Genomic DNA, 72,089 nt, shown 5'->3' on the forward strand with positions numbered 1-72,089 from the left:
CATAATATATATGATACCTTGATCGCATGCCTTGGCACTATTTGTCATTCAAAGCTTCGTATTAACCTCATAGTAACAACACATGGAGACTTTTTATTCGACCATGCAAGTGTGCCAAAAATGGGTTTAACGAAACCATACATTTATCCTTTCCTAACTTATGGTATAATGACAGGTTAAAACTCTATGAACGGTTTAGATTCTATATAAAACTTACTTCGTGGTAGTTAGTGGGAGACGACTGTTCACTTATGATCCAACGCGCTGAACGAAAAACATCATCGAGTTTTAATCGAACTGGGTTATTTTGGTAGTTTGCATCTAAAACTAAGACAGTTTTGTTTCCATTCTTACGTAGGGAAGTCCCTTCTATCGGTGAGCATTTGATTAGATGCTCCGGCAGAGTATCATGGCTGATACGCAGTCACTAAATTCTACACGTTGCACAATTAATCAGGTTAAGCCTCTTAAATTGTGGAAACCGCTGAAACAAAGCCAAAGTCCCAAAATCAGATTGGTAGAACAATTCAAACGTTGATTTGTGGACACTTGTTCATTGAAAGAGGGCCACTAGATTTTTTTCATTTCCACCGTACAATAAATATCCACAAATCGGATGATCGGATATTCAAATAAGTGTAAATTTTGGTTGTTAATACATCTAAACTAAGAATCACAGTTTGAAATTCTTAGATTGAGTTGTTTATCTGCCATGCTACTTTTTTCTAAGCGCCCGTGTATCATCCACTACGCTCTTCCAGATTATCAATGTAAAACTCTTTCCGATTTTCGATAGATTGAGAAACGCGAATCCTCTGAAACACCTGTTTTACGCACCGTGTGCAACATTAAATCTATGAGGGTCTAACATAATAATGTGTGAAATCCATACCGTCCATCATGTGAATCCATTAATTCTATATGTTCCTAACAAATTTCATCTGGAAAAATAACTCAATTTGGAGACAACACAGGAAATAATGGATAATGGGACGCCAATCATAGGCTTGTTCGTTGGGCCACTGTTATGTAAATATTTCATCAAACCCGTTAATCAGGTGTGAATAACAATTATTAAGAAATATAACAAAATAAAACATGATATATAACTCAGGTCGGCCACACTATGTGATCTTACAGATCCTAGACGAAATTTTACATTGTTCATAGTAGTGTAGACTATATAATTTTTTTTTTACTTTTATTATGGATTTAATGGTGAATATAAGGTTTTAAAACTGATGGACGGATTAGATTTTACACATGAAAATGGTGGGCCTCACAGAGCTTAGGTGACGTACGCGCAGCGGAAAAGAGGTGCTGTAGACGAATCGGGTCTCTCATCCTTCACCTTTTTAAATATTTCCGTTGCCATCTGATATCAGTCGCGACTCGAGACAGAGAGGGAGAGATAGGCATTGAGAACGAAGAGCTGTTGAGAGCGAAGAAAAGAACACTTTCTCTCCAGATCTGATTTTTTTCTTCAGAAACCCTAATTTCATCTCGTTCTTCAATCTTTTATTGCATTGATGGGGCTGTGGGATGCTTTCCTCAATTGGCTCCGCAGGTATGCGATTTTACCCCTTCTAGAGAGTGATTGTTTTTTTTTTTTTTTTTTTAAACAAAAATTTTGTTGGTGATTCTGATGAAATTCGTGGTTTGATTTTGATCTGGAGGAGCTCCTTTTTAATGTTATTTTTTGGGAGGAAGGGGTGTTGTTGAATTTTTGGAATTTGAAAGCGAATACAGATTTTATTTTTTTTCCGTTTAAATTAGGTTTCTATTACCTTTTTTTAGTGGATAATGCTTAGGGGATTTCCGCGAGGTGAGATTGAAGAGGTGATTTGCGGCACACGTGCTATCGTGGCATGCGTGTGTGAGATCCAGGCGTTCATCAGATGGGGCCCACTGCGAACATATCCTGGCCGCAATTTCAGGTTGGTCGGTGGGCCACACGTCTATGAGAAAATGTACGGTTAGACAAAAGACTGACCGTTTATAAGTAGGGAGATGGGTTCAGTTTCTCAAAGAACTGATGGGAAGCCAAATAGCTGGATTAATGCCACTAGGCTATGGATCACCACTGACAATAGGAATTTTTATTGATTGAGTATTAGAGGATTTGTTTTGTCTTCTTTGGCTTTGGCCTTAATAGAGCTCTTTCACGTGTGTGTGTGTGTGTGTGTGTGTGTGTGTATCAGGGGTCGTTTGGCACCATGGATTTGAGGGGGTTTGAGGGGATTTCAAATCCCCTGGTATGTTTGGCACATAAAGTAACTGGGGGTTTCAAATCCCCTCAAAGAGGGGGTTTGAAATTCAAGATGAAAGCTCGGATTACATCCAAAATCCTTCCAAGAGTTGCATGTGTAACATGTGTGTCACTATGCTATTAATGTATTGGACGCACGGCCCACTGATGATATCCCAAAACAATCAGATTATCAATTGCATCACTATAATTACTTTAATAAGATGATCTGTGCTGTCCAAACATTGTCCATGTAAATCAACGGTTAAAAATCGTTGGTTAGTCACTCGGATGTGATCTTGTGCTTGTGGCCCATCGGAGACTAGGAATTTCATTTGCATGCTTGCACGATTCATTCTCGTGCTAATCCTATGCAGTTAGGTAGGGATGGAAAAAAAACGGGAAGTGTAAATCTGTTTGAGGCTATATTAGCCACATGTCTGCACATGTGCCAACATCTTCTACTTAGCCATTATGGTCGACATCACCAATATACCATAAGGTTTGCTCCCACTAATCATTGAATTTACCATCTATGCTTATATCGCTCACCATGAGATTTTATCACTCATGATTAATAAAACAACTGAGTGTTTTAGAATTCTTGGTATGGGCATCCTCAAGTCTTGGAATTCTCCTGCTTAGGTGTCCCTAAGTTCCTATCAAACGTACATTTCTTGAAAATATGTATGCCCTCATGCCCTTTTTGAAAGGATCAATTATTATATCTTCTAAAGATAGATGACTAACTGTCACCTCACGCTTCTCAACATAATCTTGAAGGTAATGATATTATGCATCAATATGGTTGCCCTTTGAGCTATTAAGTTCACCTGGTATTAGTCTAATTGCTACCTAATTATCATGGAAATGTGCATCATTGGTTAATCAATCTTCATATCCTTAATGACGGACTTTATCCAAACAGTGAGAGTACATGCTATACCATATACAGCGTTCTAAGCTCATTAATACACCGGCCAACATATACCTGCTTTTTATTAGACTAAGGAATAAAAACTCTTCCAAAGAGGAAAACATAATCTGAGGTGGGTTTACTATCATCATTCAAAAAAGAGTCTGCATGTGAATATCCTGTAACTTCAAGCTTCTTTGCTTGAAAATAAAATTTCAAGTGCTCTGCCCTTTAGACATCTCATTATCCTTTTCACTACTTTCTAGTATATCAGGCTAGGATTACTTGGAAAACGACTTACAAGACCTATTGCATATGTAAGTTATGGTCTTGTACGCATCATAACATACATCAATCTTCCTACTGCCTAGGCATAGGGAATATGTAAATTTTCTTGTCTGTCTCTTGGACAAATCATTTTACTGAGCTTAAAAACTTTTTTAATCTAGAGCAGACTGTGGTTTACAATTACCCATATTAAACCTTTGAACAAGTTCTGGGCTAAGGACGAAGCTCGTACTTCAGGTGGAAGCTTGTGGAGAAGTGGAGCTTGGACCCTAGGAGTTTGAACACTTCTGTCCAGAACCTCCCAGTGAACCTGGGGTTCCTATCACTGATGATGGTCCGGTTCATTATCAATGCACCTTTCTTGATTTAAACACAACGATCAAGTTTTTTTTTTTTAATCTATCTTTACAACCGAAGTATAGGATGCTTCTTCCATATCTTTCATCTCAAACTTAGAGATGAGTTGTAACTTAGTTTTGTTAATCATTTTGTGTAATTCACAGCCAAAATTATGTGATCCATGTACAAAGACAATGGTAAAACTAATCTCACTAGTCATGATATATATGGTGTTTGGATACTGAAGGTTGCTTGAGAATAAAGGCTAATGGTTGCATGGATTATTTGGAAAGCAAAAGCCTTGGTCAATAGATGGAAATGCTTGATTGGATAAATTGAGTGTTTTGGGAGAAAAGTAAGGTGTTGTGTTTGGGTCCTGCAAGATAGGAGGGTGTAAGGTGTTTGAAGTTGTAAGGCTAAGGAGACTAGGTTTAGCTGGGACGTCTTTTATGTTTGCTGTTGTTGGGAGCGATTAAACAACCACCTGGGGCACCGGTTGCTTGCCTGAGTATGGGCTAGAGATTTGGACAGTTAGGGCTATGCAAGGGTTGGATGTTTTGGAGATAGAATGATAGGAGGTGGCGATGGACGTTGGATGGTTGAATATAGTGGGCCAAATGCTGGCTACACAGCTGAATGTGATGCTGGATGATGGATGGTTGTAAGATGAACATAGAAGAGCTGGCACGACGGATTTCATGGCTTTAAAGAAGAAGAAAGACAGTGAAACAGAATGGATGGTACCTAGAATCAAACCTCTCTAATACCAACTTATGTAGGCCTGCTCGTGATGGATCCTCACTGAGCTGGTTGTGGACTGTTTGTAGCTGGGTTGTGTGTATGACCATGTTGAATCATCTGCAGATTCACCCACAACCAAGTCTGGCATGTCCTTCGGTGAGTTGCTCACACGACAACAGTGTCACATATCATTCATGTTGTCACTTCTGCTATTGCGAACACTGAGCCGCATGCGTCGAGGAATCATCCCAGCGACACAGATGGGCCTGTTAGGTTACAGGAGCTTGCCAGTAAGAGTTATTCCAAGCAGGATCCCAATGTAGATGTTTCTTGACATTCCCTTGGTAGCCTAATTCCAAGAGGCTACAATTGTCAAGGGCATATTGTCATGTGTTATCTCATGACCATCACATTTGTTCTTCATTCACGGGTGTCCTTCAGGCGAAAGAAGTTACCTGTTTCCTTATACAACATACACACATTCATCTAATACATTAAACCTTGCAACAATTGAAAACCCAGGTCCAAGGGGCTACGATTGTCGACTGGATTTCCTGGGTTGTGGTGTGCGTCACCTCATGACCACCGCATTTGTTCTCTGTGCATACATGTCCCTCATGGGAAACAAGACATCTGTTTCTTTGTGCACCGTACACATTCATCTAATGCATTACACCTAACAACAATGAGATACATGCTAATATGAAGTACAACACACGCACGATACATGCAACACATGATACCATTTCATGATAGACACATAATTTGTATGCTACTACATTCGAAAGTATGCAACTAATAAAGTGGCATTGCATATCTAAATTCCAACAGTCCTGATCTCTCACTTGCGTGCCTTTGTTGGCAATCGGCATGCGAATTGTGAGCCTGTGACTTGCTGCTTCAATATCTCCCGCGCAAATATCTTTAGCATCATTTTCCAATAGCATTAGTTTTGACATTAGAGAATGGTCTATATGTGGCGGTGGAACCTATTAGAACGAAACTGTGGATTAACAAAATGTCAGCCCCCAATTGTAGATATTAGGGTGTGCAGATATGATATCATATGATATATATGTGCTTTCACGCCTCGAAATCCGACACATAGGCTGGCTAGACCCCAATCCCTCATCCCAAGACATGAATTAATGGGTTTGTGGTGTTGCAACACCTGCGACACCGGTATTATTGTCAATATTATTGACAATTCGTCAACAACACAAACACGGTATGAAACACATGCCTTTTAAAAAAACCAAGCCTTCAACTTTTCAGTCTTAAAACTCAACAATAATTTCAAATCATCTCAAGATTTCTCATTGATTTGAGATTATGATTATGTTTTAATGCCTTAGAAAGGCTGGAAAGTTGATGGCTTGGTTTTTTTAAAAAAGGCATGTGTTTCATGCAATGTAATTAGTTACTCCACCGTAGTTCCTTTGGGCGGGTGAGTATGTTAGGATTGCAAAAGGTTCCCGCTGCTAGACTGTATTGGATATTGGACCTCTACTGTAAACCCTTCGGGTGGGTGAGCATGTCAGGATTGCAAAATGATCCCACTTTCAAGTTCGGTAAGAGTAGTGTAATTTGCTCAACCATACGAGATGTTTCCTCACTAGTGAGCCCTTTGGATGGGTGAGTATGTATGTAAAAAGTTCTCATTGCCGGGCTAGAGCCCTTTGGATGGGTGAGTATGTTAGGATTGCAAATGTTTCCCATTACCATGCCCAATGCCCTTTGGATGGGTGGGCATCATACAAAAGGTTCCTGTTGCCAAATTAGATGTTGTATTGAGGAAGGTTGGCCAACCAAATTAAAGGAAATACGAGAATTCTAATAATTAACTAGATTGTGATTGATATGATAAAGATGTGTTCTCTTCATAACGCCCATGTTTCTAAAGGCATGGTTTATGATATTTTTTTTATATAAAATTTGATCTCTTGTATTTCTATGAAAATCATTTTACGCGATTTCGAAACTTTGATTAAACGTGATAAACGGTGCGAGATTATATCACCGGGCTTTATAAGTTCACCCGTTATTGTGGATGCTAAATTTTAGGATGCAGAGTCTAGTTATGGAGCACAGTGGAGCGAAGATCTAGAAGTCTGTGTAGCTTTAGATTTACTTTTCCTGTTTGTGTATTCATTGTTAAAATAAAAGGTATAGTAAGTGTATATGAGAGTCTAGATTATTGTAATAACATTTAAGTATTTTATGGAATTTGGTTTGTTGTTGTGGGATTTTTGTTAAATTATGGCTGTGTATTGCTTAAATTGGAAGTCGTGTTTTGGTATGCGGGATCCTGGTCTGGCTAGCCCAGGTGCTGGATTTTGGGTTGTGACATATGCACAACTTGAGGATCATACAATTTCTTATGAACAAATGCATAGTTTTGAAAGATGTTGTGCCTTACTATCTAGCAGTACAAATAGCACCCACTCAACAATACAGACCCACTGATGGAAGGGACTTATCATGGATGGATGGGAACCAGCCTAAAATTGTGAAGATCAGAGCATTCTTACCATTGGATTACTGGCTTGCGGATGGATGGTTAAAAATAAGAAGGGTAACGGTCCAATTTGATGGGTCAAATATTCCATTATGCAGACAATTAAGTCTGTTCAATTATTGCTAAATTTGGGCTGCGGTACATCCACAATGGGCCCAAGAATTTGGCTGGTACTGATCAGCCTGCAGATGGGCCACATGTATAGTGGGATGTCAGGTAGATGGGTGAAGATTTTTTTAAGCGAATGCATTCTGTGGGTGTCTTTGTTTGTTTTCAAATGGTATCCATTGATACATGGACTATAATGAATTGTTTCTATTTACAGCCTCTTTTTCAAGCAAGAGATGGAGTTGTCTTTAATAGGACTTCAGAATGCTGGAAAAACTTCACTCGTGAATGTCATTGCGGTTAGTGAAGATTCACTCGATCTTCCCAATTATGCCATTAGTCTTAATGCTAAGATGCTCATGGACTTGCTTTTATGTCTTCTTTGCAGACTGGTGGATATAGTGAAGACATGATTCCTACGGTGAGTACCAGGGAGTCCAAACTTGCTTTGATTGTCAACTGATACAGAAGATGCTAGGTTTTTGCCTAAAGCTACAGTTTTACTTATTTTAAGATTCATCAATAACATGTGTACTGGGGCCTGCAGGTAGGATTCAATATGCGGAAGGTAACTAAAGGAAACGTCACCATAAAGTTATGGGATCTTGGAGGTCAGCCTAGGTTTCGCAGCATGTGGGAGAGATATTGTCGTGCAGTCTCTGCTATTGTGTATGCATCTTCCCTGTATAACTTATTTTTCTTCTCTATCTGGTTTAAAACTTCAAATTTTTACAAAGGCCTTTGAGTCTTTGACAGGTTGTTTACGTTATCCATCATGTTTATATCTTTCTCGTTGACAACGTTTTGTTTGGGTTTAGAAAAAATTTTCCAATGCAAAATTAAGCAAAGAAATTCACCAAGGGGCCAAAGTTCCCAATAGAAAGCACCACTCTAGCAACACCCTCCTTCACAAGGGAGTCCGGTTATATTTAACCTCTCTATATGGATATTTTGGTTGTGAAAAAGAATTCACAAGTTTTGGGATTTCTTGTCTTTAGAAATTTTCCAAAATCATGAAATGATACCTGTGAACATGAAAGAGCTCTTTTGTTTACAACACAAAAGAGCCCCAGTTGCAATTTTTGAATATTCTACTAAGAGTAGAAATTCTAAATGGCAAGTTATTCTCTTCTCTTGCAGTGCATTGATCATAGGTGCCATGAGTTGAATCATCTTATTAGAAAACCATCTTTGTTGGTGCACTTCAAACATATTGAGGGTTGCTCTCATAGTCCTTGCTAAGATTATCTGTTGGTCCTATACTCCTATAATGATTCAAGAAGACCTAGTTCAGTTCCCAAAAGCGACGAAGGTCACAAAACTATTGACGTGTGTTGTGACATATTTTCTTTTAATCCTGTGTGAGTGAGTATACAAATGGTGGGTTGGCACATTGAATTATAATAAACTTGCAAAAGGTTTATTATATCACATTGAATGTTCTATTCTGCTTGGTTCAAGATTTCGTCAGGATTTAGACATCAGAATATCATTTAGTTGGGGGCCTCATGGGTAGCAATGCATAAATATGTGCATACGAGATAATGTTGCTTTCACCTTGACCTAGGAAGCGGATTGCGTACTGAGTAACTCAGTATGCTTAACTCAGTACTCAAAGTTTACTGAGTAAACTCTGTGGGGCCCACCGTCATTCATGCATTATATCAACTCCGTCCATCCGTTTTATCATATAATTTTAAGGCTTTAAACCAAAAATTAATCATGTACAAAGTTCAAGTGGACCACACCACCTGAAACAGCGTGAATTGAAGTCTACCGTTGAAAAGTTCTTGGGGGCCCACAGAAGTTTTAGATCAAGATGATATTTGTGTTTTCCCTTCATCCATGTCTGTGTGATCTTATGAACAATTTGGATGACAAATAAACATCACTGGGGCCTTAGAAAGGTTTCAACGGTGGAAATCAATACTTCCACTGTTTCCTTTGGTATGGTCTACTGGAGATTTTGATATACTTCAATTTTGGGCTCAGCCCCTTAAATGATCTGCAAAAACGGATGGACGGCGTGGATAAACCACACGAATTCACAGGGAGGAGACATGAGGTAACAATGGCAATGGCTTTCTCCACTAAAAACTATCCAAAATGATTTCACTCCTTTCTCCACTGTCTTCCTTGGAGTTCCATATTATTCACTAACGTTTCCTCAAGTATTTCCTTTCCCTTATTTAAGGCATGCATTTTTCACTTCCTTTTCCTGGGATGCACTTTGTACTTCCATCCCTGTTCTAGTAACTCTGGATCACAATATGGAGCTGAGATTTCTGACCTTCTATTCATTTTATTATGTTTATTTTTTTGTGAAATTTTGATGTTTATTTTATTATAATCTAAAACTATAGTCTATAGAGAAGTTGAGAGATGACACTAAAGCCTGTTGCTTTGCTTTCAAAAGCGGTAAAATCAAATCTGCATTTTTGGTTGGTTTTGTTGTACCATATTGAGTCACGCTGGAAGCATGCAGTAAATGCCTGTGGGAATGATTTATTCTACTTCTGTTAGGTATGTTGTTGATGCAGCCGACCGTGATAACTTGTCCATCTCAAGAAGCGAACTTCATGACTTGTTGAGCAAGCCCTCACTGATTGGGATCCCATTGCTAGTACTCGGAAACAAAATCGACAAGCCTGAAGCTGTTTCGAAACCATCTCTGGTGGACCAAATGTAAGTATCCTCAGCTTCCTGGGTGAGTGAGGCTTTTATTTCGAATGCTTATGTAACACCCATGATTCGTCTTGACTTGACCAGTACTTGACTTAGCAAAAACTTGGTCAACTCAACTCACCTAGACTGGTAATGAGCATAACAGCCCTATTACCTCTAGTTTGATCAGGGTAACCACTGAAAATGAGTCATCTTCTCCTTCTCATTTTCTTTTTAAATGTAAAAATAGCAGGTCTGGCTGCGAACAAAGATAATCTCTTTATTAAAATGTTTTAAAACTGACTTCGACCTGTTTTTGTGGGTGGTTTAGTCTGATCCACTATGGCTGGTTTCGGCCCAGAAACCTACCTAAATCCATAAAAATATCGGGTAATTTTCTGTTAGCATAGTGGTTAGAACATTCGATTTTCAAGCAGTAGCCATGGTTTCAAGCTTAAGACTGTCGCATTGTCTTTAACAAGAGCAGCAGCTATCCATTCAATTGACCCAGACTGTTTTGGGGGATCGCAGCTGACCTTTTGGTCCAGTCTGGGTTTTAAAACACTGATTTATTATGTTTTTAACGGGACATCACTGCATGCACCGTGTGCACCAAGAGTCAAACACGCTCTGCCATCAAAATATGGTGGTTGGTAATCTCAATATATTTCAAAATTCGTGAAAATACTTGAGCTCACCATTGCATAAGTGGACCAAATGCAGGTGCTCAATGGGTGCACCATACAGGGCTCACTTTAATATAGCAAACATTATCTAGTTCACTCTTCGAGTCAGGTCTTGCTCATCTGGGCAAGAATTTAGTTTACGAACTGTGAGAATCTGCATGTTATTTTACACTGAATGAGGAATGTGTTGCAGGGAGCTCAAGTCGATCAACGATAGAGAGGTATGCTGCTACATGATCTCATGCAAGAACTCAACAAACATCGACACTGTTATCGATTGGCTGGTGAAGCATTCAAAATCGAAGAACTGAGAAGATGATAACATAACATCTTCCCCACTTAGCAATCTATTGTTGATTTTCTAAGGATTTTCAGCTGCCCTCTTTCTGGGTCGGTCATGATGGTGGTGTTGCTTGTCCTTTCTGCTAACCCGGTTTCGGATCATCTAACGGTTGTTTTCTGCTTCGAGTTTGCTTCATATATTCTGAATTATTTCCCTTTTGATTGGGAGGACCTCTGAAGGCATATTTATGGTAAATGGAGTTAGGATATGATTGAATTTGTGAATTTATTGATACTGATTGGTGTGAATAACATTATTGTTTATCCATTGGGTTTGGCATGAATTTGTGTTTTTTTTTTTTTTTTTTTTTGGTTTTTGAAGTGCAATTGCCCAGAATAGGGTTGCAACACCGGTGGGTTGGGTTGGGTTCAGGGCCAACCTCAGGGCCTGTCTGCTTGTTGGGTGGGCCAGAGCCTAAATGTAGGCCAGGAAGGACCCACCTAGACTGTGCTGAGCCCAGCCTCTGTGTGTGTGTGTGTGGCTAGTTTGGGAGCTTGTATTTGGAATGCACTGGAATCTTCTTCTTCTTTTTTTCTTTTTGTTAGCTGGTTAGTACACCCCACTGTTAGTTCACACTCACTGTTAGCCACCCCCACTAGGGATTGATACCAAGACCTAAGTGTTGAAACGAGGTATCTTTCACTCAGTCAACCACTTGAGCTACAACTTGTATTTGGAATGTGTTCTCAACCACTTGAGCTACAACTTGTATTTGGAATGTGTTCGAATCTAAATCACAGTTACAATGGAATCAAGGTAATTTTGAATCCTTATTTGTGTTTTGGAAGCCTCTAATTGGAATGCATTAGAATCCTGTGTTTGAATGCCTTTATTTAGTATTTTCAAAGGAACTAAAATTTGATTAACTAAATTAGCTTTAATATTTCAAATTAGTGTATATTTGTGATACTTGACAAAATGATTGTAATAAATTTATTAAAATATATTTTGAAGGCAAAAAATGAGAAAATTCTTAGCATGAGCCACAAATATAAGGATTACAAATGAGCAACTCCAACACTTTTTAACCATCCATTTAAATGGTCAAGGTTTGGACAATTTGGATCATTTTTAATAATGCAAGTGATAATTGAATTGTTTGAGGGTATCACCAACATGTCACATGTGTCACATGTGTGATGGATTAGTTGTGCAGTTTGAAAAGAAAGCAAAAAATGCATTTCACTAATTTTAAAACACAAAAATAAATATTTCATTTACCTCCGATTTCATTTACTTTCAAATCCATAGTGTCAAATGATAGATTTAGAACAAAATTCCCTAAATCCTCTCAAATACATCCATATACAAGGTGCCAAATGATCCCTTAGGTGCCTTAGGTGGCTGCACAAGCAAAATTAACTAGCCCTTGGAAATTTTGAAACCAAGATTTTCATTAAAGATGCATGTATTGCCTCATGATGCTTGCAACACATGGATGCATGTTCAAAGTAGGAACAACAAAGCAAAAATGACCTAAGCTAGTCCTGGCTCACATGCCAAGTAAATTAGAACTATTAACAAGTTGAGTTTGGGTTGCGTTGCATATAATACCCATACTTGGATGAACTGTGTTCGGGTCATATTGGGCATGGGTCATTATGAGTCCGTATCTTGTTTTTTTGACATGGACCCAAATTCAATCCGACGCAGACATTTTGCTTTTTAAGACCATACTCAAATTCGATCAAATACAAAACGAATGCTCATCAAGTACCCATTAGCTCTTTTGATATAGGTTTTTTAGCTGGGATGAGGCCTAATAAGAGCAATTTACATGATTAAGTCCACCCAATGAATAGATTAGATAGCTCACACATGTGCCACTTCACACATGGTTGATGTCTAAATGGGCTCTCTTACATGTGTAGCTCATTTTCCTTTCCTGAAATAATCAATACATATTTAATATAATGCTTTAAAAAAAAAAAATACATATTTAAGATAAAATGCTTCTATTGAAACAAACTGGACCTAGTTTGGACCTGACTAGATCCTGAATATAATTTTCAATAGTCGAGACCCGATAAAGATCCACTTTCTTAGCAAGCCAAAAATATAGACCCGAACCCGATAAAATTGGGGTACAGGTGGTGGGAAACGGATTGGCTACTTCCCCTGCCACCGGCCTGGTAGCTGGTGGTCGGTGCTCTGTGGGCCCCACAATTAGGCATGTGTTTCATCCACTCTGTTCATCTATATTTTCCGATCATTTTAGGGCTTGATCCCAAAAATTAGAGGGATATAAATCTCAGGTAGAGCACACCACAGGAAAACAATAATAAGGCCCAGATGAAGGGAAAAAACAAAAATCAGCTTGATCCAAAACTTTATGGCCCCAAAAAGTTTTTAATGGTTGACGCTTATTCAACACTGTTTCCTTTATTGTAGTCCACTTGAGATTGGGATATACCTCATATTTTGTCTCATCCCACAAAATGATATGGAAAAATAGATGGACGGCATGGATGAAACACATACATCATGGTGGGGCCCACAGAGCACCGACCACCAGCCATTGGCTGGTGGCGGAGGAGTAGCCAATCCGTTTTCTAGCTGGTGTGGGTACATGTTGTGCGAAGACGGTACGCGGATTAGACACTGACAGGTTGAGTAGCAAGTCCCAGTGAAGTGACGTTACCAAGTTCCGTAAGCCCCGCAATGATGTATATGCTGTATCCACACCGTCCATCCATTTTGAGATATCATTTTCGTGCTTGAGCCAAAGATTTTTAAATAAAAATCTGTAGCGGACCCCATCATGGAAAACAGTGGGGAGAGTGATTCCCACGGTTGAAATTATCCTAAGGCCCACCATAATGTTTATTTGAAATCTAACTTGTTCAAAAGTTAAAAAAGACACGAAATAAGGGAAAACACAAATATCAGCTTGATCTAAAACTTTTGTGGCATTTAGAAGTTTTGCATGGTTTGCATTACTGTCCCACTGTTTTCTGTTCTGTGGTCCACTGGAGCAATCAGCTTTGGATTTAACTGATTCTTTGGATATTTCCTTAAAATGATCTCTCTGAGTGGATGGAAGGCGTAGATACAAAACACACATCATGGTGTGCCCCACAGAACTTGCTGACGTCACTTCGCTGCTCAACCTGTCAGTATCTAATCCGCGCCCGCGAAGACGGGCGCTGCTCTTCGAGCTCCAAGTTGTACGAACGGTTCAAAGTTATGTGGGCCTAAAAATGATATATTTACTATATCCACACCGTTTATCCATTTTTCGAGATTATTTTAGAGCATAACTCAAAAAAAACGATCATATCCAAATCTCAACCAGACCACACACAAAAAGCAGCGGGGATAATGATTTTCACCGTTCAAACATTTGTAGGGCCCACCAAACGTTTATTTTCCATCCAATATTTTCATAAGGTCACAAAGACCTGTATGAAGAAGAAAAACATATCATATTGCTCCAAAGCTTCTGTGACCCAAATGTGTTTCAATGGTAGATGTTTAATCCTCCACTAGTTTTTGCAGTGTGGTTCACTTGATCTTTATAAGTGTCTTATTTTTTGGATCAAGCCTTATGGCTGTCTCACCAAATAGATGGACAGTTTGGATATAATACATACTTCATAATAGGACTCACAGAACTTGCTGACGTCACCAGCCAATCCGATTCCTAAAATTGGGTCGCGTCCATCGGTACCCTTGGGTTGGGGGAAGCGGATGCCGGTGTAACACACACCGTATTGACGTCAGCAAGTTCTGTGGGTCCCATTATGAGGTATGTGTTATATCTAAACCGTCCATACATTTGGTGATCTCGTCTTAAGGCTTGAGCTGAAAAATAAGAAAGATTTAAAGATCAAGTGGACCGCACTGAAAAAAGTAATGGGAGGTTGAATGTATACCATTGAAACCCTTTTGGATCAATATGAAATTTGCTTATCCTTTTCATCCATGTATTTGTGACCTTAGTAACAAATTGGATGGAAAATAAACGTTATGGTGGGCCCTACAAATTTTTCAACAGAGAAAATTATTATCCTCGTTGCAATTTTTTGTGTGGTCCATTTGAGCTTTGGATATGATTTTTTTTTTTTCCTCATGCTCTAAAATGATCTTGAAAAATGGATGAATGATGTGGATATAATAAATACATCATTGTGGGGCCCATGTAACTTTGATCTCTTTTGAACTGTTTGTACAACACGAAGCTCGAGGAGCGTCGGCGCTTGTCTTCGTGCGACACTCATCTACATCAGCCATACAGCTGGTGTATGGTACACTAGTTGACCTTAGTTTGAACTTGGCTCGGCTCGGCTCAGTCTTTGAGCTTGACTGATCAGCTCGGCTTGGTTCGGTCAGCAACTCGGGCTAGCTCGGGCTACGTTTGAGCCAAGATCGAGTTGAGTTTGCCATTAAGGCATTTCCACAAACACCTGAACTACACCTCTTTATGTGAAACAGAAGCAATAGTTTTACATGCATTTTATTAAACACCTTCCATAGAAAAAAAGAGTATTTGTTTCACGCACATACCTTCGTTACTACCTGTCACACTTTGTTGAGTCATTTTATCAAATACTTGGTGAGCAACATCAATGGCAAAGTAACTGAGTCACTGAACTGGTTCGCTCCGAAAATTCGAGTTGGATTTGATTTGAGTTGAGTCGAGCTGGGGCTTGCTCGAACTCATTTTCGAGCTTAAAACATTAGCTCGACTCGGCTCGGACTCAGCTTCGAACCGATTAGAATTGAACTTTTTCGAGTCGAGTCAAGCGAGCTAACCGAGCCAGCTCGGTTCGTGTACACTCCTAAATTGACAGCCCAGGCAAATAGGTTCAAGGCCGGTCCAACGCCGGGCCGGGTTCGACATAAAACCCCGCAAGCGATGTCTGCTTCTTAAAACTAGGAATACATGTCTTCGTCCTCTTCGTCTTTCAGATGGCATTTCTTCTCTCTAAAACCCTCCAAAAACCCTACAAAATCGCGATCCTCACAAATTCCATAAAAATCATCCAAACGCCAACACTCCCCTCTTCTCCATTCTCCACCACCGTATCAACACCTCTACCACCACCACCACATCAAACTCAAGGTCAGTTTCTCTTTCTTCCGTTCAAATCCATGCTGTCCTGGGTTTCAGTTCTGACACGTGAGGCCTAATCCAGACCTTTGGTCTGTGGCCCTTGACAGGACAATGTTGCCCTTTGAATCTATAGTGTAGAAATAGACGGTTAAGAAGAGAAGGAAAGTATCTGTTCCAACAGAAAAACTTCCTGTCGTTCTATTGGTAGCTGAGATCTAGAGGGAGGTGGGGTCGTTTGGCAGCTTGGAGAAGTACAGTGGGAATCCAATTTCTCTGAATATACATAACAAAATTCTTGGGAATTACTTCCCAGCACCCAAACACAGTTCTGGATTCCAGAATCGAATTTCAGGTTTGCCGAACATGATTGACAGAATCAAATTCTCAGGATTTTGTATCCTGGAATTTAATTCTTACATAATCCTCTAATTCCAGGTTGCCAAACAACATGAGGGGGCGTAGTCCATCGATAGTGGGATGCAACAGACCATTGGTCTAGATTTTGAAAGATGGGATCCGTTTATCAGAATTGAAAACTCGTGTATTCTGTTGAAAGTTGTCATTGTATGATGTAATTCTTCATCTTCCTCTCTCTCTCTCTCTCTCTCTCTCTCTCACTCACACACACACACACACACACACACACACACACACACACACAGACTTCTCGTAGGCACATTGATCTTGAATTTTCTTTTCTTTCAAAAAGATCTGACCTGTTATGTAATGTCTTAATGGTTTTGGGTTTTGCACTAAAAGAAGAAGCGCAGAGAAGTAGATGGTCAAGATGGCTGCTTTTCCTTCCTGGGGCTATCACTTTTGGCCTTGGGACTTGGCAGATTTTCAGAAGGCAGGAAAAGGTCAAATGCACTGGTTTCTATTGGGTTTTTTTTCAGTTTTTATTCCTATAACTAAGTTCTTTGCTTTTGTTTATCAGGTAGGTCTCACCCACAAGTACAACTAGTAGGGCACCATGGTAATGTTTGGTCCAACCAGTCTAACATGGTCCATAATCAAAATGGGATGCCCCAAAAATCATGCCTATCCTACCATCAAGTGGGCCACCATGTGAATTTCAAGGGTTTTATATATATATATATATATATATATATATATATATATATATATATTTTAAATTTTAAATTTTTATCTTTATGGTTGTCCTTTTTTTCTATCATGTGGCCCACACAATGATTAGATCGGCATACTTTTGGGTCATCCCATTTTCATTATGGGGCGACCATGTTAGACCAGTTGAGGCCATACATACAGAACGGGTGTCCCACACGCTGCTAGTTGCATGTTTTTTTCACCCACACTAGTTGCTTGTGAGACCTTCGCATATAATATTTTCTTTGCTTGTTATGTATGGATTTTTATGGGTTTTCATTTTTGTTTCTTTTTTTAACTTTATATAGGTATTTTTAACAAGAGAAATGATCTAGTGCTCCTAGAGCAGTTTAAGTTGTAGTTCTCCTAGTGGATCATCATCATCTAAGCCTTATCCCAACTAATTGGCATTGGTTGCATGACTGCCATTCCACTGTTCTTTTTTTCACACACACTCACACACCCCACACACGCCTACGTGCTCACACCACAATGGGTGCTCGAACCCATGACCTCGTGTTGAAACTCTTGTGAGTCTACCACTAAGCCATAGGGACGCAGGCCATAGGTCATTAACTTTTTTCTTACTACCTTTAGCCATTCCACCCTATCAAGGATCATATCCTCAGTTAAACCATAGGTCATTAAGTTTTTTCTTACTACCTCTAGTCACGTCCTTTTGGGCTTTCCCCTTGCCTTCTTAGAACCTTCAACATGAACCAACTTGCTCCTTCTAACTTGTGTAGTTCTTGATCTCCATTGTACATGGCCAAACCAACAAGTCTACTTCTCCTCATCTTAGTTCTCTTTAATGCATCCATTTCTAGTTCTATCCTTCATGCTACTCATCCATGTCAAATCCTCATTTAAGCTACATTCATCCTATGAACTTGTTGTTCCTTGACTAATATTTTAAAAAAAAATTGTTGTCTCTTGACTGCCAACATATTGTCCCATAAAGTATGGCTGGTCTTATAGCTATCCTATAAATTTCCTCTTCAGTTTGATTGGTATGTGGAGGTCACATAGAACTCCAAAGTCACGTCTCCACTTCATCCACCCAACTTTATTCTATGAGCAACATCTTTCTCAATTTCTTTGCTCACATGAATTATTGACTTTAGATATTGAAAGTGTTCATTTTGGGGTACTTGCTTAACAATCTTAACTAATTCCTCGTTTCCACTCTTATGGTTGCTAAAATTGCATTCCACGCGCGCGCGCGCACACACACACACACAAGAATAAAAAAAGAAAGAAAAATTGCTTTCCATGTACTCCATTTTCATCCAACTATTTTAAAAGCTTTAGATCCTAAAGCATTCCTCCATTCCTCCATAGTTGTAGCTTTGCATTTAACCTCTCCCTTCTCAACCAAAATGATATCATTTGCAAAGTGCAAACAACATAACCAAGGCATCTCTCTCTATAAATGCCTTATTAACTCGTCTAATGAACAATGCAAAAAAGATATGGTCTTTATGCTGACCCCCTGGTGTAAAGTTTATCTGGGCTTGGGACCGGTGATGAGGGCACAAATTCTCACAGGAGAAATGATATAGTGCTCCCAGAGCACTTGAAATTGTAGTGTTCCTAGTTGCATAAGGTCATATGGAGAGTCCAATCAATTCATGTGGGCTATTTATTAGGTCTAGTCATGGGTGACCCAGAGAAAAAAAATCCCAGTGTTTGGATTGATCTAGCCGTCTAATCTTCTTCTTATTCTTCTTCTGTTAACAGTTCTAGCCATCCAAATTGTTGATTGCAATTTACATATGCAATAGACTATTAGATAGTGGCATAGTGCTTGATTGAAAGTAAACTATGTAATAGTCGTTTGTGGGAGTTTTGTGCTCTTGTTGCTGGTCCCAGGCCTAGATAAAGGAGGGCTGCGTTAGGTTGGCAGCCAGCGTCAAACTTATGTCATAACTTTCATCATGAATTTGAACAATATTGGTGTAACATGATTCATGTAGCTGACCTCACTTAGTTGGGATAAGGCTTAGATGATGATGATGAACAATTCTATCCATCCGATCAATAGCCTATGACATAATATTCAAGACTGTTCATAGAAAAATAGACCCAATCAACAGTCCAAAGTCCGAACCAACTATGAAATAGGTTCCATAATGAATTGCTTATGGGATGATCCTAAGCATCTTATCTGTGGCATGGAAAATGGATGGCTATATAACCAACTTTTTCAGATTATGGGATCATTCAATTAGCATGATTTTTGCATGGTGGCCCATGGAGTGTAGGATGGGCTAATGGACAGTCCAGGTTGATTGATTGGACTGTCCACATTTTTCTACGCAACTATGAGCACCATCAGTTTATATTTCTCTGAGAGCACCTGATGATTTTTTGATAGATTGTATTTCTTAATCTGTATTGAGTAACTTGAGTTCTTTGCTTGTCATGTGACAATTTTGATGGGTTTTCTTTAACAGATAGAAATGATAGACTATAGGAGAAAAAGGTTGGAATTTGAACCTATTCTGTGGAATTCCTTATCCCCTTCCAATGGAGATTTGGGGTCTTTGGAATTCAGGAGGGTGGAATGTCATGGTGTCTTTGATGAGAGTAAGTCGATTTACATTGGTCCCCGGTCTAGGAGCATTTCTGGGGTGACTGAAAATGGCTACTATGTAGTGACGCCCTTGATGCTGACCACAGACAATCCTGACAGGTAACTTCTGTGTTGGTATTTATTGAGATTTACTAGCAACCACAATCTTGTTTTCTAGTTGTATTTGATATTCATAACTTTGATAGACAACTAGCTGAATTGAAATCTTTTTGGGTTCCCGCATGGTTGAATATTGCACAACCTGAAGCAGGTATCGATTTATTAACAAATACTTTGTCAGTGTGCAGTCATCTATACTGGTCAACAGAGGATGGGTCCCACGCAGCTGGCGAGACAAGCCTTTAGAAGAATCACATGATGGTGAGAAGCCTTCAAATATAACACCAGAAGATGTTGGAGTGAATGAAGAAAGCTCATGGTGGAAGTTTTGGTTGAAGAAGCCTAAAGTCATCAAGGTTACCACTTGCTGTTCTGCAATGTTTCATGGCTTCTCTTCTTCTTCTTCTTCTTCTTTTTCTAAATTGGTACAGATAAATGTTTATGAGTAATATTGTCAATGGTCTGGATGAACAAAAGGGCTTTCAGGTTTAGCAGAGCACAGGCTAGCCTTGAGTGGGGAAAATAAACGGGCCAGGATCAGCCGCATTGGGCAACAGTTTCTGATGATGCCCAGTTTTATCCTGTACCCTGGCCCATTTGTGGCTTTTGTAGGATTTATCCAAGACTGATTTTCAGGTTGGAGGGCCAGGCCCAGGCCTAAATTGAAGGTCCCAACAAATAAATGGACTGGGCTTGGACAGAGCCTGCGTTATCGGTTGACTTATTTTGGATATATGAAGGTTCAACCATTCTTTCAGACTTCCATGGCAACATTGCCAAATGCTGAAAATTTCTAAATTTGCAGGATGAGGAACCTGCTGTGACTCCTGTGAAAGTAATTGGGGTAGTCCGTGGAAGTGAGAAACCAAGCATCTTTGTTCCGGCAAATGATCCCAGCTCTGGTCAGTGGTTTTATGTCGATGTCCCGGCAATTGCTCGTGCTGTTGGACTTCCTGAGAATACTCTCTATGTTGAAGATATCAATGAAAATGTGAATGCAAGTCAACCATATCCTGTCCCGAAGGATGTCACCAGCTTGATCCGCTATTCAGTCATGCCACAAGACCATCTAAATTATACATTGACTTGGTGCGTCATTCAACTCGTGAAGAAACTTGAGATTATGCTGGCTAGTTAGTATCTGTTTTTGTTTATGAGAGTTATAGTGTGGGGTTTTGCATAGACATAACCTCTAACATATGATGCTTCACAATATAGAAAACTCCATGAACATGACATTGATGTGCGCATGGTATGTATTGTCTTTCATGTACATGATTTGATTTGTTCACTTCATCAAGGTGTTCTAGATGTCAAGCTGACTTTTATAGGTTGAGGATATAGTTGGAATGTCAAGCTGCCTCAGGATGATGATTGATTGTAGTATTTAAGTCACAAGTGGTATTGTTGTAGTATTTAGAATTGGAATTCCCATAAAAAAAGAACTTCTGAATGTTTGAGCTATCAGCATTGAATAAATATGTAAATAAATCTTCCTCAGAAAATTTTGAGCTATCAGTTTTTAAATTTGGACCAAATCTTTTTAAGGTGATGTTAAAATGTTTCTAATGCTACATCTAGTTGTACATTAAGCAACTGTCAGGTAGGGCACCGACTTTGAACAGGTAATCGAAATTTGAGTTTTCCTTCGGGCTGTCAGCGGATTGGGTTTGAGTTGGGTTCTGGTACCCGTAGACAGACCTGCCAAGGATGTTCAGGTTAGGTCCTGTTGGGTTTTGGTCTGATACCATATTTGGTCTATATTGACCTGGATTCAGTTGGATTTGATACCCATAAGGGTACCTGTCTGATCCTGGGGGCTGTCAATGAGTTGGGTTTGCTCGGGTTGCTTGCATGGAGACTGATATGTTGATGGTTTAATTTGATTTATTGTATGTTGTAAGGTTTTTTTTTTTTTTTTTTTTGGCAATTTCTCATAAAGCTTAGGGAGGAACGGAAGAATCATGAAGGACTTTCGTAGGAACGGAAGGAAGGAATCTCATAAGAACAGTAGGATTGTCCTAAGAAGATCTTCTTAGACAAGGATCTCCTTGTGGAAAGGGCTCATGTTCACAACGATGAAGGTTGTGAAAGGTTTACTTTGAAATCTCGTCACATCAAGGCCACTGACTAACAATTCCCCTCTTCGGTCGACAAGTCTCGAGGAGCTAAGGAAGGGTAGATCCTGGTAAAGAAAAAAGGGTAAGCAAGTTGTGGAGGGGATTTGGGCTATGGGTAGACCTCTGTCTGTGCTTCCAACTTTGTTTGTCGATCTGTTTCTTCCTGATTGGTTGGTGGCAAACTTTCGGAGAGTATTCAGCAAGGTTGGGGAGGTGCGGGAGGTGGTGATGCCCAGGTCAAAGTTAATGGGAGAATTGTAAGGCTTTGCGTTTGTTCGGTTCTTGACAGAAGAGGAAATCGAGAATGCTCTGAAGATTTTGAATGGTAGCCGCTTTGGCGGTCATTCCCTCTTGGTTCAACGTGCATGCTTTGGTTCGGTGAAAGTAAATCGGGACAAAGGTTTCTCGACAGAAGAAGGCACTGCAATAATCGAATAGGGACTGCCCTCTGTGTGCCCAAGGTTTTTTTTTTTTTTTTTTAATTATTATTTTAGGGGGGGATTGGTCTCGAACAACAGGATTTCGGTGCAAGTCTCAAGGACGACGATCTTCTCTTATTGAGATGTAGTTGTGTTGGGAAAAAGGGAGGGAAGGCATATGTACGCTTTGAGAAACCTTCTCTTTTATTGGTGAATGGCTAGGCTAGGTAATACCCATCAACCCAAACAAAATCTCTAGGGATGAAGTTCGGTGGGGAAGGGTTTGTGTTAGGACTTAGGAGTCGGAAGAAGCTCCCTCCGGAGAGAGTCTCTCTTGTAGTAGGAGATTAGGTCATTGTGGTTTGAGTTTACAAGGAAGAAGATGAAGGGAGCAAGCCATTTTGAGGTTTGGTCGAGGCACTGGGAGATTGCTTAGTGAAGCTCGAGGAAGAAGGTGCATCATTTCGGTGCTCCTATGGTGCAGGGGAGGGCAAGGAGGACACGTGCTAGTGTTGCTCGTGTGGACCTCCTCGTGTATGCGTGGCAGGGGAAGATGGAAGATGCAATTGATGGTGTAGTTGTGTCGTACGCGCGTGGTGAAGCAGCTTCGGAAATCGCGACACGTGCAAAGGTGCTTGGGGTAGATGGCAGAGGTTCCTTGGCTTGGGTAGAAAAAGTTGGTTTAGTAGTCTCAGTTGGATCTGAGTTGGACTGTTCAGGCCATTTGGAGCAACCACCGCCCAACAGCTTTAACCATTTAGGTTCAGATTTCAATTCGGGCTCTTGTACAGAGACTGATCCTGTTTGGTCGGATAGGATTGCGCCCGTTGGCCTCTTAACATGTGGCTCGGATAATTATTAGCCATTGGTCATGGATCTCGCCTTAACGCTAGTTTTAAATGCACGCGAAGGATGTGCTTGTGTGGACTTCCCTCAATGGTTCTAACATGCACAATATAACTTAATTTCCAGCACGTGGGACGAGTTACATGGGGCCCACTTGGCCCAATTTGCATCCCTAGCCACGTTGAAGACCCCACGTGCATCTTTGGAGACCCAACACTGGGAAGATGCACGTGGGCTGCATATAGGAGCTTGATGGACACGTCGAGCCATTGGATTGAGAGGACACGATGATCGGACCATTGGATCATCATCATCGGATATGTTGATCGTGGACCCCCATGGGCCATGAAATAGTTTAGTTGTTTAGTTTGCTTACATATTTTGTTATTTTTGGTATAACTCATATTTGTGTTGAGAGTGGGGAGTTAGGATTTAGGAACAACTTTTAATTCATTAAGCGTTTTTATGTTGAAAATCTTATTTGAGAGCGTCTTTTTGTAAAAGGTCTTTTATGAGACTATAAAGGTTGAACATCCCCACCATAGCCAATATGCATGTTATGATTGAAAGAGATTTCTCTCCTTTTGCTTTGAGACTGTGCCAAATTTCATCCTATGATTGATTGGTGGTGTGAAACAACAGGGATTAATTCTCTAATTATCTTTTCTACTTTTCTTTCTTCTCAACAAGGTATCATCTTCTCTCATCTTCTTCTTTTCTTCTTAATCTCTTTTTTTTTCCTTTTTATTTTAAACTTTCATTCTTCTTCTTTCTACAACCCCTAATCCATCCAAACTTAGTTTTCGAAACCCCAGTTCTCAAAATTCTAAATCTCTAAAACCTTAATCCTAATCTCCCCAAAATCCTAACCCTAAAATTTTTAATTTCCAAAATCCCTTGTTCAAATCACAAATCCCTAATTCCCACAACCTGAAACCCATATTCCCAATTCTAGAAACCCTTAATCCTAAATCTCATAAACTCAAAATCTGAAATCCTAACCCGAAACCTCCCAAAACCTCAACCCTAATGTTCCAGACCCCGATTTCTCTGAGCCTAGATACCCCAAACTCATTTCCTACATTCCTTAGCCTTTAAACAGTCCTAACATGTCAAAACTTTTACAAGACACATGATTTCCATTGAATTTAGATTTAACCCTAGTTCCTATGCAAGGATGGTGTTATTTATTTATTTATTATTATTTTTTTTAATATCTTCCATAGGTCCTAGTTAATCAGTAATTTATGAAATTTGCATTGTAGGACTGTCGTAGGCTTGAATTTAGACATGTCATGGATATGAAATTTCTGAATTTATGGTAAATTAGCTTTATTTTGCCGTTCCATTACTCTAGTTAATTTCATGGCATCATATTAAGTTAGATCATTTTATCCCGCATTACAAGTAATTTTCTGTATGAGGATGGCCCGATGCATCCATAGACTTCAAGAACATAGTCCCAGCCGGACAATTTACCAGAAAGTTTATTAGAGTTTGACCGGATTTATCGATCCATCCATCGCTCGTGAGTGTACAACCATATGTTTTCCACGATTCCTTGTATTCGACTATGAAAGATCGTGTAAAATCAACCTCGACTTTAAGGCACGTCTCCCCCATTTTGTGATATGAAGGAGGTTTAAGCCCAGGTCCAAATTGACCTATTGCCTCAACCATAACCTTAAACCTTAAACCTTTCAATTTAACAGTGTTGAAAGCAACACTGGCTCGGTAAAACCACTTAGTGATATATCGAATCATGGTTTTGCTTTCTTTTTATTTATATTGGTTTCCTAATGTTGTTTGAGCGGACCCTTTGCCCCGAGGCCCCCGACCCCTTTGGTCGACCATATACTCGTGATGTGGTCTACACCATCTATCCATAGGCCCATACCTACGAGCTCTTTTCAAGGCCGGTGGTCTAGACCAGCCGGTCGACGTAGGGGATAGGGCTAGCTTCATCCACATCAACTACATTTATATTCTTATACGCTTCTTGTTCCCGATGTATGTAACATGTGTTGCTTGTGCCGTGCAATGCCATTGGAACTCATATACCGACATAAGTAACATATTATGTGAATATTTTCCGTAGCACTACGATGGTGCCTGTACTTCCAACTTGGGTCATTCGACTTGGGTTTCAAAGAAGAGGATCGGGAAGAAGAAGACATTGTGATTTATTCTTGTTAGTTGTAAGAACTAAAGAGGTAAAGATTAGAGTATAAATGGGAGAGAAGGGGAGAGTTACACACTTACACTTGTAGGGTTGTTGATGCAGGACAATTAGCCACTTGCTCTAAAAGCTCGAACTGTTAGAGCATGGTGAATTAATCCCTTTATCTCATAGCCCAGGCCCTACATCCCATGGGTTTATCTCATAGCCCAGGCCCTACATCCCATGGGTTAGGACCTCAGCCGAACCTCCGTTGTCGGCCCCAAATCACATGGATACCACCTCACATGAGCCACCCGCCTCACGCGGGCCGCCCACCCCGACTGTGCCCCTGCATCCCATAGGCAACCCTACTCGAGCCCGGTGTGAAAATGCCCTTGCATTAGTTGTAGTTGTAGACAAGAGAGAGAGAGAGAGAGAGAGAGAGAGAGAGAGAGAGTTACACACACTAGTACTTGTAGTTTTGTAGAAGAGAGGAGAGAAGAAAAATAGCAAGAGAGGGGGAAATAGATTGAGAGAGAGAGAGAGAGAGAGAGAGAGAGAGAGAGAGAGAGTTACACACTTGTAGTTGTTGGGGAAAAAAAGAAAGAAAGAAAGAACAGAGAGGGTGAGTTACACTTATAGACGTAGGAGAGAGAGAGAGAGAGAGAGAGAGAGTTACACAAGTACACAACGCAACACAAATTTGAATCTAAATTCTTGTCTTGAGAGTTGAGACTTTCTTCACTATGGAGTCTTTGAGTCTTGTAAGTTGTAACTTGTAGGTTGTAGCTTATAGCCTGCAATAAATCACATTATTTAGTACAAGTCTATAACATGCAATAAATCTGAATATATCATGTTGTGCATCTCGTCATGAGCTAGATCTTACACCTTTGCCCTCTAATGTCTCGATAAAACATTCACCCATATTTATCCAGTCATTATCTGTAGAAAGGGCATGATTCTCCTTCTGGGCGTTCCACTCAATCATCTGATTCCATATCCGATAAGCAAATTGGATAGAGGCCTTGATTTTTTTCCCCCTCACATGTCGCACATCAAGTTGAAGATTGTATCTCACAAATACAAGGGCATTTATCTTTGTTGCTCTAGTTTATAGACTGTATATGCACAAACCTATATTTTCATAATTAACTACAACATATAATTAGTAGATAAGTATATAAACAATTGATAATGAGATTCATGAGATGAGTTAACTAATTTTCACCTACTCAAAAGTGCTCCAATTATGCTCACAACCAGTAGCATAACATGTTAGATTCAAAGTATGAGTTGCCAACTTTTGCAATTCTAAACACTCGTCTCCGTAGCTCTTCCACCATAAACTTATGTATCATATAGTATGACGAATCAAACATTAAACTAAATAACTTAAATATCAAAGTAGACATTTAAGTAATTAGACAAAGTCAACTAACAGTTAATAAGGAAAATAATTCACAAGTCACTTGGTTGCTCTGTAGTTCTTCTTAACTTTGATGTTTCTCTTCCAAACAAGCCAAAAGCCTTCTTAAAGTTGTCCATCTGCCCATTGATAATGACTTTTTGCCTTGAATCTGGGAACATTCTTTCAATGCAATTATATAGGCCAGTTTTTATTTCTAAATCTGCATGAAAGTTCTCTTCATGTTGGAATCATTTATTTGGAAAGTAGGCCACCATATGTAAGGACCTATAGAGCTGTAGATTTTACCACCGTCGATTAGTCCCGAATAGCCGAATACTGCTTTTTTTAACTTATTACATAATTCTTCGCTTTATTCTCTTTCACCCGATCCATCGTCTCATAACTGTATCTCTTGGCTGGCCTCTCATCCGAATAAACTAATCTTAGCCCCTTAACTAATTGGTATAGTAGTCTTCAAGGAATACTTGATGAATGGGCAAAAGTCTACATTGGCTTAGACTGTCATGTACGTGAACTTCCACCTCAAACTGATCCTATGCTCATGTATGCTCTTTAATGCTAAAAAAAATGTAGTAAATAGTGTCATGGCTAGTCTAGTCGCCTTTTATATGCTTGCATATCAAATTCAAAACGCAACAATGCTTGTAGATGTTCACAATTGTAGCCCTTTCCTTCACGTTTTTCGCATGAAGTTGCAATTGACTGATGTCTGCAAGCACAATGTATGCAATGGGCTGCACATGGTGACCAACATAACTTCATTTTTTTTTTTTCCTCGATCAACAATTGACCACTTTTCATAAGGGGATGTACTATCTACAACTACTCATTCTACATTCTCCAAATCAATATGTGATTCTTAGTTTCTTACCAGTCAATAGTTATGTGTTTTTTTATTTTTATTTTTTATTCTTTTCCATCTGAGCTACATCCCCCAGTCAATAGTCATGTTGTGTAGTTACTAACCAACCAAAATGAAAGAAAATTTGGGTGGGATGGATTGGAATACATGCACGCATAACACATGTATGGTGGATGAGTCACCGCTGCTCAAGAAATAGTTAATTGTGCACATTGTAGTTTAGCCATCTGAAGAAATGGTCAGTCATCACTTCTGATTGGCTTTACTTTATTTTATTTTTTAAAATGCATCCATACTTCTTGAGAATGACTTAAAATACCGTTTTGCTGCAACAGCAACAATTATTAGAACTCCTGTCTTTATTCCTAGTTCTTTTTTCTTTTTTAACTACTTGTCAATTAATTCCTTAGAAATGTAAAAAATCACTATTAACTCCGATCCTGCTTGGTTTTTTTTTTTCTCCTGTCATGGGAATCCATTCTCCAGGTATTCTCTATCAGCTGCAGTGACTTTCATGGCCTTCAAGAGGTTAAAGCCAAAGAAGAGCAGGAGATAGTGGACTATTGTAAGAGTTTGATTTTTGCAAAAAAACTACCATTAACTTTCAAATTATTTTTAAAGAAATGAAAGAAAACTGGCTTTCATCAAGAATTTTGCAGATTATTGTAGAAACTATAAATGTGTCCACCCAAGAACAAAAAAATAAAAAACAAAAATCTTGAAACTGCACAATGTTTTGATTCCTTTTCAAGTACTGCAACATCTTCTTTCTTTCTTTCTTTCTTAAAATAAGTTCACCGTCTTTTTCTCCCATTGTTCGGCATGTCCAGTATCTCAACTTCCTGCTAGGGGCTGTTTGGATTCAAGCCAGGTTTTGTTCATTGACAAGCATTTGAGACAAAAGAACATGTCTACTATGCTTTTTAAACCTTATTTATGCAGAAAACCTAGGCACTTTTGGGACAAATAATCAAAGCCATATGACCATCAAAAGCATGGTCGCTCGTCTCTGGTCAAGAGTTAGATTTACATGTGCCACCCACTTGGTGTACATGAGTAATGCCCGCATCCGTGCGTGTCACATATTCCAAATGTGCCACATGTGCAACCATCCAAGTTCAAGCACAAAAAAATGTGGCACATGTGTCAAATGCATGCATGCACACATGTCAGTCTGCCACCATCCATATTAAGCTCCCCACATGTATCCATCCGTACTCTTTATTCAAGCCTGCTTGAAAAACAAGGAGAATGTAACAGCATGTTTTACAAACAACCAGTCTCAACAGCACTTCGTCGCTTGTCATGCACAATCCCTCCACATGCATTGCAAGCACCGCCATGGCAGATGCTTGAAAAATCCCATCTGTTCTGTCGTATAGTTGCCCTTCCTCAAGATTCAAGCTGGTCGATTCGTCTCATGGGTCATGATCTTGGAAACAAATGGATCCCTCTCATATGTTTCATAAACTATAGCCGTCCTTTCCTTGGGCGCTAGGACAGGCTGCTTCACTGCTACCAGGTGTTTACAGTGGTTACTGCACCAAGTTTCTGTCATACATGTGGCATGCATCTAAGAGATCCCGACCGATCTTCCGGCTGGCTGTACTTTGGGTGGGCCATGGCTCAAAAGTCACAGTGATCAGACAATCATTAGCTCTCAGAGGATCTGATCAATGCATGTTTTAGGCTCTTTGTTACAGGACAGTTGAGCCATTGATCTGATAGTACAGATGGGCTTGATTTTGGAAATGACTCGCGATGCTGGGCCGCCAAGCCGCCAAGCTGAGGGGCCTTGCTTTCCCATGATTGAGACAGGTGATCTGTTGGGCCAACAAGTAGATGGGCCTCAGTTTGATAACCAGTGATTGGGCAATATTAGCTGTGTAATTGGCGCAATTTTCACCCCCAGAAATAGGATCTCATATCATCGCCCAAGATCATAGCCATCCGAAGAATGGACTTTTCTTGGTTTCCACTTTTAAGCTCACCGATCAGACGGCTGTGAATATCCGATGGAGCCACGGGGCACAGAGGCCCATTCCTAGGCCCAACCATCGATGATCAAGATTGTTATCTGGCTGGCTTGGCATGGGTAGATAGTGACCAAAAAATATATCCACTTGTACAACCTCAGCCACCCCCTGTAACAAAATTTCACCCGTTCTTTATTGAGCATTTGGTTATATGTTATTAGGAACCGTTGGTTTGTAGGGTGGTGATGAATTCACAGCTTTGCTTGTCCATGATCGGTGAAGGACATGATATTATCTCACAGAAGCTTGTGGCCCACCTGCATACTGAACCAAGAAGTTGCTCGTTCGGACCAAGCATGGCATATTTCTAGCTAGACTCCAGTCAGTAATTGGCAGTGAGTTGTGGCCCGGGCGCCCTACTGGCACATTCTGATAGAGCCAGGGCCTGGCCTGTTTGGCCGGGCAAATCCCATGGGAATAGGAGGGATGGGATGGATTTTAAGGTAATGATTGTGGTGTCAGTGGATTGGTTTAAGATCCATGGGATTGCTATATACCGGGACAAATTCACTGGGTCTGTTTGGCACGCCTGGCACATACCGGGATTTTACCTTCCAATCCGTCCATCCAAGGGATATGATCAATTTTAAGGTAATGATGGTGATGTCAGTGGATTGTTCTAAGATCCATGGGATTGCTTATATCCTGGGACAAGTTCACCAGGTCTGTTTGGCTCGTCATGTATATCCCGGGATGCGATCCCATGCCTCCTAATACCGTGGGATCGGTCCAGCCAAACAGGCCCTAAGCTTAAGATCTAAGCCTGGTGTCCAGGCCGGGCCAGGGCCTGACCTGGCCGTATCATTAACATGTTGGAATATTTAGTTGAATTAAATAGACTATTAAAAATCGAGAACCAAAAAAGGAAAATAAATTTTTGAGAAAGAAGAACTTATTGAATTGAGTCGAGGCGTGACTAAGTCACTCGGCTTGAAATCGAATTTGCTCCCCTTGGACGGCGTCCCAAGTGCAACAGGTTTCCAAAGCAATCGACCTCCAGGATACAACAACTATGACCCGATCCCAGAGGTGCACTCACTGTACACGGGCTCGAACCACTTGCAGTTTAATACGAAAGTGCTGAGTTGATTCAGCGATGAACTCAGTAGAAAATGCTTAAAATTGTATCAGAGAGCGTTTTATAAGAGAGATAATAATTTCGTATATATCAAACTGGAATCGGTTGTCTTTATATAGACTTCGAAGTGGTGCATAAGCACCCTTTATAAAAGGTTAAGTCCGTTGGGTTTAAACCCAACAGATGCGACCAACCGGAAGGGACGCATCTCTCTGGTTTAAAATGAAAAAGCGCAAATGCAAGTACACTCCCGCACATACAGTCCTGCGAGTACCCATACACACATCCACGCGAGTACACACACACCGCACCCGCACCCGCGCCCACGCCCAGCCCAGCCCAGCCCAGCCCGTCCCGTCCCGTCCCGTCGCGCATGCGCACGCACACACGGACACGGACTCGGCTCGGCTCGGCTCGGCACGGTTCGGCGCGCGCGCGCGTGTGGTGAATGGCATAGATTAGAGCTATTGGCATAGCCCTCCCACAGGACCAAATTCACATGCCCCCTGAAAGGGGCTCAAGCCCTAGGCAAAAAGACTATCTTATATACAAGATAGTTTACCTTTTCAAATCCGATGTGGGACAAAACCTACAACACAAAAGTACCAAAGCTTTTCAAATGTGGAGGGAAAACACCGAAAATTTGAAAATTCAAATTTGAAAATTATTTTAAAATAAAATACAACAATCCCCCACATGTTTTAAAATAAACCCTTTCGGATTAAAGCGTAATAGTTGTGCAATGGTGCCGGTGTCACCATAGACTTGAACCGACATTAGAGTAAGCAAGACAGGTCTACAGGAATCAGATGACACCATAGTCTTGAACTTGAATCCTTTTAATGTAGATCGCAAGTACATGCCACTCACACAACTCTTCCTCTGCACGTGATTCTACGGTTCGGTGCGTTTCGGTCATACAACATTACCTGGATTTCATGAGTGCTCTAGAGAATTCGCCTAGATTCTCATAGGAAGCGGCCTTCACCTCCACACCCATATAGGTGAATTCTATCAAGTGTATGCAGCAACTGTATACACCACCAAATATATGGCTATGGATTCATTAAGAGTTCTAACAACTCATCCTTCTGCGTTGCTGCTCGCACTGTACACCATAGAAGGGGCTCATACAACTCAGTGCAATCGTTTACCTCGTGTCTTGTTGTTTACCCATTAAACCTATCTCATGGGATCTCCACTTGTATAGGTTGGGTTGCCGACACTGGTAACTCATATATTAGGCTCAGCCCCATTCCCTTCGATGTATCATTGACTAACCTTTTAGATAGTCCTTTAGTCAGAGGATCTGCTAGATTCTTTTCTGACCTCACAAAGTCAATAGATATGACTCCATCACGCAACATATGTTTCACTATGTTGTGTCTGAGTCTAATATGCCTGCTCTTTCCATTATATATTTTACTCTTTGCTTTCGCTATAGCTGCTTGACAGTCACAATGAATAGATACGGCCGATACAGGCTTTGGCCACAATGGTATATCAGCTAAGAGATTTCTAAGCCACTCGGCTTCTATTCCAGCCTTTTCTAAGGCAATAAACTCGGATTCCATAGTAGACCGAGCGATACATGTCTGCTTGGTAGACTTTCAAGAGACTGCTCCTCCACCTAAAGTGAAGACATATCCACTCGTGGATTTTGTCTCATCTGAATCACTAATCCAGTTAGCATCACTGTATCCTTCTAATACAGCAGGAAAACCATTATAATGTAAACCATAGGCTATACTGCCTTTTAGGTATCTCAAAATCCTAGATAAAGCATTCCAATGCTCTTTTCCAGGGTTATGTGTATATCTACTTAGCCTTTCTACTGCAAAAGCAATGTCTGATCTAGTGCAGTTTATTAGATACATAAGGCTACCAATTATTTTGGAATACTCCAATTGAGACACAATTTTCTGTATTCTTCATAAGAGTCACACTATAATCATAAGGAGTACTGACAGGTAAAATGGTTAAACTTTCTCAATATCTTCTCAATGTAATGAGATTGAGATAATATAATAACACCATTTTTTCTGGTTACTTCAATACCCAAGATTACACTAGCCTCTCCTAAGTCTTTCATGTCAAACTTAGATGACAAGAATTTCTTAGTTGTATTAACTAATTTAATATTAGTTCCAAAAATAAGCATGTCATCAACATAAAGGCATATAATAACATAATCATTTCCAGAAATTTTACTATATACACATCTATCTACATCATTTATATGATAACCATTTGATTTTAAAACACCATCAAATTTTTCATGCCATTGTTTAGGAGTCTGTTTTAAACCATATAATGATTTAATTAGTCTACATACTTTATTTTCTTTTCCTAATATCTTATAACCCTCAGGTTGTTTCATATATATTTCTTCATCTAAGTCTCCATTTAGGAAAGTTGTCTTAACGTCCATCTGGTGTACCACCAGTTTATATATGGAGGCTATCGCTGTTAAGACCCTAATAGTTGTAATTCTAGTTACAGGAGAGTGTGTATCAAAGTAATCTATTCTTTCTTTTTGTTTAAATCCTTTCGCTACCAACCTAGCTTTAAACTTATCAATAGTCCCATCTGATTTTAGTTTCTTTCTAAACACCCATTTATAACCTATTGGTTTATTTCCAGGTGGTAGGTCTACAATTTTCCAAGTGTTATTAGATATAATAGATTCTAACTCATCATTTATTGCTTCCTTCCAAAAGGTTGCATCTGGAGAGTTAATTGCTTCTATATAGGTTGTAGGATCATCTTCTACTAAGAAAATGAAAAAACCATCTCCTAGGTTAGTTTCTCTTCTAACCCTAGTACTTTTTCTTGGTTGTATCTCTTCTACTACTTTCTCATATACATTTTTACTAGTAGATGCAATATCTGATTCATTGACTTCCTCTATTCTTATAGATTTAGATTTCATAGGGAATATGTTCTCAAAGAACTCTGCATCCCTGGCTTCTATAATTGTATTAGGATCTAGAATATTATCCTTAGTTTTTAAAACTAGGAACCTGTAGGCCGCACTATTTTGTGCGTAACCTATAAATACACAGTCGGTTGTTTTAGGACCTAACTTTCTTTTCTTAGTTTCAGGTAATCCTACTTTAGCAAGACACCCCCACACTTTAATATATTTGTAACTAGGAACATGATTCTTCCATAGTTCATATGGTGTTTGTTCAGAAGATTTAGAAGGAATCCTATTTAGAATATAACAAGCAGATAGAATTGCTTTTCCCCACATATTTGAGGGTAAGCCTGAACTATTTAACATAGCATTCATCATCTCTTTTAGAGTTATATTCTTACGTTCTGCTATTCCATTCTGTTCTGGTGTAGAAGGAGCTGTAGTTTCGTGAACTATTCCATTCTTTTCACATAATTCTCTAAATTGAGAAGATTCATATTCACCTCCTCTATCTGCTCTAAGTCTTTTAATTTTTATATTTAACTGATTTTCAATTTCAATTTTGTATTTAGAAAAAGCATCTAAAGCTTCATCTTTGTTTCTTAATAGATAGACTCTAGTGAACCTAGAGTAATCATCTACAAAAGTTATGTAATATCTTTTTCCACCTCTAGACATGTGATTTCTAAAATCACCTAAGTCACTGTGTATTAACTCTAATAGAACAGATGATCTTTCTATTTGTTTAAAGGGTTTTTTAATGAATTTTGATTCGACACATGTGTCATATTTGTCAAATTCTTCATTAGATATATTAGGTAATAAACCTAATCTTTTCATTTTCTTCAAAGATGCTATATTCACATGACCTAATCTACTATGCCATAGATAAAAAGGTTCAACGATATAAACAAAACTGAATGTCTTCTTATTATTATCATTGGATACATTTATAATGAATAAACCATCGCTACAGTACCCCTTACCAACAAAGGTTCCATTCTTAGTCATTACAAGCTTATCTGAATCAAATACTAACTTAACACCAGCCTTATTGAGGAGTGAACCAGAGACCAAGTTTCTTCTAATGTCGGGCACATGTAGGACATCATTCAACATTAGAGTCTTTCCAGAAGTGAGTTTCAGAAGTACTTTTCCTTTCCCTACAACTGGAGACGTTCTAGCATTACTCATGAACACCTGTTCATCATCTCCTGATACTTGGTAGGAGGTAAACATGCTACGATCCTTGCACACGTGCCTAGTTGCACCAATGTCTAGTACCTACTCTAAGTTGTTTACAAGAAAGACTTCTGATACCACAGCTACTACCATGTCAGACTCATTGCCTGTTTGTATAAGATTAGCCTGCGGCTTATCTTTATTTTTCTTAAGCCTGCAGGTTTTGACATGATGCCCAGGCTTTCCACAGTTGTAACAGTTTCCCTTTTTCTTGAATTGATTGTTTGCATTCTTCTTTTTTAGCCTGCATTCATTTGCATAATGTCCAGGTTTGCCACAGTTATGACAGTTGCTCTTTTTCTTATTATTTGCCCGACTTGATTCAATAAGATTCGCCTTTGAATCTATCTCATTTTTATTTTCTTTTTGGTCTCTGATTCTATTGGCCTCCTCTATTCGTATGTGTACGATAGTGGTTTCCAAAGAAATACCGTTCTTTTTATATTTCATTCTATTCTTATATTCTTTCCAGGAGGGCGGTAACTTTTCTATTAGTGCTCCTGACAGAAACACTTCATCCAACTTAATTCCTTCTGTCGATAGTTCATGAACTAGACTTTGAAAATCATGAATCTGATTTGTGACAGGTATATCGTCTGTCATTTCATATTGAAGGAAATTAGCAATTGCATGTTTCTTAGCGCCTGCATCTTCTAATATGTATTTCTTTTTCAAAGCAGTCCATATGTCTTTAGCAGACACGTAAGAAGCATACACGTCATAAAGTTCGTTGGATAAAGAGTTTAGAATATAATTTTTACAATTATTTTCATCTGTTACTTCAGTTTGATTTGCTGGATCTATAGTAAATGATCCAGATAAAATGTATGAAACTTTCAAGGTGGTTAGAGCGAATATCAGTTTCTGTTTCCACTGTTTAAATGATTGTCCAGCGAACGGTTCGATTTTGGCTAACTCAGTAGAAGCATTTACTGTTACTGTAGCCATAGTCTATGTAATTCAACAATTCGATTTCAAGATTGTTGGAATATTTAGTTGAATTAAATAGACTATTAAAAATCGAGAACCAAAAAAGGAAAATAAATTTTTGAGAAAGAAGAACTTATTGAATTGAATCAAGGCGTGACTAAGTCACTCGGCTTGAAATCGAATTTGCTCCCCTTGGACAGCGTCCCAAGTGCAACAGGTTTCCAAAGCAATCGACCTCCAGGATACAACGACTATGACCCGGTCCCAGCGGTGCACTCACTGTACACGGGCTCGAACCACTTGCAGTTTAATCCGAAAGTGCTGAGTTGACTCAGCGATGAACTCAGTAGAAAATGCTTAAAATTGAATATCAGAGAGCGTTTTATAAGAGATGAATTTTTCGTATATATCAAACTGGAATCGGTTGTCTTTATATAGACTCCGAAGTGGTGCATTACCCATACACACATCCACGCGAGTACACACACACCGCACCCGCGCCCAGCCCAGCCCGTCCCGTCTCGTCGCGTCGCGCACGCGCACACGGACTCGGACTCGGCTCGGCTCGGCTCGGCGCGCGCGCGTGTGTGGTCAATGGCATATATTAGAGCTATTGGCATAGCCCTCCCACAGGACCAAATTCACATACCCCCTGAAAGGGGCTCAAGCCCTAGGTAATAGGACTATCTTATATACAAGATAATTTACCTTTTCAAATCCGATGTGGGACAAAACCCACAACACAAAAGTACCAAAGCTTTTCAAATGTGGAGGGAAAACACCGAAAATTTGAAAATTCAAATTTTAATATTATTTTAAAACAAAATACAACATAACATACGACTGCGTCCATTCCCACTTATACATTCCCACTATTACGTATATGTGAGAATGGACGTAGCTGTATTTTAAGGATCTAAACTGTTTTTATGATGAGGCTCCTCATAAATGGAGGTTACTGTCAAAGAAAATTCCGTGACTCGACTAATTTCATTTTCTTCTTCTTTTCCTCACGATAGCCAGGGCCGGTATGATGGACGACTCACTTCAAAGTGAGGCCCACGCGATAAATGGTCCATATCAAAGGTGAGCTCCACGTATGATGGATGGCCCACATCTAGGTGGACCCCACATGATGGACAATCAGCATCAGAAGTCAGCCCATTAACGATCAATGGCCCACATCCAACGTGAGCCCCGCACGATGGGTAACCCACATTAAAGGTAGGGTCCACATTATGGACGGTACACATCAAAGGGAGCGCAGATTAGCTATTGTGTAGCGAGATTCCCTACTGACGTGACGTCACCAAGTTGTGTGGGCCCACCATGATGTATGTGTTGTATTCACACCGTCCACCGTTTGGAGAGATCAGTTTAGGACATGAACCAAAGAATGAGGCATATGGAAAGCTGGAGTGGACCCCACTAGAGAAAATAGTGGGGAGAGCGACGCCCACCTCTGAAACCTTCCTGAGGTCCACCGTGATGTTTATTTGAGATCCAACTTGCTCATTGGTTAAAACATACATTAAAGAAGGGAAAACACAAATATCAGCTTGATCGAAAACTTTCTTAGCCCTTAGAATTTTTTAATGGTGGGCGTCATTCTCTGTGCTGTTTTCTCTGGTGGGGTCCACTCGAGGTTTGGATCTCACTCATTCTTTGGATCATGCTGTAAAATGATCTCTAAAAATGGATGGACGGTGTGGATATAAAACACACATCATGGTCGGACTGACAGAACTAGGTGGGTTTAAAGGATGGGCACTGGATAATGGAGGTGGGCCCCATGTGATGGCCATTTGCATTAATAACTGTATGCGCGACAACTGAAGGAAGATCAGCCAAATATCTTTTAGGGTGTGAGTAAGATTTTCATGTGTAACAAACATGTAGTGTTGCCATGTGGTAATTTTCTATCCACCACTTTAGGTACTGAAAATGAGTGTACATAATGTCTTCCATGTTCCTTTGTATTAATAGATGCAATGGAATGTTTGACGTCCTGAGTTTTGGTCGTTGTTCATAAGTGTGAGAGATGGTTGTATGAGGTTCATGTTCGATCGTTGCGCGATTAAATGCAAACGTTGGAATTCGCTTTGCATGATTGCTAATATTTATTATGGACGCAAATTGCACTCTCAATGAGCGGTAGCCTAAGCACCGAGCTTGGTTACTACTTTATTACTTGAATGCGAATAATGAATTACATATTGGGTCGACCTACAATATGTCATATTTTCTCACTACGCTAATTGATTTCGTGCTTCTTATGCCACAGTCTCATTCATTATTCTAGGCAGCCTGCTCAGTGGAAAGCCATTCTTCAATCTGTATGGATCCCCGTAGCGTTGGATGCCATTTCTTTAGATAACGACCATTAATCGGATTCTTAATCTCTTGACCATTCATATCTTGTAGCAGGTTAATTAGCTCATCCGCATAGGACTTTCTTCACTCTTAATGGTCATTTCTATGTTGTTGATCTCTTTCCATGTATTTTTTCCTTAGCTTCGACCGAGAACTTGGTCTTCCATACTATTTCTCCTTCATCGAAGCTTTTCCCTCTGACCATATTATTGTAGGCTCTAGTAACTTTGAGCTTGTGAAACTTCAAAATGTCAAGGGCTTGTAGTTGGACACTATCCAATTCTTCAAACTCCGTGAGCATGGACTAAGTGAATTCTTCTGGGATTAGCTTGTGCTGATAAGCTATTCTTAAAGAGGAAATGTTAACCTCCACAGGCAAAACTATACCGAGTCCATATGTTGGCACAAAAGGTGTTATCCATGTATTCGTTCTTTGCAAGGTACTGTAAGTCCAAAGTACTTCGGATAATGTTATATGTCACTGACATGAATTATCCTCTGCCATCCCTTTGATAATATTCTTTAATATCTTGTTGGTTGACTTGCCTTGGCCGTCGGCTTCAAGTATAGTATGGTGTAGAGTACACGAACTTAAACTTGTATGCAACCTCAAACGCTTGCATTTGTCTTCTTAGAAAGCTATTCTTCTATCCATTGTGATTGTCTTAGGATGTTGAATAGGTGAATAATGTGATCTTTAATAGAGTCCATTATTTCTACTTGCCCAGTTCCTTGTGTAGGCCGCGCCTCCACCCATTTAGTGAAGTAGTCGGTCACGACAATGATGAAACTTTTGTTTCGAGGAGGTTGGATATATCTATCATATAATATATATAGCCCATCATCGAAAAAGCCACGGTTTTACAATCGGATGAAATTCAAAAGTTGGGACACACCGTAACAGGCCATGCCTCTGACACGCTTGGCATCCTTTTGCATACTTCATGCAATCATCTTGAATGGTCGGCCAGTAGTAACCATGTCGCGGAATCAACCGCAATATTTTCTATCCTACTCGGTGGGCTCCACAGATGCCTTTCATGGACTTCACCCATGATCACCATAACTTCATCTTGTCCTAAACATTTTAAGAGGCCCCTTTCCTATATAGGTCGTTGTCTAGAATCATGTTGTGCAGGGAAATCCGTCATACTGATTGGTCGGTCTATATACTCAAACATGAAAGGTATTTGATGATGCAGAGTCACCAATCATCGGCCGATGTTTCCAAGGTCGCAACTTTAACAGTTAAAGACCTCTGCTGTGTTATTGGATGCGAACATTTTTGAACTGTGAGCAATTTCTTCGACAACTCCTTTGGGAGTTTTATTCCTACTGCGTTATGTTTCATTTCATTGACATTTTCATTGAATTCCCGAGGGACATATTTTAATACCACATCATTGAAGTCGTCTAATATCTACACACCTACCCCGTAATAGGGCAAAAGCACCCAACTTGTACACTTGTATTTTCCTACAAGTTGGTTTAAGACTAGAAGAGAATAGCTAGTGATCTCGACCTTTTTAGCTCCCTTAGGATTTCCAGGCCGATTATCAGTGCTTTGTATTTTGGTTTGATTATTCGTTCAATCGAATTTGAGGTGAAACAAATAATCTTCCCTTTTTTTGGTTGGGGAAATTATGATGATTCCTGCTCCAGAGGAATGTTTTGTTTATGATCTATCAAATGTAAGATTCCATTGGACGAGATGGATAGCATGGATCCCAACTTTCTCCATTAGGATCTGATCATCTACTTACATCGGGTGATTAGCGAAAATTTGTCAATGCATGGCCTTTCACTGCCTTCTGAGCAACGTACCCAAAGGAAAGCTCTAATAAAGCCAAAATCCATTTCCCAATCCTTCCTCTCAAGATCAATCGCATATTTAATTAGATCGGTTGATGAAACAATGTGGATGTTGCCAGTTATCCAATAATGGTGGAGCTTCGTTACAACAAAGTACAATGCTAAATAGAGATTCTCGATGGCTAGATACCTCTGTTCGACATCGTCTAGCGTTTTAGATAGATAATAGATAGCCCGGTCCTTTTTGTCGTCATTTTCTTGTGCAAGCAATGCTAATACCGATTCTTCTATAACTGAGATGTAAAAGCGAAACAATCTATCTTTCCGTGGAGGAATCAATACTAGAGGTTTCATGAGATTGACAAATTTGAGACTAGACCGGGATCCAGTTATCCGCTTAACCACCCGTTTGTACTTCGTTCGGGCGATTTGTGAAAGGGTAAGGGTTAACCCTTCCAAATGATTTTTTTTTTTTTTGGCCTTGTGACAATAAATGTGAGCATAAAGCCTTAAGGACTTCTTCTTTCACTAGTCTTTAGATTTGTATGCCTCTCAAATGAACACAAATGTATAAATAAATAAAACCAAGCTAAACAATATTAACTTTACTGATATTTAAAATGCATGGTGTATTACAATAGGCAAAGTAATAATCAACTAGAAATATAAACGAAAGAAAACAAAGATAAATATTTGATTTGTCCGTTAGAATAGACGAGCGAGGTCGGTGGTCAGTAGAATGTAACTGGATTGATATGAGCAATCGAATCGGAATTCAATTGAACATGATCCTACAAGTTAAGGTTCGGGATATTTACTTATACTCTTAATATACTGTAGCGGAAGCTGCTACGCAGTAGCTATTTGTGATCAACTAGGTTAAAGTAAGGAAATATAAATGTAAAGTAGATAAATGTGTTTGGTCTAGGGGCCATAAACTCTTCTTCGTGTGGTCTTTTTATAGCTTATTGAGGCGATGAACCCCTCGCTGGGCTTCCTTATTATTTCTAAATCCTTCATGCTCACGTTGCAGTTCCAGATATAGGAATTTTCTTGATTGATCTGGAACTTGTGGCCTGCGTTGAAAAGAAATGCTCCAATCAAATTTGGACTATTTGGCATTCCGAATCTCATTCTTGTAGCTGATCCTTTATAAAGATGTTCATAACCTTTAAAAGATTAGGCTTTGAATCGAAGTTTCTCTGATGAAGACAATTAGACCAAGTTCCGTAAACCTCAAGGGCTAGACCTTGATCGATCATGACTAGTCAACATCTCTGTTGATGGCCTACCTTGTCAACATTGAGATGTTGGACAGTTAAGATCAAACCACTTCCTGCATTTAACCATCCATAAGATGATGGTTTCAAGTGAGGTGGGATTTAACATCTAATATTGATTTATTATCAAAACAAGTTGGATCTAGTTTTTTCATTCTCTTAATTCCAATTAATGTATGGAACGAAGAACCTAACCGAACCGATGTGTCCATCTCCCTTGACTTAGGTCCAAACCAAAGCAATATTGGCTTGAATCTAAGTCATGGTATTCGAAACCTTCGTGAGTGTTGCTGGTTTTATGAACGTCTTCCATTTTAAAAGGCCTGTAAGAGACGGTCTTATCACGAATATCAACGCTAGATTTATTATTAGATCCCTTCCCTGGGTGAATCTTTTTATAACTAAGCACGTTTACCACAGCTACGTAGCATGACAAATACAAAACATTGTCACGTGACAGTTTTTTCTATTGGGGCATGTCATGACACGAAAAATGGTTGTAAACAGACCCAACGGCAACTTGAATCAAACCAAGGTGCAACCAGTCGATGGGCACCCGCACACAGTCAGATCTGGGTCAGGGTTTTCAAAAACGTGATCTGGTCTGTCAAGACCAATAATAGATCTACGTAGGTCCAGGACTGTAACTCAATCTTTTGGCAGCCCTGGTGGTGGCCCACGTAATGGTTGGATCTGTCTGATTTCATATGCATGGCTCTTTAAAGATTAAGTGACCCAATTGGATGGACAGGATCATATACGCACACATCAAAGTCGGCCCGACACACACTCTAGCCTAGGGATGCGGATTGCTTGTGAAATCCTTTCCCAGGAATGAAAAGCCAGGTGAGGCCTGCCGTGATGTTTGTGAGAAATCTACCCGTACATCCGTTTTCCCATATCATTTTTAAGATATGGCTGCAAATATAAGTAAGATTGTAAACTCGAGTGGGCCTCACGACGGGAAAAAATTACGTAGGAAAATATCTACCGTTGAAACCTCAATGGGTTTATAGTGAGGTTTATATGCCATCCATACCGCTCATGAGCTCATTCGTACTGGGATGAACTTAAAATAAGAAAATATTAGCCCGACACAAAACTTCTGTGGCCTTACGAATGTTTCAATGGTAGACATCCAATCCTCACTATTTCGTGTCGTGTGGCCTACTTGATTTTTGGATCTGTGTCATTTTTGGGCCCAAATCCTAACATGATCTGATAAAACGAATGGATGGGGTGGATTTCTCACAAGCATCATGATGGGCCCCTCCGAACTTCTCTCTCCAAGTCCAATACCGTTACCGTTACAAAACGGCGTGGTAGCGGCCGTCTTTACGATTTGTAAACCTCCGAAAACTCCCGTTAGGGTTCTGCTGCTCCGCCTCCTTATATACATAGCTCTTGCACTCGCTCTCACTCTTCTTCCATCCCTCGTACGGCGAGTGCAAGGTAAAGAAAGTCTTACTCCCATTTTCCATCTTCGAATTTCTAGGGTTTCCGTTCATTGCATTTTCCCTCAATCTCATGTGTTAATTCCATTGCTGATGTTAGAAGATTTATCTTCACTGATTAAAGTTTTTTTTTTTTTTTTGAATTTAGCGTCAGAAAAGCGGTGCCCGGTCCGATTTCAATATACAAACATGTCTGCGTATGTTATTCTATCTTCATCTTCTCTTTAAGAATTCTTTCAAAGCATTCTCATATGTCTTTCTTTTGTATTATTTTGTTTAATTTGCTGCTGTCTCTGCTTTTTTTAAAGGTATTGATGGTTTGTTGTTTTCCAGCATTGGATTGGAATCTATGTTGTTTTTTTTGTTTGTTTGTTTGTATATGTGAATTGAATTGCAATCCTTCATTTGAGGGTGTTTTTGGATGTTCGCTGAATCGTGAGTGGTTTGGATAATTAGGCATGATGGTGTTATACATTTTTGTTTGTGTGGAAATTGGGAACCAAGTCGGATTGGATAGTTTCGTGTTGGAGTTTTTTAGGCTTTAAGTGAATTTGAATTGCAATCCTTCAGTTTAGGGTGTGTTTGGACGTTCACTGAATCACGATTGGTTTGGATAATTAGGGATGACGGTGTTATAATTTCTGGTATGTGTGGAAATTGGGAACCATGTTAGATCAGATACTGTTTTACCATATTTTCTGCCACAAATCGATATCAGCAGCAATCATGGGATATTGATTTGTGGTGGAGAAATCAGGAAAATGGTATTCTACCTAACCAGCTTTACAATTTCTAGACTGCTTCAAGCTCACAGCTGACTGATCCTGTGGCCTGCCAAAGTGCTGAACCTTTCATGTTTTGACGAATGCCTGAAAGATTGGTAATCAAGAGGAAATTACAAAAGCTAATGACATCGTCTTCAAGTTGACTCGAGGCTATGTTTGGTTCATGGCATGTGTCAGACACATTGGCAGAGGCATGCCATGTCAGCACCACTTATTTATTATTATTATTATTATTATTATTATTATTATTTGCATTTTCCACTCCCAATTGATCACAACTTGAATATTATCTCCTTACAATAAAGAGGGAGAAGCGAGAAAAATGCCAAACATGGTGCTGATGTGGCATCTCTATTACTACATGTCAGAACTGTAGCTTATGAACCCAGAGCTTAGTGGATCAACCAAGTGGGTCAGGAAAACTATTGTCATTTTGTGATAAGTGTAATGAGACAATAATTGTAATGCAAAAAATACCAAAATATAACAGTTGTTCACATTCAACAGAAAATTAGCCAAGTGTTGGGAAATAAGACAGAAAATACACAGAGTGATTCACCATTGTGAGGCCTATACTATCAAAGATTTGGATCACTGAACCACAATCCCACTTGTGCAAATTGAAAGCTTGAACTGTCAGGCATTTTCCCCAGTTGTCCATTGGCATGCCAATGAACAAACGGTTAGGAACTTGGGATATTTTGATCCACATTAGAACCCATTAGATCAAATGGGAGAAAATTACATTCTTCTTCATAGATAGAGAGATTGATAGAGGAAGTTCTTTGTATATGCAGGGCAATGTTCTCATGGAGTCGACTCCACCAGAGACTCTGTTGGAGTTGAGCTCTGTGGTGTCTGCATGATGTGTGCATGACATCCATTCTATCCATCAGGTGCACCCTCCATGTTGGGCCATGAGCCCAAAAATCGGGCTGATCAATGACCCAGTTGTGCGACACCATGGGGAGCAATTGACAAGGGGAACCCACTATTAACTGTGGACCCACTGTACTCTGAATTGCAAACCAATGAAGAGGCACCAAAAAATTTAGCCATTCCAACACTCAGGGGGTCCAAACCAACCAGTGGTGGGCATCCCCTCCCAATTCACTTCACTACACTCCCATATGAAAAATGGAAGAGGGAGATTTACCTATTGACTTTTCAGCCCCTTATATACAAACTGTTAGATGGGTGCTTCATTTATCAGGATTACCAAACCCCCTACTCCAATTCATGCATTTCAAGGTTGACCTAAAAATGACCTTTGCTGCCAATTTGGGATTTTCCATCATAAAGAATGGATGTGGCCAGCCCCATTTTGGTCATTTTGACTTTATCGAGTTAAATTATTACAACTCCATGCAAGATTCTAAGTTAGTTTTAAGCAATACTGCCTATGATCTTTGTGTTCATGTTTTGACTCATAAGAGCCATTGGAACTGGAGTGAAGAGGAGAACATCATGTATAGGGAGACATTTAAGCTAACATAAAGTCTAAGCACCCATTATTGCATGTCACATGGACCATTTTAATCTAACCAGTTTATGCAACTACTGATATTCTTCGTATCAACTGCCTGATATTCATTCTCTGGTTCTATCTTACCACTTTTGCTTCTTCGGGTGGCCATTATTGGATGAAAGAGTTACAAAAATTGATCGAAAATAGAAAGAAATTACAGCTGCAGCAGGGTTATTTTAAGCCAGCCTGAAGTGTGTCCAGGTCTGCTCAATGAGCTAAGGACCTGAGTCCAAGCTTTAGCCCAATCTGCAAGCTAAGGAGCAACAGGCTGGCTGACTAGGAGAATACTCAGCCCAGTGGTGTCAAATGAGTCGGCCAGGCCAACAAGCTGGACCTTCAGGCATACTCAAGTTCAAGCCTGACCAATAAAAATTTTCTGAAAATGCAGCTGGAGAAAGACTGATGGATCTCTTGGCCCAGCCCGATCTCATCTCAGAGTAGGTTGGACATGGGTTGATCCTGGGCTACAGCCATCCCAATTGGTCACAACCTAGAAAAGTTGCTCCTTGGAAACTATCTGCTCCACATTGGTCTTACATATTCAGAGCACATCCAAGGTGATCAGGCAAGCTGCACTCATGCGTTAAATGTAGGCTATTGGCAACATTTTTGGACTGGCCGCTGTTTTCATAGATATGCCTCACTCAGTAGCTGACTGGCTGATTTTAAGCAGGGTCATCCGTGAGGTGGCAACCACCTGATCCAACAGCTTGGATGACATGCACACCTGCCAGGTTGGCATGTCCGACATGTGGTCTGTGCTAGCAAAGATCATAGAAGATAACCTTACTCTGGGTCTGGAATTTTGAAACTCATCTGTTTTAGGGAATTTATGATGAAACCCCAACAAACAAAAGAGAAATTATCTTATTCAATTGGATTGGATATTGGCCTACTGAAGCTCTTGAAAGTAGAGTCTATGGTGTAGTGGGTGCTATGGTCTTTTATAGATTGCAACTGCTAAAACATGTAGAAGTTTTCAATACCCGGCTTCTTAGTGCTTATTGTTCTGTATAGCTCAAGCAGCATCTGCTTTTTTCCATCGTACTTTGTGTGGCCTAGTTAAATTCTCGATTAAAGTTGTTTCATTGCATTTATCTATAGTACCCTTCTCCCTTGGCAGTGATGAGGGTACCAGTGTTCCTGCGGAGACATCCGCCCCAGCTCTTGGTGAGCCCATGGACATCATGACCGCTCTCCAGCTCGTGCTGAAGAAATCACTGGCCCATGATGGTCTTGCTCGTGGTCTTCATGAAGGTGCCAAAGTAATCGATAAGCATGCTGCTCAGCTCTGCGTGCTGGCCGAGGACTGCAACCAGCCAGATTATGTGAAACTGGTCAGGGCTCTCTGTGCCGACCACAACGTGAGCTTGATATCGGTCCCGAGTGCTAAAACCCTCGGCGAGTGGGCTGGGGTAAGTAAAACATTACAACTTATGTAAATATCCTTGGGTGTTTGGCAGTTGCTTGGCAGATTTAAGCAGCTGGCAATTGGTCAGAAATCAGAATCATCGCATTGCTACTATTTTTTTATATTGTTATTTCTCATAGAAAGGAAAAGAACACAATGCTTCTGAATTTTTTCATTGATGCTGGTTTTGATCACTGATGTTCATGACTTTTTACCTTGCAGCTCTGCAAGATTGACTCAGAGGGGAAGGCAAGGAAGGTTGTTGGTTGTTCCTGTGTTGTGGTGAAGGTAAAGGCGTGACCCTCCCCGGTCCCCACAGAAACATGATGGGACCCTCCATGTGTTGTGAGACACCCAGTTCAGTAGCCAATGGAGGGTTCCAAAAACTGAGAACTATAGTTCTCGCCGATTAATAAACTAGTCTTATAAGCCTAAAATATCTATCTTGCTTTTCTTGTAGGATTATGGAGAAGAATCAGAGGGTCTTCATATTGTTCAGGAGTACGTGAAGTCCCACTGAGTTAGCATCAGTGTAGCTAAATTTGGTAAGCTTTCCGGATTCATGCATGTGTTTTGTGACCGATTTGAATGTGTGGATGATAGGAAAAGTATGGCAGTTACTAGTTACTTGAAATTTTGCTAGTAGGTGTATGGGTTTGCATTTTCTTGTCCTTTTCTGAGACAGCCTCTATTTTATCTGGTCGTCAGTGAAAAGATGTTTGGGTTTGTTGGGAAACCAACCGGATATGCTTCTTGATTGTCACATTTTAATACTTATTCAATTGAGGTCTGTTTTGGTAAATCTTTCTATGAGTAGCTTTCTTGCTTTCCCAGCAAACGAAGAGAATTGAATATGAATCCCAATTGGAGGAATAGCATGGTTTGCTTCTTGTAACTGTCCAAGATATGTAGGGGTTGGAAATGATCATTGGGGAAGATGATTGTGCCACATGCGTATCTGTCAAATTGTGTTCTGTCTATCACACCACTGTACATTGCATAATGCTCCAATGATTTGGGCCATCCATCATACTCTGTTAGAGTGTGATATAATCAAGCAACTCCCCTTTTTTACTGCTCTTTCATGTCTTTGAACCATTTCCTCTCCATGTGCATTGCATGTGCCGTATCTTTAGTTAATTTGATTTAGATAAGTCATTGAGATGTATTCTTCCAGAGAGAGTTGGAGAATGATCCTTGAAAATGCACTTGTTTTCCATGCTGAGTAGTTAGTAATTCATGATTGCATGGGATTTTGTCTGATTGGGGGAGGTAAGTACTCCTTTGGAGTCTACTCTCGCATCTAAGTTGGAGTCATTATATTAGGGGAGGTCACATGGTGCAAGAATTAATGCAAATTTCAAATTCTGTGTTTTCCTATCATTCTTACTATAGGGGTGTTAGCAGATTGGGTTTGAGTCAGGTATGCAGGCACATGTACCCATACTCACCAATGGGTGTTGCACCCATACCCCTGCTCATGCCAAGCCTGAAATGGGTTCCATACCCATGGCTATTAGAGGGTTAGGTACCCATTAGGTAATCAGTACCTATTCATGATTTGATTTTTAAAAAATAAACCATTAATTAAAGAGATTAGATATCCTTCAAAATAAATAAATAAATAATTGAAGAGATTAGATATCCTTCAAAATAAATAATTAAATAATTGAAGAGATTAGATTCATAGTAAGAAAAAAAAAGTTTTGCTAATATCTCCACCTTCATGGGTGCTTTTAAATGGCACATTGGATGGCCTATCATCGATTTGAACCATTCGTTCATTCATACAAATAGGAGCAAGCCATGGTGCAAAAATCATGCCAATTGGATGATCCTAAATAACTCATCAATAACATAAAAAATAGACACTCAAGATTGAGTGGAGAAACAAAATAGGTTGAATCGTCATCCTGAAACATCTGCTCAATAGATACTCACTTTGTGTTGCTCGTGATTCCAAAGTAGTACTTTGCTTTGATGATTCTAGCCATGTGATTTATTCCTCGTAAATAACAGACGGTTGTAACAAGTTGGCCCCATCATCGAATCGGCGTGATTCTTGCACCTTGGCTTGCTCGCATGATACACTATTGAATGAATCTTCCTGATTGATGATTGGGCATTCCACTTGTCATTCAAAAGTTTTGGGGCTGTTGCTAATGCCCTCAGGAAGGTGGGGCAGGGACGTTGGCAAACCTATAAAAAATTGTGGTCATGTTCATGACGTTTGTGGTCGGTCAATCACATTATTAGAAACAAAAATCCATTAAAGTGACAGAAAATTAATCAAACTAAAAAGAAAAACATCACATCATTAATTGAAATTAGAAAACCAAATGAACATGATAAAGCCAACAAAAAATAGAAACAAGGAAGTCAAGTTAGTTGGAATTTCCAGCAAGAAATCTTCCATGTAAAAAAAAAAAGAAGAAGTAAAAAATGAGTTCACAATCCATCTAAAGGGCTAATTTGCTAGTTATCACTTCTTCATCTCCATCTTTTAATGGCAAAAGCAGTTGGTTACCTGAATAGGAGCGTGATTGGGCTGCAACCCAGGACCAGCGATGTGAGTGTGACCCTGACCATAGTGCCCACCTCGATGCATGCATTTTATATCCAGTCCATCCATCTGTTTTGCCAGCTTATTTTATGGCTTGGCAGATAAAAATTTCCGGTGGACCCTGCCATAGGAAACGGTGCTTATTGACAATTAAAAACCTTTTGTGGGCCAAAAAAGTTATGGATCAAGCTGAAATTTGTTTTCCCCCACTTTTATCCAGATCTATTTGACCCTGGAAGTTTTTAATGGTGGGCTGGGCGTTCAATGACCACCATCTCCCGTGGTGTGGTCCACCTGAAATCTTTATCTTTAATTTTGGGACTACGTCCTAAAATAAGCTGGCAAAACAGATGGACAGCATGGATATTCAATGCATGCATCCAGGTGGGGCCTATGTTCAGGGTGGCACTCACATCGCTGGTTCCCTGGTTGCAGCGGCAGTCCCTGAATAGTTTGATCATTCGATTTATTTTACATCTGATCTTATCCATCTATCAAGGCCACTAGAGTTTCTAATGCTGATTGATCACTCTCCATTAAGTGCTGACTAAGAAGCTTCCATTAACAATGGAATCACTAAATATCACAAGCTGGTTTGGGTAGGATTGGATACTTAGCCAATTAACATTCCCACAAAAATCCCCAGTATGTCAAATTAGCATCGGTAAGGGAAGGAGCTTTTTCCAAATACAAATCTAGTTCCACTTTTACGGGAAGATTGGTTATACTTGTAACTCAAATCATTCAAAATTAGCCATTGCACCTTTAACATGCACATGATACTTAAGCTAAATCACTATCAATTTCTTCATCCAGCCTGACCTGTTAGGCAACAGATTCCTTTCTATGTTTTCTCTTCTTCTTTTTTTGTGTATGTGTGGTCCACTTGATCAACAGATAGATTTGAAAAATTCTTGCACAGATTTTTTCAAATTTAAGGTGGGACTGGGTTGGGTCTGGACCCAACCAATGTTTCTGGGATTTGGCTTGTACTTCTGTTCTAGGCGTATGACAAGCTTGGACAGAGCTCGGGCCTTGGTTCGTAAGGGCTGTGCCCATGCCTAGCTTGGTCTGACCCAAACACAGCCCATTGCGACCCCTATTTCATATTCATTGAACCACCAGTGCTTTGAGTGGGCCAATGACTTGACTGAGCTTTGCCAGCTTATCAGCTCAGTTAGTGTGAAATTCCATGCTTGGACTGGACTATTGGCTTTTTGTACTTCATCATGGGCCCCCACATTGCATGTAGGGGGGTGCTATAGCCCAACGTTCCCCTGTCGGGGTATGCCAAATCCACCTGTCCAAAATGAGAATGATGCAATCCAAACGTACCGTGGAAACATATTTTCCTCGTACTTCATAGTTTTTATTTTTATTTTTAAATTTTATTTCATGGTGAACACTTTCGTCATGGTGATTTATGGTTCCAGTTCTTATATTGTAGGATTGTTTGGATGGTTTGCCACTCTATTCTGTTGGGATTTACATCCCTGGCCAATCAATCAAGAGGATCCATATCTTGGTTCTGTTTGGATGAATGATCGGATTGCATTTATGTGGGGCAGAACTAACTCAATTGCAACTAGCATGTTGGCATTTATCAGTTTTGATTGTAATTTTTAAAGGACGGGGTCTACAACTCGAGACCCGTTAACTAGGAAATATCACAATTCATTCCACTTGTGCATCCAAACGTACCCCTAGTTGCCATCTAACATTGGCATGAGAACTGATCACCATCAAAATGGTAGGGAAATTGCCTGCCACGAAAACCAGGTCAGTCTACTTATTTGGAAACCTATGTTTTGAATTTGGGTGTGGATAAACCTGGTTTCTGAAACGGTGATCTCGTGATGGGGCCTACCAATTGCATAGTAGAGATCAACTCAAGTATCATGTTGGCGGGAAAGGTTGGACAGCATGACATATATCTGCATGCTTGCGTTGTTTTATGATTGCTCTTTGACCCTTGGTTTAGATCCTTAGCTGGGGGCTTCCTATGGTACACTTGCCCCATGATAAGATCATCTAGACCGTTGGCATGTTTCATCCGACATTGGATGGACCATGCACCCAGAAAAACGTCCTTGGTATGACAACCGTAACTTTTGATTTGGAGCCTACAAATAGACGTTTAAGAAGGGAAATTGCAGTGACCGTCCACATTCAATTGAAAAGGATTCGCAATATTGGATATGGTAGATTTATGAGGTATGGTCCATTCACGGTGAGAGGCAATAGATCAATAGTCCATGCTTACCAAACGGTCAGCCCCACTTATCAGAACTAAAATTCTATGCATGCAAACCATTTCTATTATCAAACACCCTACAGCCCAGTCCTAAGTGTAAAATGCAGCTAAGTGCTTTTGACTGTCCATTAAATCCGTGATTTGGGCCCACCATAGCATCAGATGGACTAGGCTGAATGATGGAGATTCGTTCACTATCCAGTAGAGAGAACGTACGTCAATCTGGACCATCCAAATCTTGGGCCCGTAGTTGATGCAGCATACCAACTTACACTGATTAAACAATGTGAGTCAATTGCTGGCTATGGTTGTCGAAAAGATCAATGGCCAATTTGAGACACTTAAGAGCATCTGATCCATGGGATTTGTGTTTTACTACTTCCACAACTGGGCCCACCAATTGCGGTCTGATCAACTCGCACGCATGCCACATCATCCAGATCTCGAGACACTACAAAAACTCAGGTGGGTTGCAATTGAGAGCATGTAAAATCATGCTTGGAACCTCAAAATTCACATGTTGCCCCACGAGTTTTGGAATGGCCTGATTTTGAGGGTGTTCCTTCACCCTGTTGGGGTTTGTTAGATCGATGGCATATAGATACGATGATGGACCCCACACAATTTGGAATGTTTTATTAGCGGACATCCACATCCCAAATGTTCATAGTGCTGTGGCCCACCTGAATATTGTGTCTGCCTGATTGTAGGCTTAGCCAAAATCGGAGAAGGGGGTGGATTAGGTGCGGCGCGTGGGCCCACCTTGATGTATGTATTCTATATCCATACCGTCCATCCGTTTTTCTAGATCATTTTAGATGAGCCCAAAAAATAAATCCGATCCAAATCTCAGGTGGGCTATACTATAGGAAAGATTGTTGATTGAACGCCCCACCATTAAATGCTTCCCAGGGCCCACCTTAATGTTTCCTTAATGTTTATTTGCCATCCAACCTGTTGATAAGCTCAACAAAATCTGGATGAAGGAACAAAACAAATATCATATCGATCCAAAACTTCAATGGCCCACAAGAAGTTTTGAATGGTCAGTGTCATCACTGTTCTTCCAATCCATGGATGAGATGGCTTCAATAGCCTAACAAAAGCGATTATTTCGGATCATATGCAATCCATGATGGGCCCCAATACATAAATAGATCAAATTATTGAATGGAACTAGTTTGTGTAAACAATCTCAACCGTCCATGTTAAAGGCCGTTGATTAAACGGTTAATATTTATCAGATTGGGTTGGATGTTCGGTGGTAGCCGTTGAAATGTTCGTTGGACCTAATGAACAATCTGGATCACTGGATTAGAATGTGTAAGCATACCATGTAACTAAGAGCACTGTAACTTGCAGCACTCTCTGATGGGTATGGAAGGTTAGCCCAGCCCCAAAACCCATGCATGTCCAACTGGCACAATCACGACCATTCAAGTGGCTCAGCCACGTGAATGTCCTTACTTGCAGTGAGCCCGACCCAGACTCAGACCATGACCCCGGCAGAACCCGACCAGTTACACTGCCCTGGTCTGACCCTTTCTTGTGCTGGTTCGATGAGTCACCATCATTTAAGAACTTTACAGAACACACGTCAGTCCACCTATGTTAGTTTTGTGCAATTAAAAATGGTGGAGACTATTCAGCCGTACACGTGGCATAGACGTATGGGAATCCAGCCCCTCTAAATCGCTGACCGAGCTGCGGATGGTGCGTAAGATAAAATTGCACTTAGAATATAATAATGAGTGATTAGGTATGTTTTGCCATTGACTTAGGCCCATTTGCTATTCTACTCTTAAATATCGATTTGACAATCATTAGTTAGATGGTTGAGATTTGATTATCGATGTGATTTTAGACCTACGCACCATCCTATTGGGGAAGTAGATTAGGTGCGGTCCTTACCGTGGGGCCCACCTTGATGTATGTATTCTATATCCATGCCGTTCATTTTTTTTAGATCATTTTAGGACGTGGGCCCATAAATGAAGCGGATTCCAATCTAAGATGGCTATACCATAGGAAACAATGGTGATTGAATGCTCCGCCTAGAAACGAAGCAGATCCAAATCTTGCTCTTGCTCTTGCTCTGGTATACTCTTAGGAGCTTCACCACCCGGTCAAGGGTTCGAGCATCCATAGGCGGTGAATTCCCACTGTAGCGTGAGTGTGTGTGGGGGCGTGTGCGTGTGTTAAAAAAATAAAAAAATAAAAAATCCAAATCTCAGGTGGACTACTATAGGAAACAGCGGTGATTGAATGCTCTGCCCAAAAGTGAAGTAGATCCACATATCGGGTGGACCATACTATAGGAAACAATTGTGATTGAATGTTCCACAATTAAAAACTTCTTAGGGCCCACGTAATGTTTTTGTGATGTTTAAAAACAAATATCAGCTTGATCCAAAACTTTTGTGACCTACAATAAGTTTTTATCCTTCAATCACCAATGTTTCCCATGATATGGTCCACCCCATATTTGGATTTGCTTCATTTCCCATGCCCTAAAATGATATGGAAAAATGGATGGATGGCGTGAATATAGAATAAATACATCAAGGGGCCATGGTAAGGGCCGTGCCTAACACGCTCTGGACCCACAATTTGGATGGTCCAGATAGCTGTACATCTGTGATACGTGCGAAGAGGATGAGTCCTTACTCCTTTTAAATTGTGTAGAACCATACCATGAGAGTATGCCGTGGGTAGAATAAGAGGAAATTGGATTGTGTCTGTTGGGCCCACAGTGATGTTTATTTCCCATCCAACCTGTTCATAATATCATACAAACATGGATGAAGGGAAAACACAAATACAAGCTTGATCCCAAACTTCCGTGGCCCCCAAGAATTTTTCAATGGTAGATGTTCAATTTGCACTGTTTCCTGTGGTGTGGTCCAATTGAGGTTTGGATATACTTCATTTTCAGGCTCAAACCCTAAAATTATGCTGTAAATGGATGGACAGAGTGGATAAAACACATAAATCACGGTCGACCCCCCAGAGTTTACTCACTGGGCTTAGCGTATTGAGTTACTCGGTACGCAATCCGCTTCCGAATGAGAGCGAGTCATCACCTACAACCAAACCTAGCTTAGTTATCATACGTTTAAAATTCTGTATGGCCTAACGTGATGCATGTGTGGAATCCAAACCGTCTATCAGGTGTGTCACCACATTTTCATGTACATCCCAAAAAATCAGGTCATTTCATAACTCAGGTGGACCACACCATCGACATGATTTTGCATTGTTCCTTTTATGTGGCCCACCTGAGTATCGGATAGAACTTGTTTTTTAGGGACTTACCTTTAACCTGGTGTGGCCCAACATGGGCGCATCCGGTGGACGGTTTGGATTGCTGACACATATAACGGTGGCCCACACAGCTTGAACGAATGTATTTCGAAGACATGATCGGTCCTGTAATGGATGACACACAGGCATTTATAAAATTACTCAAAATTTTCACACGTGGCATAAAAATTTTCATATTAAACCATCCAATTTATGGATATATGTTTACATGTATCATAAACATTAATTTATGGTTATTTGATTATCTCACCATCAGATTTGTGGACATTTATTGAACGGTCAAGATTAAAAAAAATCCAACGATCTTATTTCAAAAACAAGTGTCCACGAATCATTGGTTAGGATTGTAGATCCATTGGACTAACTTAGGCGACAGAGACTTCCACAATTTAGCCACTTGAATATAAGAGTCAATGCCTGCCACATGTACAAATTTGAAGTAATTGCGTATCAAGCGTCACACACAGCCGGAGTATTAAATAACTCCACTGGATAAATGTTCAGAAATCCAATCATGGAATCTTGACTTTAGAGGCATGCATGGGAGGCAAGAGAGGATCTGAAACTCCTCATGGCCATCATGGTTTTTAAGGGCATGCATGTTACAAAAGAAGATCTCAGCTGCACGTGGTCATCATGGCCCGAATGTCTCCCTGTTCCCACGCATACATGCAATGGGCCATACCCCTCATGCACCCCATCATCACTGTCAATTCTTTTTTATTTATTAGGGGGGACCATGCATCCTATGCACATGCATTGCATGAAAAAGATGTACGTAGACTCATGTCATGAACGAAAATATTGTGTAAAACTGATCACATACACTTGAGATGTTGTGGGCCCGTGTATCGTTTTTCTGGAATCAGAACCGTTCACCTGGTGAGATACCTCGTTTTCACCGTACATCCAAGAAATACGATTGTTTTGTTTCTCAATTGGGCCACACAATAGCGAGAGGTATCAAATCAGACTGTAACCTATAAATTCACTTGGTACGACCGCCTAAGTTATGAAATAGGCTTCTTCTTTTTTTGAAGTCCCTTCATCCCTTTAGGTCGCGTCCGATGAATTGATTGGATGAGATGTACACAGCAAAGTGGGTCCCACTTACAATCTCGAAGCTTCTATGATAGATGTCCACCTCTCCATTGTTCCCTGTTATTTCTTCTGGTGTGGCCCACCTGAGAAATCGATTATGCTGTTTTTTTGGATCTTGTCATAATTTTAGGTGCTCATACGATGGACGGTTTGGATGTACGGGAACATCAGGGTGGTTACACACATCTCGACCACATGGGAGCTTCACATACGTCTGTACGGATGTAATCGTTCCCAAATAATCTACTGGTGAGCCGATAATGTACAGTTGCTTACTGTCATAGACAGCCATTTCTTTCATGCCTAGAATATCTGGTCCTTGGAGAATGTAGGCCACATCATGTTGATCATCTGGAATGAAAATCAGGACGTCCACTCATTGTTATTGTGTGGCCCACCCAATGAATGAATCATACTTATATACATTTAAGGGATCGGATGGTCTACGCATGTGACGCGTTGTCATTAAATAAAAAGCTGTATGGGAAGAAAACGTACAGCCACCGTACCGTACCTGATCTTTCTCAAGTACTCATGGAAAAGATCGGTGCAATCACTATACCTTTGCTATGCCCACACGCGTGTACAACGGAATCCATCTACACGCCAGCCTATGTACCAAACCGACACATGCATGTGGGATCCAATCCGTCCATAACATGTGTCCCAACATGAAGATGCCTGGATCAAAAATAAAAATTAGGTCTGCCTACTTATTGGTTAAGTTACATTTTATGAAGAAAATGGATGGATGGATAAAAATACCCAGCCTTCGGAGCCATCCTTTTGTTTCTAACATGGTAGCATGCTTGAAAAATTGACTGACATGATATTTAAATGAAACAATCCAGATATAATGGGACCCACACCGATGGACGGATTGGATCTTACACTTGTAAGCCGCGTTGCCACATGGGATTGGCGTGTGGATTCTCTCTTATATATACGCGTCTGGCTTAGGAAACCTGTATTTTCCGAAGGAAGTATTAAAACGGACTATCTGTGTCGCGCCTTTTAAGGCAATATCTAATCCAACGGCCGGAATTTCGTATCCATTCCCACCTTCCAGTCTCCCAGGATGAGGATCACTGCCAACCGACTTGAGTGTGGGCCCCACGAACCCAACTATTAAGTCTGAGGGATAGGGTGACGAGGCTCAGGCCCTCCGACGAGGCTTCGGTGGTTCCCCGGATCACCAAGGTTGGTGAATCCCTGACTGTGGGGCCCATCGTGATGTATGTGTCTTACATCCACGCCGTACATTCGTTTTGAAATATCATTTTAAGGTACGGTACCAAAAATGAATAAGATCCAAATCTTATGTGACCACACCAAAGGAAACAATGGTGACTGAATACCCACCGTTAAAAAAATATTGGGGGGTACCGGAATGATTATTTGTCATCCAAGCTATTGATGAGGTGAAAAGGACCTGGATGAAGGGACCACACAAATATCAGCTTGATCCAAAACTTTCGTGGCCCCGAAAAAGTTTTTAACGGTCAATCGCCAATGTTTCCTGTGATGTGGCCCACCTGAGATTTGGATCCACTTCATTTCTGTGATTATGCCCTAAAATGTCCTGTCAAAACGGATGGACGGTGTATATGTAAGGTACATACATCACGGTGGGGTCCACAGTCAGGGATACAAGCCCTCATGCGTCTCTGTTCGGTGCATGTGGGGCCCACGGTTTGATGATCAAAACTGTTGATCTGATGGTCCCCACTTTAAGTGGGAGATTTCACAAAGAGATTTCAAGATTAGAAGATCCCGACCCTTAAAATGGTGGCGGCCTACAACTAGACGGTTAAGGAAGTGTAAGGAGATGGAAGATTCCGGCCCTTCCAAAGATCACATGGTTAGCCTTCTCCAATCCGCGAGTCTTTGGGCATCCCCTTTCACGGATGGTTTAGATCATTTGATCTGTAATTATCCAATCTACGGCCAGTCGATGGGCGTTCCCGGTTTATTTCCAACCCTGCCACGTGTACAAGCAGAGATGACCCTCCCCTCCCACGTGTATTTTTGCACGAGCCCTTGTTAATGGGACATGCAATTGGATTCGCACCACGTGTGCGAGCATGGAAGCATGGAGCACGCGTGTGAGGTTAAGGCCGAGAGCCCGACCATCAACATCCTTCATCCAACTTTGGCCCACCTTATGATATTCGCGCGGAGCACACGAAGGCAGTGGGACCCGCCTGATGAATGGACCGTGCTCTGTGGGCCCCATAATGATGTATGTGTTTCATCCATGCCGTGCACCCATTCTACCAGATGATTTTATGGCATGAGTCCGAAAATGAGGTTGATCCAAATCTCAAGTGGACCGCACAGTGTTTATTGAACGGCCATGACTAAAAACTTCTTGGGGCCACAAAAGTTTCGGATCAAGCTGATATATAATTTTTCCCTTCATCCAAGTCTGTATGAAATAATCAACAGGTTAGATGTCAAATAACCATTACAGTGGGCCCTAGGAGCTTTTTAATGGTGGACATTCAATCACTACTGTTTTCCATTGGTGTGGTCCAGCGGAGACTTAGATCTTCCTCAGTTTTGACATAGAGAACTAAAATTATCTTTTGAAATGGATGGACGGCATGGATAAAACATATACATCGTGGTGGGGTCCACATAGCACTGACCACTAGCCGCCCGGTTGGCCAAACCGCTCTCGATTACTTGCACATTTTACATGTGCTAGATGCGGGTGGAATCTAGATGCACCCGTCCAAAAACATGTTCAAACGGTCAGGGCCCGTTTCGCCCGGCGGATTGGAAGGGATTGGATGGTATTGGAAGGGATTTGGAAGTTAAATCCCGGGATTAGCCGGGGATGCCAAACAGACTAGTTGATCTGATCCTGGGATATAGCAATTCCATGGATCTTAAGACAATCCACCGACAACACCATCATTACCTTTAAATCTCATCCAATTCACCCTAATCCGTTCAAAATTGCCAGGGACATGTCTGGTTCGAGGGATTGGAGGTGATGGGAAGGTTTAATCCCGGGATTGGCCGGGCATGCCAAACAGACTCGATATAGCAATCTCGGGATATAGTAATCCCATGGATCCTGAGGGCGTGTTCGGATTCACGTTTTGGTTGTATTATATTGTATCTTGTACTGTTCACGTATACGTTGGGCAATATTTAGAATATGTCCAGCAGAGACGTGCCACTAACCAATGTTTGGATAGAACGTATTACTCTAGTATGTATACAATTTCACGTCAGATCAATGTTTGGAAACGATCGGATAAGGGCCACACGATGTATATACGTGCGTGTAGTGGGGCTCCCTCACTGTTCCATTGAATGATCTAAATCGTTCATTCACTTCAGAGGGTAGGCATTACCCTTGCCTAGGTGTCCTTTTGTTTCTATGCAAACTATTGCAGAATCTCAACCGTTAAACATGAAATGGACGGCGAAGTAAACACCCTCATGTGCTACGCTGATTTCACTCCAAAAGCACTCCCTTCTGGATGGTTTTTCGTCCTAAATCCAATGGACGGAGTGGATTTTTTAAGAAGCTTCAATAAGTGGGTCACCAAACTTCACAGAGTCGACGTACGTTGACTCTATTACGAAACATAGGTTCCGTCTTTTCGTTATGGGCCACCATCATGCAGTGAAAGGTGGATCTGAACCGTTCATCAGGTAGAGGGAGAAAAATCCATGAAAAACATGTTGACCTTTCATGGCCATATACTTCCTCATGATTGCTACAATGATCAAAAGAAGACCATTCGGCCGTTGTTTCAGCTTGATTTTCTTAGTGGGCCACATCATTGGATGATCAAAGCTCACCATTTATGGTTTAAATCTTGAGAGGAAGATGATAGACGGTGTGGATTTGTCAAAAGACGACCATACTGGGCATTACCTACAATACAAGGAAAGAAGAAAATGCTTTCTTCCTGTTTACGTCTGATTGAACGTCCGGCCGGTTGCGCGATACAATCCCATCAATGATGCAAAGTGGTTCTCGGGCGTATTCGCGTGTGTTGAATGCGTCACCCGCCGTTCATTTCCAAACGAGGGACATGTCCCATCAACCCCACTAATACGATACTATACACTCGAAACCGTAAATCCAAACATGCCCTGAGACAATCCACTGATAACACCATCATTACTTTGAAATCCATGTCATCCACCCTAATACCATTCAATCCCTTCCAATCCACCCGGCCAAACGAGCCCTTAAAGAATGTGGTGTCCAACGTATGGATGGACCTGGCTGGATTTTTCAGTTGACAATAGGTATGATGGGACCCACATCCAATCACGGTTCGGTCACTAATGGATGGTGATGGAAGAGTTCCGCGTGGCTAGGTACGAACATCAACCACCTGATCGTGACCCACCGATGAAACTATGCCAACCGTATTTGCTAGCGAAATTGCATTGCATACTTAGTTACTTAGTACACTTTCATCATTGCTAGTGAACCATATCACAGGAAAGAGTAGAAGTATTGATTTCTACAGTTGATACCTTTCTAAGGCCCCCAGTGACATTTATTCGTAATCCGAGATATTCATAAAATCACACAGACATGAATGAAGGAAAATCACAAATATTAGCTTAATCTAAAACTACTGTGGCCCCTAAGAACTTTTCAACTATAGAATTTTAATTCACACAGTTGCTGGAGGTGTGTTCCACTTAGGCTTCAGATATGCTTAATTTTGGGATAAAGCCTTAAAATTATATGGTAAAATTGATAGATGGAGTGGATAAAATGTTTATATTACCGTGAAAATAAGTTTAGCTTAATTCCCTTAACTGATGGTATATGAGAGTGAGTCTTATAACCAAATATATACAATCCTGAGTATTCTATTTTTTGACTACTGTATACTTCATCTGAAATTTTACATTCAATAGTCGTAGAAAGAGAACAATTCACCAAATAGTAAGTTGTGTTAACAGACTCAGTCAATATGTCCTTGCCTAACCCAAGAGAGTCTGATTCATCCGTTTAGCGACACCATTTTGCTCGGGTGTGTGGTGCAATGTGTTGTGCCTTATGATCCCTTCATCATTACAAAATTGATCAAATTAAGTAGAAGTAAAGTTACCACCGTTATCAGTCCTTCAAACTTTTACCTTTCGCCATATTTGTTTTTCCATCATAGCCTTCCATTGTTTGAAATTAGTGAAAACCTCATATTTATGTTTTATAAGATAAACCTAAACTTTTCGGGAGTAGTCGTCAATGAAAGTAACAAGCGACTATGACCCTCCAGCGGAAACCACGAGCGACAACCCCCATACATCTAAATACATATAATCAAGCACTCATTTACATACATGTTTACTATACTTACAAGATAACCTTGAATGTTCACCATATATACAATACTCACATATATTAAAATTAATATTTTTAAATACTGAAATTAAACATCGATTAGAGAGTACCTTCATACCCTGCTCGCTCATGTGGCCCAGATGTGCATGCCACATACGTGCATACTTAAAATCTGCTACAGCTATTGCAGATCCACCTGTTGAAGTGCTCCTAGTCAACCTGTAAAAGTTCCCGCTCCACTGTGCTTTTATGACCACAAGTGTCCCTTTTGAAACCTTAAGAACACTATTGAAATTGATGAATCTGCACCCAATAGCCTCGAGTATATCTAAAGATATCAGATTTGTCAAGCCCGTGACCTAGTGTCCATCTCGTTCCGTAGGATCCCGCGGTCCTTCCGGTCAAATTTCAGCGACTTGTAACCCTTAAATTTCATTTGTGTGCGACCTTGAGTTCCATCCTGTAAACCCAAAGCGATTTAGCCCGAGACCTGCGCCATTGCGACTGTGTTATCGCCGTGGTTCCGACGCTACGTCTCGTGCGCCATTCCGACATCTAGATCATAAGTTGTGGGTTGCGCACTATAAAGCTTGTGGACCGCATGTTGCGGGACCCACTTATCACTTGGCACCATTCCCAACTAGGGTGACATCACCCAAAGTCATCATTGCTTTTTAGTCAAAACAATTATTGTCTTACATCTCATTATGGCATGCCTCTTTACAATTAATGATGGCCTTACAAAGCCATCATTACATATCTCTCTCTCTTACCTCTCTCTCTCCTTCATCATTTCCATTCCTTGCAATCTCCAAACGTCCATGGAAGCTCCCAGATCCAGCAACTTCAACCTTTAGCCTTCCTAATCCAACCCCCCCAAACCCCATCTCCACCGTTAAAACCCCTCCCTTGAAGTTGAGAGGACTGAAGGTGGAAGAAGAAGGAGATCTAGAGCCTTGAGGTGGGTGCTTCTCTCTCTCCCCCTCTTCTTCATTTTTATGTGATGATGTGGCTGTAAGTCCCACCCGAATGGACCTCACCAGGAAGCATGCATTTTTCCAAGCCATCTGATAGGTGGGGCCCACATTAAAATGTGTTGTATGGGTCCATCCAGCGTCTAGGGACGCTGGATGAGGCTACACAGGAAGCATGAAGGTGTGTATTGGCAGTAGCAGGAAAAAAAATTCTCCTCGTAGGATCCCAGGATCGGAATCTGGCATATGAACACTAAGAGCCGAGAATGGGGTACTACGGAGGCTATCGGCACCAGATTCGGCGATCGGGATTCCTGTGAATCCGATTTTCGGGTTTGAGGCGTGACAAGATTATTCTTCATGTCAAGAATGTGCCTCACCTTAATTAAGGTACGATCGATCCCATCAAACATTTTTATGGGCACCGATCCAACAACTACAACATTACAGGCATTATTATTGCCCATAAATACTTGTCCACCATTGTACTCCCTGTAATCGACGAACTAACTCCGATGATGAGTTATGTGATATGAAGCCCCTGTGTCCAGAATCCACTCATATCTACGATCATCATATAAGTTTCCAATCATAGACGTCACAACACATCACTTTAGCTTGTTTTTTCATCAGATGTGGCGGTGTTGGTCTCCCTGGAAGAAGCCTTTGTGTTCTCTTTCTTCGCTTTAGGATTTGTGCAATCCTTCTTCATATGCCTTGATATCCCATAATTCCAACACTTGAACTTTTCATTCCCATTACCCTTGGATTTGGATCTTAATAAAAAAGATCCTGTGTCCTCGCTCAGAATTCTGTCCCATTATTAACAATGCATCGACGGAGGCCCCTATGCTACCATTTTATTTTCTCATCGCCTTTCCTATAAGGGCTGAGATGACGGTATTGACACTAAGGGATAAATTACCGGTGCACGACATGTCTTTAAAAGACTCATATGAAGTCGCGAGAGAATTCAATAAGATACAAGCCTCATCTTCATCCTTAATCACTTCCTCCATATCCAACAATTTGCACATCATCTTGTTAAATTTGTTGATGTGGGTCTCAACATCTCCTCCCTCTGCCATATTGAAGTTGAACAACTGCAACTTCAAATGTAAGTGATTTTCAAGAGACTTTTTCCCATAGATGTCTTCTAACTTCGCCCTCAAATCCACTACAGTTTTTTCCCTCATAACATTGTATAGAATCTCATCTGTTAAACACAATTGGATTGAGCATTTGCTTTCTTATCAAATTTCTTTCATTTATAGATTCATGTCGCTTCTCAAGGACCCCATTCAATCCTTGTTGAACCAATACACTAATCATCTTGACCTTTCATAATTCAAAATTATTTTTCTCGAAATATTTCTCAACATTAAACTTAGGATTGGTAGTTATCGTTAGTCACTTTCATTTTCAAGGCCGCGCCCCAACGTTAGCTCTGAGACCACTTGTTGGGGGATCGCAAAAGCACACTGAGATGAATAAAGTAGAGTAATCCAATCACACCAAGTACCACACAAACACACCGAATTTAATATGGAAAAAACTTTCCGGAAAAAAACCACAACACAAGCAACAATAATCACTATGAAAGTAAAAAAAATTACAAGAGATAGAGAGAATACCCAATTCGAACAAGCCTTGAATCTCCTTTCTAAGCCCTTGAAACCCTAGAAACGAATTAAAAAAGTCATAGATTCCTCCCAATCCCGATTACACCCAAATATATAACCTTTGGAAGAATCACAATCAAAATTATAGAAAACAAATCCTGCAAATTTGTAACTCTGCAAAAATCTGCGAGAAACCGTTTGATGACATTGAACACACTTCGATGATATAAAAACTTAACATTCGATGGCATCGAACTAATACCAAAACGTTCTAGCAACCAAACATGAAAATCAAATTTTCTCGATTGCATCAAACTTTGATCTTCGATGTCATCGAAAAAGCACCCAATATGTCCAACAACCTACTGAAGGATATCCGAAAAATCTCGATGGCATCAAAGCCTGCTCAATGAAATCGAACATGTCATTGACAGACTATTGAATTTCATATTTAAGACATATATCAACATGAATTAAGTGAGGCAATGGTAACTACTTAGTAAGGCCGTAGTTGTGGGGCCACCTTGATGTATGTGTTGTATATCCATTTTGTCTATATATTTTGTTAAGATCGTTTTATTGGATGAACCCAAAAATGAGGTAGATCCAAATCTCAGATGGACCACAAATTAGGGATTGAATTCCCACCATTAAAAACTTCTTGGGTACACAAAAATTTTGGATCTATATCCTATTTGTGTTCTTCCTTCATCCATGTCTGTGTAAGCTTATCAACGAGTTGGATGGAAAATAAACATTACTAAGGGGCCAAAGAAATTTTTAATGGTTGGCATTAGATCACCAATATTGTTTTCCTATAGTGTGGTGTAAGATGAATCGGCAAAAAAGATGGATAACGTGGATATACAACACATACATAGAGGTGGCCAACAATAAAGGCCTCCCCACTAAGTGTTGCTTTTTTTTCTTTTTCTTTTTTACACACACGCATGCACACCACCACCCACTCCCGCTGTAGTGGAATTTCACCACCTATGGGTACTCGAACCGTCAACCAGGTGTTGAAACTCCCGAGAGTCTACCACCGAAGTAAGAGTAAGGACCCAACCTCACCCACTAAGCTGATACCCCTGCATGGCGTTGAGGTCGGCATTGACATGGCAACTTGGATTGACTCGTCCTGTCCTAGGTCAAGTCATATGACTCACGAGGACCTCCGGGTAGGGCTATACACGAGACGAACCAACTTGAGCTTGGCTCAGCTTAGCCAATACTACCCCAACTTAAAATCAGCCCGACTTGCTCCTTGAGCTTGACTTCACAGCTCAATTTGGCTCGATCAGCAGTTCAAGCCAACTCAAGCCAAGTTGTGATCGAGTTTAAATTTATGAGCGGATTTCGAGTTTAGATTTTATAGTTTTTAATATATATAATATATAATATATAATTTATTTAAATATATAAATATATACAAAATATTTATCTTATGTGAATCAGATCTAAGTTAACCGAGCTAACTTGGCTCAAGTACAGCTCTGTCTCTTAATGCCCAACTGGATCAGTCTCAACCTGTATGAGTATGAGTCAACACAGGGAGTACTCATGCTCACCTATCCAGATGATCCAGATGGTGGATTGTATTGTTGATGCCCCTTGCCTCCAAGATTACACCAATCGAGAAATTCTAAACTATCAAATGGATGGTTAAAAGTAAAATAGCTCGAGGCTTGGATTTCAAGAGAAAAATCGAACCGCTGCTCCACCTTCTCAGTGTAATTTTTTGTTACACTCCACCATCAACAATCAGGTTAGAGACTTTCAACGGTCTGGATTGGCTCAAAACTAATCCATGTGTGAAGTTGAAGAGTCACCATCATTTTTCAAAATGGTTGTTGACTACCGAATGCTCCGACAACACACGCGATCATCTCTCAATTTCATGGGGAGTCGTTACTTCATACACTGACTGCGTATGACACTTGATACGCGAGCACTCATAAATTGGGTACTACGAATAAATTAACTAGAACGAACCAACTAAATTGTGGAAATAACTGGAGATAATTCACACTCTCAAAATCAGACAGTTTAGATACTCCCAACCTCTGATTCGTGGACACTTTTTTGTTAAATAGGACCGTTAGTTATTTTCATTTTTAACCGTCCAATCAATGTCTACCAATCAGATAGTCAGCAAATCAAATGACCGTAATTTTTCGGCTCATAATACATCTAAACTAGGACCCATGATTTCATCTTTATTTTAGATTATTTGTCTATTGCGAATGCAATTTCTAAGTAATTACAAGTGGCTGCGTATCATCCATCACACTCCAGCAGAGTATCAAAGTATTTCTCAACTTCAATGATTTAGTCATTAGTCAACATTTTTGACAAATCAAACTGACATGCGTACATTTATCGATTTTCCCAACATTAATCTAGACCGTTTGTTAGATCTCTTACCGTTCATTTATTTTGCTCACGTGTTGCACACGTAATGAGAACGTCAGCTTGAGGATGGACGTATCTTCTCTACGCGTGCAAGCTCATTCCGATTGTCGTAGACGAGGATTGGGTACTACCCTCGCCTGTACCGATCTCGGCACAGGCAGGTGATCTGAGGAGCCCACCGTAATTTATGGTTTCATCCACACCGTCAATTCATTTTTTCGTATCATTTAAGGGCATGAGCTAATTAATTGAGGCAGATCAAAGGTTCAAGTGGACCACGCCACAGGGAGCACTGATGGTACTGATGACCACTGGTGAAACCTTCCTAAGGTCCACCAAGATATTTATTTGCCATCTAACCTGTTCATAAGATCCTACGGATCTGAATAAAGGGAAACACAAATATCAGCTTGATCCAAAACTTCTGATGACCTGAAAGGTTTTCAATGTTAAACATCAAATCTCTATTGTGTGATCCACTTGAGCCCTGGATGTTTCAATTTTGGTCTTATACCTTAAAATGATATAATAAAATAGATGGGCGGTGAGGATGGAAAGTACACCGTTAAAACGCTTGTAGGGCCACAATAATTTTGGATCAGGTAAATATTTTTATGCTTTCGTCCCATCCCATGGCAGTGAGAATAACCTTATGTATAGTATGGATGGCATATAAATATCAGAAAAGTTTCAACCATGAGCATTTCCCTGCCTACGTTTTTCATTTCGTATCCATATCATTTTTGAGCTCATGTCATAACTTGAGGGAAAAACCATATGGATGAGGTGAATTCTCACAGGCATCATGGTGGGCCTCACCTAATTCTCCATTGGAGGAACTTTGGCAATCCACTCTAAGCAGATGGCATGTACTGCCAAGTTCACTAGGCTATGGTGTGTGGATGCTCTGTTGCACCGTAGTGATGTATGTGATTTATCCTCATTGTCTTATATACTTTTAGCTTATCTTAGGGCATAAGCCTGAAATTGAAGTATATTGAAAGTTTGACCGAACCAGGGAAGAAAAAAAGAGTTGAACACCCACTCCATTGTTGGGGTTACATTAGTTGGATGGCGAATAAACATCACTATGGACCTAGGAAGGATTCAACCATGCTTGTCTTTATCCTCATGGTTTTCTATAGGTGTGGTCTACTTCAGCTCTGGATATGCTTTAATTTTGGGATCTTGCCCTAAAATGAGTTGATGGACAATGTGGATATAGTGGTGAGGTGAGCTACTTTGCTCACTCATTTAAAGGCACGAGTGCAGAAATAAATAACACCCAGATCCATAGCTCAACTGGCAGACCGAGTGGAGATACCTCGTTTCAACACTCGAGGTCTTGGTATCAATCCCTAGCGGGGGTGGCTAACATGGAGTGTGTGTACTAACATGGGTGTGTACAAACAAGCTAACCCTCTCCAAAAAAAAAAAGGTATAAAAAAAAAAACAAGAGTGCAAAAATAAATAGATACGAGTAAGCAAGCTAACCCTCTCCAAAAAAAAAAAGGTCAAAAAAAAAAAACAAGAGTGCAAAAATAAATAGATACGAGTAAGCCACTGGACAGAACCAGTGAGGATGGAACTTCATTGTCCAAACATACATGGAGCCACAAGAGTTTTAGACCTTTAATGCTTAATATTTATATTTTAATTTATAGGGTTTAAATGGCATATAAATGTCATAATGGACCAACGAAGGTTTCACCAGTAGGCATTTCCCTCTTCCCATTATGTGGGCACTTGTGCTTTGGATTTCTCTATTTTTTAAGCTTACATCCGGCTTGTATTTTGGATTTACCTTATTTTTAGGCTCATGTCCAAAATGACATCATGGCGGTCTCCTCCTAGCTTTGGACCATAGGAACTTCTTGTGGGCCCACCTAGCTTCCGACTGCAGTAAGTTTTTGCGGCAAGGAGACTATCCATCTTGTGTCCGCCCATCGACGATTTTCACTGATGGAATGACCCGGACAATCATTTCAGTTCATGTGCTTACATAGTTGGTATGTGGTTTGGCTGATAACTCCTTCCAGCCAGCTAGCTCTCTGTAGACCCTATCAAAATGTATGTGTCCTATCTGGTTCATTTGAAGGCTTGACCTTAAAAATGAGTTAGACGTAAAGCTCAAGTGTACAACACAGCAGGAAGCTGTGGGAATTAAATGCTTACTGCCTAAAATTTGTTGGGGCATGTTTGGTGCTTGGAATTGAATGGCATTGAATTGTAGTAGATGAGATTAACATATTTATTGCATGATGATTGTAAGTCAGGAAATACCATAGTAATGTAACCATCCAATCCTATATTTAGGATAAAAGTTTTGCTACCGGTAACACAGGATTAAGCAAAATCATATTTGGTGGATTATGAAATTGTAATCAATAGATCGAATTTACAACAGAAGTTGTTTACTTGTACACATATGACCAAAATGTCACGCATAAACAGTGTATATGGATGGACGGCATGGATAAACACATGCATCAATGTGGGGCCCACATGTATAGTGGATTTTAAAATCCACCAAAATCATGCATGGGACCAAATGCATTTCCTTTGAACTAAATGCAATTCCATCTTACCTAAATTCAGCCTCTCCCATTCTCCTCAAATGTTCATGAAATTGCACTAGGCCAAATGCGATTATATCCCACCTAATCTCGTATAATATCATGTGCCAAACACTCCTTATGGGGCTACAAAAGTTTTAGATTATGCTGATACGTGTGTTTTTTCACCATCCAATTCTGTGTGATTTGTTATGGATGACAAATAAACATCACTGTAGGCCCTATGAAAGTTTTAACAGTGGACATTATTCTCCCCCACTGTTCCCATGGTATTATTTAAGTGAACTTTTAATCTACCTTTTTTCTGGGTCATGCACTAAAATAAGTGGGCAAAATGGATGGACAGCATGGATAAAACACATCCATCTGGGCGCCTGGGCATCAGCCAAACCGCGTCCGCTAGTTGACTACTCGTGCGTGCCGTGCAACCTAGACTTTCCAGCCGCGAGCCCTATCCAGCTGGAGAAAAGAAGAGAAAAGAAAAGAAAGCCGTGGGCCCCATTATGGATGGAATTCCTGAAGAAAGAGAAAAAAATCGGCCGCTGATCGCGACCATCTCATCCACCTCATTGGAGCTGTTGATTTGGATCATTAATCATTATCTTTTTAGCCGTCCGTTCAATGGATTGCAACTGAAAGGTTGGGATTGTCCCCTCCTTAATTGTTAGGGCCTACCATTTCGACGCGATGTACGTGTCCGCCACGTGTATGGTGAATGGAGTTAGCACCAGTTTGTTCATACCAAAAGGGCGCCATTCATCAAATGGTAAAGACTTCTTCATTATATTAGTTCTTGATTTTGGTCCATCTATGCTTAGCCTTCCAAATGTATGGTCTTGATTCTACCATTTTCAAGTGTCTGGTGGGATGTGTGCCTGACGTCTCATTCGAAGAGATGATGCGTGGATCAGAAGATCCGGAACGTCCATCCATTTCCTTTATGGGGAAAAACAAAAAAAAAAAAAAAAAAAAAGATATTTCAAAATAAACATCCATCCTATGATCATTTCCGTAGTAAACAGAGATGGTTAACGGTCAGCATTTAACGTGGAAAAATGAATAAAAGCGATGAATGAGATTGTCAAATACATTGTTTGTTTTTTAATTATAGTCCATCTGTCATTGGTTTGACTAAATGAACGAATTCCATCGATGTATCACTTTGCCACATCTACTGTTGAGAGATGTACGGTGGAAATTGATTGAAAGGTGGACCATGACCTGATTGAGTGCCAGTAATGAAATCATGGGACACAGTTCAGATGTACAGTTTAGACGTACATCTGAACTGTGGATGAAAATACACTAATTTCATCATCTGACCATTGGACTGGCGGGTGTCTATTCAACCGTTAAAATTGAAAATCTCTACTTGTCCTATTCAGCTAACATGCGTTCATGGTTCAAGAATTAAGATATGTTACTTCTCTGATTTTGGAAATGGGACTTAGAAGCAGTGAGTTCGAGTGTTAGTTTAAGTTGACACGTCACGTGTGTAAAATTTGAGTGACTGCATATCAGGTACCGCACTCTGCTTGAGTATCTATTTGTATTTCTTGGAAAATTAAGATTATATAAATTTAAAACTGTGGTCCACGTAAAACATGTATGTAAGTTATCTATTAATTAAAACATGCTTAAAAATTATTTGGTCTAATGTATTATAGATCAAGGAATGCTTCGCTGCTGCGCACCAGTTCTCGTGAAAAGTTTTTGAGAACTCATCTTTTGAGATATGAGTCCAAAATCGAAACCGTTCAACTTATGCAAAACCCTATGGTCCGGAGTATTATCCTGATCCAAAACTTTGATGGGCCATGGCAAAAGAGAGACGGATAAAGGCCCAAGTTTTGGATCAAAGTGAAAGTCAAGGCCGTAGAAGTTTTACTGGTGCTTCATCACATGGACAGTTTAGATTTTGAGCTCACATCATGTATGATGAGTTTTAAAAAAAGTTCTCACGAGTTTAGGTAAGCATTCCTCGTACTGTACTAATTGTATCGTTTCAATTCCAGTAGCATATCTTTCCTATTCCAACTGTGCAGTTTGTTCAAATCCTACCCCACTAATGTGGAGGGAGTTTAGTCAACGTGGGATGAGTCCGGTGCGTCCAACAGTTCTTTCGATGGAAACGGATTGGCCTGAGTACCTCACGCCGGTTATATAGCTGCTATGTTTACATAAGCAGTTCAGGACTAATCATGAGGTATGTGTTATAAACAAATTATCCATCCATTTGGCGAGCTCATCTTAATGCTTGAGACAAAAAATAAAACTGTTCTAACTATCAAGTAAACCACACTGGAAATTGAAACCCTTATTGGCATCATGGAAGTTTTGAATCAATATGAAATTTGTTTTTCCTTTTCATTCATGTATTTGTGACTTTATGAACAGATTGGATGTAAAATACACGTTATGGTGGGTACAAATTTCTTAGCAGTGAAAATCTTTATCTCCGCTGCTATTTATGGTGTGGAGAGATTATCTTTGGATATGATTTATTTTGTAGATAGTGCTCTAAAATAATCTTTAAAAATATATGAACAGGTGTAGATATAATAAATACATCAACTGTGGGGCCATGTAACTTTGATCTCCTTTGAACCGTTCGTACAACTCGAGCTTGAGGAGCGTCAATGCTAGTCTTTGCACGACCCGTACCTACAGCAGCTATATAGCTTGTGTGAGGTACACCAGCCAATCCGCTTCCTCTTTCTATGGGTCTGGATTCAGTACGGTCAGGATCTGTCCGAATTTTGTCAGGTCATGAGTGTGGGACCTACTTGCATGTATATATCCAGACTGCCTGTCCATTTTGCTAGCACATTGTTTTTAGCGTGGAGAGAAAAAATAAAAATACAAAAGTAATCCAAATCTTACTTAGAACACCATCGTTAACAATATTGATTGATGGTTAAAAACTTTAGTTTTGGATGAAGCCGATATTTATGTTTTCCTTTCATTTAGGTTTGGTGACATTGATGGCAAATAAACATTAATGTTACCCTTAGTTTTTAATGGTGGACGATCAATGATAGCTGTTTCCTGTGTGGTGTGGTCCACCTGAGATGGATTGCTTCATTTATGAGCCCATGGCCTAAAATGAGCCCAGCATATGGATGGACCGTGTTGATATACATATATTACGGTGGGCCTCATGGTCACGACCTGATGACCCGACCTGACTGATTCCACGCCCCTTCTCTGTGAGAGTGGGACCCACTGTGGATGTTCCAAGGTACAAGTATCCCAGAATTCAAACGATAGTAGCCGTCAGATCATTGGCTTTCAAATGGACGGGTCCTTTCTCTTGCTCGGGTGGCAGACTCTCTGGAGTTTTAACTCCCGGTCAAGGTTCGAGTACCCATAAGTGGTGAAATTCCACTAGCGTGAGTGTGTGGGGGTGTGTGCGTGTGTAGAAAAAAAAAAGAAAAAAAAAAAAGAAATAATAATAATAATAATAAAATGCCTTCGGTACGGAAAATTTCATTGATTGGATGTCTTGGACGGTCCCACCTCATTAA

General features: G+C 40.3%; 3 protein-coding genes across 4 annotated transcripts; all 3 read left to right on the forward strand.

The window, feature by feature from the left end:
- The first annotated feature begins 1,371 nt into the window (after positions 1-1,371).
- On the forward strand, positions 1,372-11,134 carry LOC131229053 (ADP-ribosylation factor-like protein 8b). The gene is made up of 6 exons (XM_058224908.1): positions 1,372-1,567; positions 7,376-7,457; positions 7,547-7,579; positions 7,706-7,827; positions 9,682-9,843; positions 10,702-11,134. The coding sequence occupies exons 1-6, from the start codon at positions 1,530-1,532 to the stop codon at positions 10,817-10,819; spliced, it is 555 nt and encodes a 184-aa protein (XP_058080891.1). The 5' UTR covers positions 1,372-1,529; the 3' UTR covers positions 10,820-11,134.
- A 4,571-nt stretch (positions 11,135-15,705) lies between these two features.
- LOC131229291 (surfeit locus protein 1-like) lies at positions 15,706-28,327 on the forward strand. 2 transcript variants are annotated; one of them, XM_058225203.1, is made up of 6 exons: positions 15,706-15,916; positions 16,667-16,767; positions 19,474-19,712; positions 19,894-20,068; positions 20,518-20,801; positions 28,039-28,327. In XM_058225203.1, exons 1-6 carry the CDS (start codon positions 15,763-15,765, stop codon positions 28,106-28,108), a joined length of 1,023 nt encoding a protein of 340 aa, XP_058081186.1. In that variant the 5' UTR covers positions 15,706-15,762; the 3' UTR covers positions 28,109-28,327. The 2 variants fall into 2 exon arrangements, with proteins under 2 accessions (XP_058081186.1, XP_058081187.1); XM_058225204.1 differs by having other exon boundaries at positions 16,670-16,767.
- Positions 28,328-42,730: 14,403 nt separating this feature from the next.
- Positions 42,731-47,203, forward strand: LOC131229016 (small ribosomal subunit protein eS12-like). The gene is made up of 4 exons (XM_058224868.1): positions 42,731-42,874; positions 46,114-46,405; positions 46,624-46,689; positions 46,862-47,203. Exons 1-4 carry the CDS (start codon positions 42,771-42,773, stop codon positions 46,919-46,921), a joined length of 522 nt encoding a protein of 173 aa, XP_058080851.1. The 5' UTR covers positions 42,731-42,770; the 3' UTR covers positions 46,922-47,203.
- The last annotated feature ends 24,886 nt before the right edge of the window (positions 47,204-72,089 follow it).

This window comes from Magnolia sinica, chromosome 16 (genome assembly GCF_029962835.1).
Source record: "Magnolia sinica isolate HGM2019 chromosome 16, MsV1, whole genome shotgun sequence".
Classification (NCBI taxonomy): domain Eukaryota; kingdom Viridiplantae; phylum Streptophyta; class Magnoliopsida; order Magnoliales; family Magnoliaceae; genus Magnolia; species Magnolia sinica.

Excerpts from the sequence above, each read along its gene's own strand:
- LOC131229053 (XM_058224908.1), top strand. The coding sequence starts at position 1,530 with ATGGGGCTGTGGGATGCTTTCCTCAATTGGCTCCGCAG. Across the intron at positions 1,568-7,375 it reads TTCCTCAATTGGCTCCGCAG|CCTCTTTTTCAAGCAAGAGA; the intron begins GTATGCGATTTT and ends TTCTATTTACAG. Across the intron at positions 7,580-7,705 it reads GTGAAGACATGATTCCTACG|GTAGGATTCAATATGCGGAA; the intron begins GTGAGTACCAGG and ends TGGGGCCTGCAG.
- LOC131229291 (XM_058225203.1), top strand. The coding sequence starts at position 15,763 with ATGGCATTTCTTCTCTCTAAAACCCTCCAAAAACCCTACAAAATCGCG. Across the intron at positions 19,713-19,893 it reads ACCACAGACAATCCTGACAG|TGTGCAGTCATCTATACTGG; the intron begins GTAACTTCTGTG and ends ATACTTTGTCAG. Across the intron at positions 20,802-28,038 it reads CTAAATTATACATTGACTTG|GTATTCTCTATCAGCTGCAG; the intron begins GTGCGTCATTCA and ends TCCATTCTCCAG.
- LOC131229016 (XM_058224868.1), top strand. The coding sequence starts at position 42,771 with ATGTTAGAAGATTTATCTTCACTGATTAAAGTTTTTTTTTTTTTTTTG. Across the intron at positions 46,406-46,623 it reads CCCTCGGCGAGTGGGCTGGG|CTCTGCAAGATTGACTCAGA; the intron begins GTAAGTAAAACA and ends TTTACCTTGCAG. Across the intron at positions 46,690-46,861 it reads GTTCCTGTGTTGTGGTGAAG|GATTATGGAGAAGAATCAGA; the intron begins GTAAAGGCGTGA and ends CTTTTCTTGTAG.